This window comes from Camarhynchus parvulus, chromosome 6 (genome assembly GCF_901933205.1).
Source record: "Camarhynchus parvulus chromosome 6, STF_HiC, whole genome shotgun sequence".
NCBI classification, from domain to species: Eukaryota; Metazoa; Chordata; class Aves; order Passeriformes; family Thraupidae; genus Camarhynchus; species Camarhynchus parvulus.
Genome location: NC_044576.1, coordinates 14152268 through 14214955, shown reverse-complemented (window position 1 = coordinate 14214955; position 62688 = coordinate 14152268). Strand labels below are relative to the sequence as shown.

General features: G+C 41.3%; 3 protein-coding genes across 5 annotated transcripts; 2 read left to right on the top strand and 1 right to left on the bottom strand.

Annotated features, from left to right (window-relative positions):
* Positions 1-3426: 3426 nt before the first annotated feature.
* On the bottom strand, positions 3427-5207 carry LOC115905156 (dual specificity protein phosphatase 13-like). Its single transcript, XM_030951269.1, has 3 exons — positions 4927-5207; positions 4425-4642; positions 3427-3671 (listed from the first exon to the last, which is right to left on the bottom strand). The coding sequence occupies exons 1-3, from the start codon at positions 5085-5087 to the stop codon at positions 3427-3429; spliced, it is 624 nt and encodes a 207-aa protein (XP_030807129.1). The 5' UTR covers positions 5088-5207.
* A 6435-nt stretch (positions 5208-11642) lies between these two features.
* On the top strand, positions 11643-30107 carry SAMD8 (sterile alpha motif domain containing 8). Of its 3 annotated transcripts, none has more exons than XM_030951375.1 (7): positions 11643-11781; positions 12987-13139; positions 19339-19942; positions 21705-21800; positions 22497-22614; positions 23411-23561; positions 24460-30107. In XM_030951375.1, the coding sequence occupies exons 3-7, from the start codon at positions 19368-19370 to the stop codon at positions 24762-24764; spliced, it is 1245 nt and encodes a 414-aa protein (XP_030807235.1). In that variant the 5' UTR covers positions 11643-11781; positions 12987-13139; positions 19339-19367; the 3' UTR covers positions 24765-30107. The 3 variants fall into 3 exon arrangements, with proteins under 3 accessions (XP_030807235.1, XP_030807233.1, XP_030807234.1); XM_030951373.1 differs by having other exon boundaries at positions 19336-19942; XM_030951374.1 differs by having other exon boundaries at positions 11652-11781; positions 12935-13139; positions 19336-19942.
* Positions 30108-44269: 14162 nt separating this feature from the next.
* Positions 44270-56349, top strand: VDAC2 (voltage dependent anion channel 2). The gene is made up of 9 exons (XM_030950930.1): positions 44270-44455; positions 48020-48091; positions 49045-49094; positions 51318-51470; positions 51560-51612; positions 52053-52280; positions 53417-53567; positions 54467-54524; positions 55314-56349. Exons 2-9 carry the CDS (start codon positions 48025-48027, stop codon positions 55403-55405), a joined length of 852 nt encoding a protein of 283 aa, XP_030806790.1. The 5' UTR covers positions 44270-44455; positions 48020-48024; the 3' UTR covers positions 55406-56349.
* The last annotated feature ends 6339 nt before the right edge of the window (positions 56350-62688 follow it).

The window sequence follows — 62688 nt, the reverse complement described above, 5'->3', positions numbered from 1 at the left end:
TCGCAGCTGTCCAAAATATCAGGCAGTTCCTGGGCAGAGGGAGTGCCAGGCTCAGAGCACTCCTGGGCTGACAGGATCTGTCTTCAGGTGCTGACCCCTTTGGAGGCCTCATGCAGAGTCAGGCAGAGGAGGGAGGGCCTGCTGGCAGCCGCTGCTGTGGAATGCACAGGGAGGGTTTTGCTGAAGCAGGCTCTTTCTGCAGCTTGATGTTCCCAAGCAGGTGGCTGACTCTAAATACAGCTCGCGCCTTGACGCCTCCCTGGATTAGCTCAGCACTACATCCCTGATGCAATGGGGAACGGCCAGAAAAATGAACCTTCTGCTTTAAGTGAATCTTATGCAAAAAAATGCTACTCCCGTCCTCACATAAGCTACGGTGCTGTTCCTGCCAGCACAGAGCTTTCCCTGTGAAAGAAATGTCAGTGCAACCGAGACGCAGTCCCAAGTGCCTCATGTGACCCAGTTCTAATAATAAGCTACCAGGAAAGAGGGGACAGTGCAGCTTGAGGGCCAGTTCAAAATAAACACCATGAGAACACTGGTCCTGGGCTTTACCCAAGGTTCACTAAGCCCACTGTCTTGTGCTTGACTGTGGCTGAAAGTGAATGCCTACAGAACGTAAGAACACACAAGCGTGAATTATATTTGTGTATATAATAATAATAACACTCTCCCAGCTTCCAGCTGCAGTTTATGAGCTTGCTGATCTGGATGGAGTTTCTAAGTATTTGGTAACCCTGAATGGATTTCTGTCCCTCAAACATTTCCATTTGAATGTCTATAGGCTTTTACTCTCTGCAGCATCCTGTGGCAAGTGTTACACAGCTCATGTAAACCCCTCCCTTTCTTTCAGACCTGATTTCTACTGACTTCATTTGATGCCCTTGGTTCTTGTACTAGAAAATAAAATGAAGAGACGTTTTCACTGGAACTCTACATGGGTCCCTTCAGGTGACACTGGTTTTGTGATTGCTGTAAGTAGATTTAAGTCTGCCAGAGCTGTAGTGGGGACAGTTCCTTTCACTTGCACCTTCTCCCAGGTCGTGTAGACCCTCTTGACAAATGTGTATTTTCTGAATGAAGTGCCACTGGGAAGGCAGTGTTTTTCCTTCGTTTTGGTTCCTTACTATAACTTGCCAAACTAACATTCAAAATACAAGTTTTTATGCTGATAGTGGAAAGCAGTGAAGTAATAATGTCATGTCACATCATGATATGAGTTATGGATAGTGTAATTGACAGGTGAGGAGGTCCCTTTTCCTCTTAGCACATTGCAGCAGACAATGCTTTCTGTTTTAAGAATTACAGGGCTATTCTTCTGCTTTTGCCTATGTTGACTGGAAGCTTTTCCCCTGCACAAATATGCACTCAAAGTAAATCTGTATATAAAGAAGCAATACAGGCAGGCAGGAAATATAAGCAACACTGACTCCACAGATTAAAAGCACTTCTGTGATTTGACAATGCCCTTGAAAAAAGTTTCTACCTAATTAATTCCTTCCACTGAGGTAAGTAAGTCATGCTTACAAGACCACTACCACACCATTGGTGGCATGGATGCCCAACTGACTCAGCTTCACTCTGTGCTCTTCCCTTTCCTGCCCCTGGTGAAACAATACTCTCCCAGGATGAGCAGTATCTTCAAGAGCAGGTACTAATTTACAACAGGAGCAGCTTTCACAGCTGTGGCTTTGTAGGACAGATGCTCAGAGGCATGCAAAACATTATCCTGATGGGAGGATTCCATTAATCTTGCTCACATGTGTCTAATTTTGCCCAGCCTAAAGCCATTAAGATGCATTATTTCACCCACATGAATTTCAGATTTTCAATGCTGTGTCTTCAAAAGGTTTCCATACTAAAACCTACTGTAATGTGAATGAAGTATAAATTATAATGAAATATTAACTCATATAAATACCTATTAATTTTTATGGAGAACTTCAAAGCAAACAAAGCTCCTCCTCCACTGCTCAGCTGCTTTGTGAGGTATAAAGACTGTCCTAGCACTGTTGAGATTTAAATGTGATTTCCTATTTGATCTTTCTCTGATCAGTGGAGCTCTTTTGCAACATTTAAGAAAATCTCAACAGTCAAACTGATGTCTGAAAGGATCTTAAATGTGCTTATTTTGCAAAGCACTTGTGTACAGTGAAATAGGGAGAGATTTCTACATTCCCCTAAATGCTAGGCAGAATCAGCATCCATGTCAAAACCTCTGAAAGAATGAATAAGGAAATGTGGTCTGGAAAGGAAGAGGTTCAGCTCCCAAGTCACCATTATATTAGTCTTCTAATGACCTTGCAAGTCTCTTACAGCAGAGAATAAAATGATCAGAACTGATGCTTCAAATGCAAACAAGCAAGCAGAAATGTATTAACTTAATCTGTCAGGGAATCTTTTAAGGTCAACTAATCAATAAATCCAACGAGCAGCAAAGGGAAAAACCAAATTTGATTATCACTTCATGGTTCACCACAAGGTAACAAGCTAATTTTCAGGCAGAGTGGTAGCATGAATTTCAAATGCTGTTGCTGTATTAAAAATCACATTGGTTTAAGTACTGATTAACTGGTGACAGGAAAACTGACATCCTCAAAACATCTTAAAACTAATTTGTATCACTTAGGCCAAGCCACTGATGTAAGCTAAATGTCTACCTGATATTAAACCACGGGTGATCCAAAGTCACTGACACAGAACTGATTTGGGATAATTTGGAGTGCAAGAGAACTGAGGAGTCCAACTTACAAAATGCTTTGAAGACATGACATAGTCTTTTTAACATCCTCAATATACTACATGATATACATTATCTTTTTGGAAACATATTTAACAAGAAAAGACTCATGTGGTTTGCTGACCCAAGCTGCAGGAGTATCACAAACATTTATTCTGATGGTGTGGGTCTTGTGGCTGACACACCATAATATTTAGCAGACCAGAAATAGAGGAACTTTCTGTAGGAGTGCCTGGGCTCTTAATAAACTGGCCTTGTCACATCATCAGGCCTGAAACTGAAACACTAAATTTTTCTTAGAACATGCATGTGAGAACTGTAACCAAACTGAGAAAGATTATTATGTTACACTCCCAAGTAAAGGGGACTCAAACATCCTTTACAGCTAGATACAAATATTGAACTTGCCTCTGGCATGAGCAGAAACCAGGGACAAACTTGGTCTGTCTTAACTACTTCAGTGGATTCATCCAGTAGCACCACTCAAGGCACAGCAGTTCCACCCTGTGCAATGGTTATGGTGCTGCTGTTGGCTGTGTTGGTTTTGGAGGAACTGAGCTATCAGAATTAATCCATTTACCGTTCTCTTGGCCTTTTATGTCTATGTATAATTGTCTTCATTTTTGTAATGTGCACTGATCATGGGAAGTTGTATGTGCACAGCTGCTCTGAAGGGTGAGACTCAGTCAAGTGAATGTAGATGGGGTTGCCTGTTCAGTAGTCCTTCCTTTGTTCCAGTCCTTCCTTTGCCGTAGCTGAACATCCAGGTTTCGCAGGTGCTTCAGAAAACCATGGTTGGGTGAAATCCATCGATGCTCCTTCACTGTCTTGATGGCTTCAACTAGTGGGAGGTGGTGATTTATCATGAGATATGCTAGGACTAGAGAAGCTGATCTGCTTACTCCAACTGCACAATGTACCAGTATTTTGGCTAGTAAAAAAAAAAAAAAATACAACCATCAAGAGAAGCAGTACAGAGGATGAAGTTTAATTTGAAGTTTTTCTCTTCTGATAAATCACGTGAACTGCTAATTAGTTAAGTCTAGTTTGCCATTGTTACAGTCACTTTTATGAGAAATGCCATGAGACCCCAAACTGATCTCAGAAACACTGGTAAATCAAAGAAAACCCTCTCAAAGTAATGAAGCTGTTCTGTTTTGCCCATGAGGAAAAGAAGACCCATTAGTTTCAGCAGGCTGGCTTATGCAAGGAAGAATGCTAAAATCTGCTTCTTGGAGGCCCAGCCTTGCAGGCTCTGTTCACACAAGAAACTCATCTGTAACCTACGAACCTCTTTATACAGCTGCTGATTGCAGAAATCAGGACATTAGTATTTTTATTAATTTTTTCTTCCAATAAGATGGTCTCAAAAGAGGGTGTCCATTTCCAATGCATGTTTTTGCTTCTCCCCTTTTGAATGAGCTTTACCTTCCAAATAATTTTCTCCCTCGTCCCCAGGCTCTCTCCTGCACAGTTCATCTGTTTTGTCACATCAGCTCTTTGGGACCTAGTCAGAGCTATACCCACATACACAGCACTCCCTTCTCCTGCCACCCACCATGCAGGTGACCAGCACCTGGCAGGACACCATGTAGTGACTTGTCCACCACTGAGCTTTGTGGAGCTGACCTGTTACATGAGGCTGCTGACTCGCATCAAAATGCGACCAACAATAATTTCATACCTCCTGGCGTATTCAAGGCATTGTGGATAAATTGTGCAGCAGAGAAAAAGAACTGGCTGATATCAAAGCTTGGCAGGTCATGGGCTGGTACACCATAATAATCAATGGTTGCTCCATAAAAGTCCTGGCCTCCGTGGCTGTATGATGTGCCATGGGCAGCATTTAAAACATGGGTCACACCCATCTTCCACAAAACAAATCTATTGTTTGCTGTTACCCTAAGGAAAAGACAAAGACAAATCAAGATGGGTGCAGTGATATTCACAGAGCAGAAGCACTGAGATTGCATCTCCCAAACCACTGCTGGAGCATCAGCCCATGCATCGATTCTAAGGGCTAATGGAGAAGGGAATACCATCTTAGTCATAATTTTATCTCGGAAATCGTGCTGTCTGCAGCGTAAACGACAGCAATTAACAAAACTATGAGCTGTCTAAAGCCGCGCCCATGAGGCACGCTAACAGAAGGTATGGCAGAGGTGTGTCCATAAAGCTGTACTTACAGGTCCCCTAGGAAGAGATTAGGCCATACTTCATCAACGTGATTGCAAGAGGGCCGCCCAGTGTTCAGGAGCAGCTCGATTTCCTTGAGGGAGGGGACATCCTCCGGGCATGTCCCAGCGCCTTCAGGGTCCTGGGTGTCCGGCGCCCCTGCCCCAGCCATGCTGAGATCCAGGGCGAGGCGCCGCTCGCTCCCGCCGGCCGGAGGAACAGGGCGGGCGCAGGGCGCTGCCAGCCCCGCTCGGTGCCGGGGGTGGCTGCGAGACGGGCTCGGGCAGGTGCCGGGCAGCCAGCCGGGCAGCCAGACATGCCTGTCCCAGGGCTGGCCGCTCGCCTCGCCTCTGCCCATTCAAACAGATGAAGGTACCAAACTGGGCATTGCTGGGTCCAGTCTGCCTCTCTGGGCTCGTCTCCAGAGCCGCACTGTTCTGCCACACAGCAGCCGGGGACGTCAGCCACGTGTGGCACAGCCCCTGCCCGCAGGACACGCACTAACACTGTGTGACTGTCCCCAGCCGCGTCTCCACACAGCCGTGGCAGTCAGCGAGATCTGGGCATTCACCACTAGCAATCAAAACCTGATACAGGAAAAATAGCAACCGGTCCCACTGACAATTGTCTGTCATTTAGTCTGAGGTTAAAGGGTCAGAAATACACCACAGGGTATTTCACCAGCAGGTTAAATACCAAGTGGATGATGATGATGCCTTGCCTGTCACTGATAATCTAGGGAAATTTATTTCTTGAAGCTACTGTTTTTTCACAAAGTGAAATTATCTGACATAACTGTACTTTATATTTTTAATATTTTCTATTGCAGTCCTTCACTGGGTTAATACAGTACACCTGCCACACATTGCATGATAACCCCCTCTGTTGAAAAGAGAACAGAAGCTAGGAGTGTAATAGTTGTCAGGTGAAACTTGTAAGTCACTGAGTTAGTTTGTATAGGAACGTCTGGAGAGCCATAAATTGGAGATCCACAATATCAAATTGTAGTATTAGTGGGTCTTTTCAATAACAGCAGTGCCTGTGCTTCTTTCTGCAGTATGACTCTAGCAGGGACTGCAATTGTCAGTGGAGCTACAAGGTAGAACAAAAGAAATGGTGACGCTTTTCCTCTGTAAGCTTGGCAATCCAGGAGAGAAGGTGACCCAAGACGAGAAGCTTGAGTTGCTAAGAGTTTCCCCTGTAGAAAAAAATGGTCATGAATAGAAGGAATTCTTGGTCAGTCTGAGCCACCTTCATTCCATATGCATTGAGATACTATGATGGATTTGCTTTATTTTATCAAGAGACATATCATGGACATTCCAAGCTAGGTATCAAAATCTCCACTAATTAACTGGGTTTAGGAGTTCTCAATGAGAGATCATCATAATACAATGCAATAGTTTCCAGCATCAGAGGACAAAATCAAGGGAAAAGAGACTTTGTATAAAATAGTTCATGAAGCAGAAATTACTCATATTCTGTGGTATTTAGGGAAGAAACTGTTTAAAAGCTTCTGGTATACAGAGAGACTTGTTACTCCCCACTGTTCTGACCTAAAATAATGAATGAGGGAAACTACAAGTAACAGTGCTGCAGTGCTTATTTAGAGAGCATAGTGGGACAGGCAGCCAGGCTCTGCTGTGGGTGAGGCAACCAGCTGGCCAGACCCAGCAGAGGAGAGGACTGGAAAAATGGCTAAAGTTATATTTCAAGCACTACGTATATGCCCTTAATACATTACCTTGTTTTTCTGTTTTGTTCTTGGGTTTGTTGTTGTTGTTTCGGTGTAGTGCGCTTTAAGCTGATTGATGAGTGCCCATGAATCAGGAAAATTGACTGAGCAGGTTAAGCTGTTCAATTTAGTTTACTTTTCTCAGGTTTCTGGGTGGAGACTCAAGGTGAGGCTTTACTATCAGTTTTTTATAAATGTAACTCCAGCCCATTTGTTGCTAATCAAGTTATGTGAAAAAGATGAAACTCATGGTTAAGTCTAGTTCTTTTCAGCTGTAAAACTTTTACTGGCCTCTCCACCAATGGCAATGACTAAGAATTCACCAGTTGCAATGACTAAGAACTCAAAGTTCATCTGTGGTATGAAAAGTGACAAACAGAAAAACACAAACTCCAGAAAAGTGACCCCCAAGTCCTCTGTGCCTCAAACATTTGCATGCATAACATCCATCTATTTCAAAACTCTGCCATTCTATACCTAACATCTTCTAAACATTTAACAGTCTGCAAATGTGGCTTTGGTAAAGCCACTGACCTTTTTTAGCCAGGGGTTGTCTTTGAAACAGACAGGAGGCAGAGATCTGGCTTTCAGATGGATTTGCCTCTCTACAGCTGTGCTTCATTTCTGGCCCTTTAACTGCTAAGAAAGGATGTAGAAAGCAACAGACTAATATATGGTCACACTGAATGGAGGCAAGTTTAGCACTGTGCAGAAAACACTTTTTGAGATTTCAATCATTTGGAGGTTCTCCTGGCTGTTTGAATGCTGGGCAACTCTAAACCAAACATTTGTATGCAATTATATATGAACATTAAACAGCTGCTGTTTCAGCTGAAATTACTGCATGCCTAATCTTGGAACATGCAACAGACATCATTCTTACCAGACTGTGCCTTTGTGATTGCTTAGAAGGTAGCACTTGGTGCAATAATCTAAATCAAACAGTCCCTGGCTAATAATGTATTAGGTGGCAGCAGTGTAAATTGCCATGGGGTCCTCTAGTAGCACATGGCATGGCATTGCCAGGAAAATGTGCAGCAGGTGAAAACAGGAAATTCATGGTGGCTCTTCTATTTCTTCCCTTGGAAATACTCATATCAGTTCTAACTGAAGGCATGCCATCTCTCTACTGAAAAAAAAGAGGCAAAATCAGATTCCTTTCACATACCCTGAAAGAAGGCAGCTTTTACAGTGAAAATGTTACAGCATAACAGTTCAGTTAGATAGGATTTTACAGATTCAGTATCTCCAGCTGCAGAAGGGTTCTTCTCATTTCACTCATTAGCCTGTTTTCAGGATTTGATTTTGGGATGGTTAACTACTGAAGAAGAATAGAAGTATTTGAACTCTGGTACATTTTGAGCAACACTGAGTGAGACAACGTTTTCTGGTGAGCCACAACAAAGTACTTTTAACACATGGAACAATTTTGTCTGCTGAGGATATGGAGTTTATTCTTTTTATTTTTTCCTTTATTATTCTCTTCTAATAAGCTTGTTTTCTGTCTTAGAAAAATGATTATGGTTCACTAATTTGATTAGTCCTTAGGCATTCAATCTCTTATTCTTCCATTACAGAATTAAGACATTTGAAGATAAAATAGATGTGGGAAAGTTCACACATGACTGACCTAAGTATGCTTCAACTGAAGTACGGAGATTGTGAAGAAATTATAAGGCAGGACTTGATCTGTAGAAAAATGAGATTACCAAAAACCCCACCCCAAACCCAGAAAAAGGAAAAAACATTATTTAAATCAACTAGCACTTCTAGTGAAAGATACTCCCCCTTGCCATGTCATATTCTTTGCTGAATAAGAATTTTCATAAGCAATTAATTCTCTGTTCAGCTGATGCCCTTTTTTTCCTGTGTAGCTCCTTAACATTTGAGATAGATTATTTCAAATTATTAAATGCTAACAGTATTACTTAATGACAACGTTTTAAAAAAGAAAAAAAGCCCATTACGTTAGCACATCAAATTTTCCTTTGCTCTATAATATATTGTAACTTGAGCTAGCTGGGAATTTTCAATATAAATTTCCTTCCTTTTATTGCATTAAGTGTCAGCCTGAACATTAAATCAATATAACTATTTGAATTGAATAAATTGTTTTCAATCTAAAGATACACAAGTTTTATCACACATTTTAAATACTTTTTTTCCTTGGCAATCCACAGTTGTTTTTAAAATGTCTGTAGCATATAATTTGTCATAAATTCTCAAACTGACTTGTCAGCACTGGCACTGCCTGTCAAACTTACATCAATGCCTTCATGTCACATGGCATGAAGTGGCATAAGTCAAAGTGACAGAATGAGGTTTATTGGAAATTTCTGTTAAATAAAGCACCGACTATTTAGATAATTCACCCTTTTAAAGAGCATCAAATGTTAGCAAGGAGAAGTAGTTTTCAGTTTTGAAGTGCAACAACTAAGCAGCTATTACATATCTAAGTGTTACAAGTTTTAAATTATGGTATATTACTTTTCTGTGCAAGCTTATAATTTTCAAAATATTTGCTAGATGATGAAATTAGAGCAGAAAAATGCCATTAGCAGTGATAACTTGAGACAGAAACTGACCATCAAGCCTTTTTCCAGTGCTGAGGTTCACAGAATCAGAGATTAATTAGAGTTGGAAGGGGTCCCTGGAGATCATCTAGTCCAACCTCCCTGCCAAGGCAAGGTCACCTAGAGCAGGTGACACTGGAACCATTCAGGTGAGTTGGGAATGTGTCCAGAGGAGACTCCACGCTCTCCCTGGGCAGCCTGTTCCAGTGCTCTTCCAGCCTCCACATAAAGAAATTCTTCCTCACATTGAGGTGGAACTTCTTGTGTCTTTGCTTGTGGCCATTACTCCTCATCCTGTCAGTGGGCAAATCACTCCTACAAACCAGCCCAGCAGCCTCCACAGCCAGGCCCAGGCTGCTCTCCACTGTATATGTGTCTGTCTGTCTTCACTTTTGCTCTGGATGCAATTCTTGGCCAGGAGGTCCCTGCATGGAAATCTGTTGCTGGAATAACATACTTTAGGACCTGTAAACTTCAGATAGTCCTGGATTAGCATGCATGCCTAAATACAACTCATTTTCCACCCCAGACTTCTAAAGTCTGGAGGCTGAATTTGGAATGTAATATTTAGGTGGATTGCTGGTTTTGCTACAGCGTAGGGAAACAGGGTTAGAAAACTTCTGCTTCTGTTTTTGTTTCCTTCCTGGAATCTGGTGAGCTGGTAGACCTTAGTGCATGTTTATATGTAAAATAAAACAACAAAGCCATAGCACTGTGAACAAAGCAGCAGTTTCCTGGTACCTCTCATGAAAAGAATGAGATCCCAAATGGTGAGCTAGCTTCAGGGCACGTGCTTAAGGCTGTCACAGTGACCTATTCCATAATAAGATAGCTCTGTGGCCTGCTATGGTTGTTTTTGCAGCAATTTTTAATTTTAATTTGTGCTTATTTTTACATTTTTGGTTTAAACCGGTTGTTCAGATAGAAGCAATGCAGCCATGTATTGTACATTGTACCAACTTAGCACTTGGAAGTATGCAAAAAGTTGTGATTGACTGGCAGTTAATGGAGAAGAATTCATGTCAAAACCAGTAGAGAATGTACATAAATAGAGAAGCACAAAATCTCGTTTAACTTACTTGCCTTGCTCTCCTGTAATTTTGTTTTCCTTGTCAGAAAAATGCTAGGGGTTTTTGAATATAAGTATGTGGACCCGGAGTAAGCAAAATTACTTCAATTTTCAACCAGCTTTATTAACTGATCCATTATAGGTCCATTTGATTTTTTTTCAGATCTACATGTATGTGTTTGTCACTGATTAATTCGGATTTGCCAGTTTTTCATCTAGTGTTTTAACGGCAAAGAAGGAAAACATTGTGAGGACTGAAATGACACTTGATTCCTACATTGTTTGCAGATGCTGCTAAACTGGCAAAAACGGAGGAACACACCCTCCAACTTCAGCAACTCATTTTGGGAAACTACAGATCATTTAGTGTGAAAAACAAAAGCGGGACAGAACAGACTGCATAGAGATAAGCATCTTTGAACCAGTATCAAGGCTTGTGGAAAGGAGCAGATGTTCTCACGCCTTCTGAGATGTTCTTCACAGTTTCTCTTCTGAATATCTGGTAGATAGACAGTCCATTACAACTGAGATAGCACAAGAGTGCATATTTGCATAGGATTGCTTGATGACTCGACAACTTAGCTTTGAAGAATTTTGAAATGCAAATTTTCTTGTTTCACTATTAGCAGCATATAAACTTTGCAATACATTTTTTCCTTTTTTTTAGAACAAGGATCTCAAGGCTACTTTCTCTGAAAAGGCAAAAAGGCAGTGTCGTTAACTTCATGGAAACACTGGCACCTCCTGGTTATTTCAACTGAAGCTACAACTTAAGATTGTTTTGGACCTCATAGTAATTACATCATCAACAAAACAAATTCTGACTGTTGCTCTAACAGTTGCAAAGAGCTGTACCCCAGACAGCTGGTATCCAAAATAAATTTCTTTCTGGAGCAATTTGCTTCTAGTTTGTCTGTCTCCTTCTACCCCTTCCACCTGTGCTGTTTGTAGGCTATGGAGCTCCCGAAGTTACGGTGCCTTGCTGAACCTTTCCTAAGTCATGTGTGCTGTTCACATCTGCGCTTTGGATCCCAGCGCATAAATGACTGAGCGCTGTCGGCCAAGTGCTGACAGCCAGTTCTATTCTTTTTACAGAGACACCAGTAAAGAACAATGGTGCAGCTGAAATGTTTTGTAATGACTGCCTGCTATGAGGCCTGACAGCACGAGGGTCCTGTAAGTTTCCTCTGTTATTCTGTCCTGGTGTATGCTTTGAACTAAGGATGGGAATATTTGCCGATACGCCAATTTCAAGCCTCTGGCACAGCTCGAAGCCCCTCCTGGCAGGGGTCCCGTCCTTCCGCCGCGTCCCGCCCCTTCCGCCGCCGCCTGCCGGCGCTGCCGCCGCCGCTTCCGGACGGGGGATGGGGGGTGGCGGTGGCCGCCGCCGCCGCCGAGGAGAGGCTCGGGCAGAGGCAGAGGCAGGGCGCGGAGGAGCCGCTGCCGCAGCGCCCAGGGCCGGCGCGGCGGCACCGCCACTCGGCGGCAGGTGAGGCGGGGCGAGCCGCGGGGCCCTTCCCGGGAGGCCCGGACCGGGGACCCTTCCTTCCTTCCCGCGGGGCCGCCCCGCAGGCGGGAGCCCGCCGGGTCCCCGTTGCTGCCCCCGCTGCGGCGTCAACCCCCGGGTGCGGGCGGGCCCCGCGGGTCTCGTGGCTCAGAGGCTGTGCGGGAGGAGAACAGCTTCGCCTGCCGGGGGGAGGACGAGCCTCCCGTGCTGTGTGTCCGCGCTAAAATCCGCTCCGCCGTAATTAGCGCGCCCGCCCGGCCCGGCACATCTCTGGCGAACGTGAGCGCCCGGCCCGGAGCACCAGCTGCGCGCTGGGGCCGTGTCGCCGGCGGGCTTCGGGCTGAAGGGGCCAGCCCTGGTGCCCGGCTGTGCCCCTCTCGGGTGAACTTTGCCGGCCTCGTTGGGAGAGGCGTGTGAAGGTGTGGGATGGGCACCGAGCGGGGCCGGGGCTGGCACCGGGGGCCGGGGCCTGCGGGCCCTGTGCGATTTGTTGTTTGGTCTGGGGGCAGAGGGGACCCATGCGGTTTGTGACTCCCGCCTCAGCCTCCGCAGCAAACAGATCGTTCCTGGAAAAGGTGCTTTGTGTCGGTCTTACAGTCAGATAACGGAACGGTTGTACCGGTCAAAATAGATAGTCATGTTACTTTTTTAAATAAAATTGGTGTCTTTTCTGAGGACAAAATGTTCAGTTTTGAATAAAAATGCTGTTGAGTGTGTAGGATTTGATTATTAAGAAGGCAGCATGGAACAGTGCTGTTACTGGTTTGCATGTGTCCTCTTCGAGTTTCAGGGTTAAATGCCTGTGGGGAGAGTGTTTGTGCAAGTTCAGGGCCTGAGCTTAAAGAAGTTGAAACTACTGGAACTGTTACCCACTCAGTCTCTTAAATCTATATTACTGATGCATTATGTGGCCTTATTCACTTAATTATGCTGATTGCTAGTAAAAAAATCCCAGCGCTTCAAAAAGGTAGGTTTTTCCAGCTCCCTAAGTTAATGGAAGAGGCAAGGAGAGGTAGTGTTAATGTTAACATTTGGAATAAGTTGAAGTGGTCTCATGGTTTTATATTTGAGGCTTCAGTTTGCAAAATTAATTTTATAAAATTTTTTTATGTGCGACGCTCATTCTGTTTTGTAGGATGACTTGATGGCAGGATTCAACTTGGCTAATGTCTGCTCTGTCTCCACAGAGCTCCCTTGTGCAGCTGGACACGGTGTCTGTGCCACCTCCACAGAGCAGCTGATCATGCTGTGCTCTGGAGTGGCAAGAGCTTGGAAGACATTTCCTGGCATTTAAGTGCCCCTCCTGTTTGGTAGGGGGTGCTTCTTGCTGAATATCAGAGGTAAGGAAATGGCTGTGTCTTTTTCTTCTGTTTGCTTTCTGTGATCTAGAAGAAAGGTGGAGCTAACCTGTAGGATTAATGTGAAGTGATTTTTATACCAGGTGGAAGGAATTTTGTAAAGTTTTGTAAGGCTTTGTTGTGCAAGTACTGCTTAGATGTGAAGGAAATGATCTGTAGATTTGTAAAGCACAAGGATTTTAAATTATCTTGTTTGCTCTTCTATGTGATGTTGTTTTTGCTGGCTGGTTGGGGGTTTATTTTAATACGATGCTATTAAAATACAGGTTGGCCTAGGAACTGTAATCTTTTGAGTTCTGTAGTATCGTTTTTCTTTGTACAGAGCTTGCTTTTGCAGCCCACTTAACTGGTTGAGGTCCACTAACCATATTACACTGTGTATGTTTGTTTGATAATCACATGCCTTTTAGAAGTATTTTATTTCTTCCCTACTTTAGTGCATCTAAAATGAGGAAGGCTATTAGATTTTCACTAGACCAGAATGATCAGATTGTAAATAGTTGTGGAGAGTAAGATGAAACACAGTTTCACTTCAGTTATTGTTCTGGTATTCATTTGGATGGAGAGTTTGTTCATGTCTTCTCCTATCTCCATTGTAAGATGAGGGTGTGGGAAGAAAAAGGGAGAAAGAAACTTGAATTGTTACTCCTAAGTTCTCTAGGGATAAAGAGCAGCCAGCATTCTGTCACAGAAGGGATACACTACTTGAAACCAGAAGAAAAATACTTGACACTTGATATTTAGCATGTAAAATGTTCAAGAACTTAGTCAAATAGTAGTGAAATACTGTGAATGACATCCTAAGATAAGTTGTGGAGTACTTGATCAGTTGTTTAAAAATCACTTGTGTGTGCCTTGAATTATGGCAGTAGTATAAAAATTTGTTTTGTTAGCTGGTTAGTAGATTAGGAGTTGAGCTGCTCTTAGTGTTCACTTGAGTATAATACAAGCTGTTTGGCTTAATGAGGTGTAAGAGTCAGGGAGCAGTTTGTATTCTGTTCATTTTGATGCAGTATATAACTGTACTTTGTGGTTCTTAAGACAAACATGTTTAACTTTCAGGACTTTCTGTAATAGCTGCTGTCATTCTTGCATGGAGGTATCTCAACAGAAAGACTCTGCTAAGAATATAGAGCTAATATTTGATCCACAAGCTGCACTTCAATAAATAATTCTCAAAAAGCTCATCTTCCTTGATGGCTTAAAACCTTAGACTAAGCTAGTGTTACTTTGAGATTTCTTATCTTACCTTCATACATAGCACTAAGACCTTTGAGTACAGTTAAGCTACTGCTGATCATCTCACTTATGATACCAAAGTCACTATTTAAAACTCAATGCAAGTTTTACAGCAATATTTATGCATTTGAAATTATTGTATTCTTGCTTCAGGAAAATACCATATGTTGTCTCATGGTGGGCATTGTGCTGTGTTTGATCAATTTTATATGTAGTATGGTAGCCATTGTATTTAAAAACTCTTAAAAAATCATGTATTGTTTTTGCATGTGTTCTTTTTATCCTTCTGCTTACAAGACACCTCCTGTATTATATGTATCTGGTGGCATTTAGAAAGTAAGGACTAAGCCACTCTATGCTATATGGCAGTGAAATCTTTGGTGCTATTTGCTTTAAATAAGCGCTGAAGAATTTAGAGTTTCCAGGAAGAGCAGGTGACAAGCTTCTCATGTAAGTCAGAGTCAGCAGAGTAGCTGAGCCTTGTGCTGCATAACAAGGCAGTGCTGTGTGTTCTTTTTCCAGCACAGCATTGCTAAGTTGGTGTGTGACAGTAGCCTTATTATTGCAGGCTGGCTCAGCACATGTTTTTGTGTAGCTTTTTTGTGCTGGGGAACCAAGGCCACCAACATGAGTGAAGTAGCAGCTTTTGCAGGGAACAGCCTCTCCCCTGAGGTGTGGGATGTGCTCGTAAGCCAGCAGAGGGGGGCCGAGTTGGTATGGCCTGTTTTCAAAGTGCAGCTTGAAACCTTCACACAGAAATGTAGGTTAAATCGCTTGAGATCTGGTAGTTGTTCAGCATTCTTCCTCAAATTCCTCTCCAGGATGGTGGGAATTGAATCTAGGGGGAAAAAATCAAGGAGCAAATCTCTCCCAGGTACCTGAGGGCACAATCATGGTGCCAGTAGAGATTTTGCATATGTGTCTAGAATAAACAAAACCAGTCAGCGCTCTGCTAACTGCTGCAGACCTAACTAGGTCGTTTAACCCTTCAGCTATGACTCTGCTCTAATCAAGTTTGCAGCCTAATGTTACTGTGATATTAATGCTACTTTTCCTTGGCTAGAGTAGTAATAAGCAGATTCAACTTCCCACATTTTCACCTCAAATACAGTCTCAGAGTCTGTAAGCTAGGAAAGTTAGGGAATTAATGGTTGACTGGCAGTGATACAGTAGATGGGAACATGATAGAATCATGGAGAATCATGTTGAGGGAGGTTAATTTTCTCTAGATAAACATCTAGGAAATTTTGCTGTCAGCTAGGGTATAGTCAGCCTCTCAGAGGCATCTTATTTCTTAAGATGCCACAACCAAATTGTAAGAATCTTTATGGCTCACAAAATAATGTTTTTCTTTTAAAAAAGTAAATACTTATACATATGCAGTTCATATGCATTTGTGCTCAGGCTGTTAATTGAAGGGCTGGTGCAAGAAAATGGGACACACAATACATACTGCTGACAGGCTTGCTAAGTGTTAAGTCACAGTACCAGGAAAATAATCAACTAACTAGCTACAGACATTGCTGATGTCAGGTGAAAAGTATATTTTACCCTCTGACGCTTACGTCTGTGCTTGCTTTGTGTTACTCATGTGCGTTATTCATCATTAAGTAATGTTACCCATTATTTGGTTTAGTGATAAAACTAGTAATATGGAAGGCAAAGTAGTTCCCAGAGCTTTTTCCTTTCAGAAGACAGGTGCAGTTTTCTAGGGGACTTGGCCTGTGCTGCGTTATTCTTACATAGCAGGCTAGTGGTGTAAAAGTTATGCAGCATTCTTCAGCTTCAAAAAGGAGAAGGAGCAGTTGCACACAGGGCTCTGTCCTGTATTCCAGGTGTTAGAATTATTAGGGAGAGGGCCTTTTACCCTTTAAACCACACAAGTGTCACCAATTGAGTAGTCTGAAAGGGAAGGCAGTTTCAGGATTTAAGAAGTTGCTTTGTCATTGAAAAGTGAGTTTAACTGTTGCTGTTGAGATTAAATTAGCTACCTGCTCTTTGTAATATTTTAAATTTGTGTTTTGTGGTAATTTCTTTGTCTTTCCCAGTTGGTTAAGTGTCCTTTTGTTGACAGTGTTTGAAAACAGAGCAGGTCCTATCAGTTGCATCTTGAGGTTAATGTAGACTTTCTCCCAGGTCCAGCCCATAGTGACCTTTGATGGGTGTGCAGATTCAGTGTTGCAAGGTTACTTTTATTGCACCCTTGATAAGGGTTGATTTTTATTCCAGCAATGCCAGATGAAGGAAGACTACTAGGCTGCTGTTAGGCTATTTGACTTGTAACAAATGAATAGAATTCTCTTAGGTTAGGGACAGTTTCCTGCCTTTGTCGTCAGAAGCTGCTTTGGTTAGAAGACAGTATCAGTAAGTTGAGTGTATTTGTGTTGTGAGTTTACATTCATTGCTTTTAGAAAACCCATGATGATTACTATGTTATAAAACTCACTGTGATTAACAACTTCTTTTTTTTTTCTGTATGTAATCTGTTTTTCTGAGTAAAGAAAGCTGGAAGTTCAGTTTGGCAACTCAAGTTTGTTTATTTTTACTGGGTGTTTTGGATTGTTATCAACAATGTTGATAATACACTCATGTTTTAGATGTTGCTCAGTGGTGCTGACCCTAAGTCAAGGAGTTTTTGGTTTCCCCTGCTCTGCCAGTGAGGCAGGGCAGAAGAAGCTGGTAGTCACACAGCCAGGACAGCTGACCTAACCTGGCCCAAGGAACATTCCATACCATGGAATGCCCTGCTTGGTATATAGATGGAGGGGGGAGATTGGCCCAGAGGAGCCAACCACTGCTGGGAAACTGGCTGGACAAAGGTCAGCAGATGCTGAGCAGTTGTAATGTGCATCACTTGTCTTTCTTGGGTATTCTTCTCCTCTCTTTTTGTTATTTTCACTGTTATTATTGCTGTATTTTACTTTATTACCATTATTAAACTGTTCCTATCTCAACCCCTTGGGTTTACCTTTTTACAGTTCTCCCCCCCATCCCCCTGCAAAGGGAGTGGGCCAGGACATTTAATCGAATTAAATATCATAATTTAATTTATTAACCGTGTGACCAAAATAATTATTAGAGTTATTTTTGAGCTACACTTTCAGAAATAGTACTATAACATAAAAATGAGAAAATACCCTTTCATATGGAGAAGGAAGCATATAGCATATGCAGATATTCTAGTAGTTTGGTTTTGTTAAAATTTTGGGCAACTATTTAAATCAAGGTGTTAAAGCTTATATACTTATTGACTGTATATGAGATATTGAGAAGTTTTAGCAATTAATTAATACAAGTTTTTAATATACAGTCAACTCCTGAGAGAATATCTTCAGATGTATTATGCCCTTAATTATTTCAGAAGGGTAAGTGTGATTTGTGTGCTCATTTTTCTTCTAAAATATTGCTTTTGCACTGCTGGGAAATCTCATTTGGCAAATTGAATCTTCTTTGATATAGTATAAAATACTTCGTGGTTCTGTTAGATGAAAGCCAGAAGAAAAAGTTACGCCCAGTAATTATATTAAAAGCACAATAGGTACTGTACCTCTTTAAAAAAAGAAGTCAGAAGGAAAGACATTCTGTTTTTGGAAGAGCTATGCCCCTGAAAAAGTTGCAGAACTGTGCTGAATATTCATGATGGATTTGAGTACCAGTTTACTATAGACAGCAGCTAAATAATAGATTAAATACACTGTTTCTTTGCTTTCATTCTGAAAGCCTTGAATGATGTATGTGGCAGTAGTGTGTTGTAGTGCCTTGTATTTTCTGAGATTTGGTTGGCATGATTGAAGCATTTTAGTTAATTAGACTGTTTTTTCGAGTACAAAAGAGCTGTGAAATTGTAGCTGTTTCTTAGATGGTAGCTGTACATGAGCCACCAAATATAAATTATGCACAAATCCATTCTCTACTGCTGTGGGTCTTCAATATTGCATAAACACTTTAGTAGTTTTACTTCACTGGTAGCCTTTCAGAATTCTGTCGTGTTCCACATAATGTCCTGTGGTTAACTTTTTTCTTGGTTGTTATTCTGGTGACTTGTCACCACCATGTGACTAAAATGTTGCTGAGCTGTCTCTCCTTTCTTCATGCAATATTCTAGAGTTGGGAACACAATTATTGAGAAATCTGTATAAAGAGAATACATCTCTTCTGGTTTTGGTGTGTTACTATGCTATCTACTATCACATCCATTTTAAAAATGCTTTGAAGTTTAAACTAGTACTTCATTTCTAGTAATCTTATTTTTGAAAGCTGAGTATTTTAAAGGATTCACAATTCAGTAAGTATCTATCTTAATTACTGAGATCAAAGAAATAGGATGGTTGTACCATTATCATGCAACTAACATACTTCAGCTCTACTGTTGCAGATATCTAGACTTAGGTTTACTTGGAAGGAGTGGGGGAATGTCATATCATCAAAGCTTCAGTAGTATTTTAAAACAGTGGGATATATTGGACTGTATTGAAATGTATTATTTCAGCTTTAATTCAGTTTTGTGTGTTTGCTGGCTGTACTTCCTCATGTAGTTGATGAACTGCAAACAGTGGAAAATCTAATGATTAAGCTGGTATTTAAAGAGTAGTACTTGATTTTCATTGCCTAATGTAATTAACAAAGCAGGATTTATTTATTTATTTATTTATTTGCAACAAAATTAGAACAGTATACTGGATACATCTAGGAAATACTCTGCTTCTTGGAAACCTTAGGTTTCTATTTAGGAGCAAATGAGATAATCTTAATTTAGTTTTTCTTGAATAAAAAAAAGCATCTTTGTATTACTTGCCTTAGAAATTAGGTCTGTTTTTTAACTATCTCTTATGTAAAATGTCTTGGGCTAATTGAGCATCTAGAATTGCACGAGAGACGCTGGCATTTCAGTGATGTGTGTTGAACACTCTGGTGTTGTGTCTCTCTCTTGGCTGTGCAGCAGGTGAGTGTGAGTGGCGGATCAAGGGCAGGATGGCAGGCAGTAACCAGCTCTGCATTCGACGCTGGACTACCAAGAACGTGGCCAAGTGGCTGAAGGAGGAAGGCTTCTGTGAGTACGTGGATCTTTTGTGCAACAGACACAGGCTGGATGGAATTACCCTGCTGACACTTACTGAGTATGACTTGCGATCTCCTCCTCTGGAAATCAAAATCTTGGGGGATATCAAGAGGCTGATGTTGTCCATCCGCAAACTGCAGAAGCAGCATGTTGATGTCCTGGAAGAGCTGGGTTACACCAGTGATGGTCATGCTGGCATAGTGTGCCCAGCTGGTTCACTACAGGGGGGAGATTGGTTTTGTAATGGTGAAGTACCTCGGGACTATGATGGACCAATTACTGACTTGAATGGTGATCAGTATCAATATGCAAACGGAAAAAACAAACATGCCACACGAAGACTGGACCCAGAGTACTGGAAGACAGTTTTAAGTTGTGTGTATGTCTTTATAGTGTTTGGCTTTACATCATTTGTCATGGTGATAGTACACGAGCGAGTACCTGACATGCAAACATATCCACCTCTGCCGGACATATTTCTAGATAGGTAAGACATTTTCTTTCTAAACAAAATAGTAATGTGATGGTTAAAATACAGGCTGTCTTTTATCTGTTTTCAAAGTTTCATGTGCTCTAGAAGAAAGTTTCATGTGCTCTAGAGGATGCCTCCGCAAAATAGTAATAAAAGTCTAGTAAGTCCTTCTGCTAAAAGGAATGCAGATCAGGTAGATGCAGAGATTTGGGTTTAGGGGAAAATAAATTGAGCTGTTTTTCTAGCTAGTTTATATTTAGTTTTAAATCTTAAACTGATTACAACACAGAAATTACTTTGTCCATCCTTGCATTCTGCTAAAAAGCATGATGGTCAGCTGGCATAGATATGCAGCCATATGCATTTTCTGAAATCCAGTTTCTGCCATGAAGCTTAACGTGTCTTGATATAAAAAAAACTTCGGATGAGGGAATGTTTTGATCTGTGAGTGAGCAAGAAAACTGAAAGGCAGCAGCATTGGTAGTGTATTTTTACTGTCTTCCTACTGTCAGCTTGCTGAAGATGGTCTAGGGAAACTCAAGTTGAATGAAAAGACCAGCATCTCTTTTAACAGGTTATTAAACCACTGTTGTGACTTATGCAGTACCTGCTCATTTTTTAAAAGAAAACATTTCACTTCAGGTAAAGAAGAGACACAATGGCAAAGGTCAAATTCTAGTCATTGACAACAGGTTTTATAGAGGATAAATGTTCCCTTTGAGAAAGAGCACTTGCACCATGGAGAACTTAACTGCCTAGAGAGTTTTAAAAGATGAGCTAAACTGTTATAAAGTTCAGCCTTTGTGATCTTCCTGTTCTTGCCAGTAATTTCCATTTTCATTTATGGCTTTAAAGAAGTCAGTAAGACTCTAATCTTTTGAGTAAGAGTGCAGAATCCTCCATAAATGTATATATAACTCATCAAGGAAAGACCACATCCAGCAGAGTGGAAGAGGGCAGAGAGAACAGGAGCTGTGGCATTATTGGATTTTGTTCCCAGGGTGCTCCCTGGGTATTCAGTGTGAAGGAGGATGGGGGAGGCCAGAAAGCAGCAGCTCACAGAATAATGACTGAGGATTACTGCAAAGCTCATGTTTGAGTGGTGCTTTGCTCCCCCTTTTTATCAGGGGGAGCACAAAAGTACAAGGAGCAGCCTTTTGAAATCTGTTGATCTGTATTTTGGTGACTGAAGAGTAGAAATTGTTACTGGTGCTTTATGAGTGCAAGAAGGTCTTAGGTCTTTTGACAGGGAAGGCTGAAATGTTTTCGTGTAGTGATTATTACTGAAGTTTTGAAAACAATTCTTATTTCCCCTGATACTTTTCTGTGCAGTTCTGCTTCATTACAAGTGTTTAATGTCTTTGGCCTTGTAGCATTTAATTCATTGCATTGACATGGCATTCTTGCAAGCATAAGCAGCATAATTGACATGATGCAAGTTTTTGTCAGAATGAAAAAGGTTGTTGTGAAACAATAGTGGAGGAACACATCCTGCTAGTACGTCACATGTGAATTAAGAGAGCATACTAGAGAGTTTCCGTTAGTGAAATCTGTGGAAACTGAAAGCACATTATTAGGAAGGAGATAACATAACTGAATATATTTCAAATTCTATTTCATTCAGTCTAACAAAAGTATTTTTGACTAGAGTTTATACTATTGTCAGATGAATGCAAATAAGTTTTGAGATCAGAACCTCACATGCCCTTATTTTCAATACCAAGACTAGGAAAAAATTAAGCTTTGTATTAACTTTCTGCTTTGTCTTTTTTTTTAGCGTCCCTAGGATACCATGGGCTTTTGCTATGACTGAAGTATGTGGTGTAATTCTTTGCTACATTTGGCTCTTGGTTCTTCTGCTTCACAAACACAGGTAGATTTTATAAAATCCAAATTAACTGCTCCTTTGATGCAGAGAAAAGGCCATAACAAGAATTTATTATGATTTTTTAAGAAGTTCCATTCCGTAAGAATCTTGTCAACTCCCAGTATGTCTCTGTTAAAATGGATTAGGAAGGATTTCATCAAGATTGATGGCTTGTGAATCTTTCAAAGGATTAATCTGAATTTACTTTTCTACCATATTTATAAGTAATTTCCTTAAGAACATAGGTATTTCAGAGAGTTGTCAGTATATGTATATACACTCATGCTATAACAGCTTTGTATATAAGAAAGTGCCACAAGAATGAATTACCACAGGATGTCTGAGCCAGCCTGGCAATTTGCTTTCACAGAGGGATAGAAAATGCTTTTGTGTGCATGCATATTTTAAGTTAGATTTTCACTGGTTCATTGATTTTATCAGTTTGCCAACAGAAGGTATGAGTGCCAAAGCTAGCACAAGAGTAGCTGCAGAGGTGGAGCTGTACCTTTTGGTGACAGTAAGCTTGCTACAATGTCTCACCCTGTCGTGTGGAACCTTCTTTTTACAGTACTACTTAACTGGAAAAAAAAATGTTGTGAAACTTGCAGTAATGATGACAGGACTTAATGGGATTAAGTTGGGGTGAGGTGAAATGTTTTTATTATAACTTCCCTGATCTCAATTCCTGTGTACTTTTCCCAGATCTATTCTGCTGCGCAGGCTGTGCAGCCTCATGGGGACAGTGTTTCTATTACGCTGCATTACAATGTTTGTTACCTCTCTCTCGGTGCCAGGACAGCACTTGCAGTGTACTGGAAAGGTAAAAACTTCAAGTGCTTTAAATTATTTTTCCTGGTTCTTTTTGTAAAAAATACTTAAGACATGATTAAGCTTGTTGCAACCATAGCGTTAGACGTGTGTTTTTTAAGAACATCATGTTTCTCTCCTGTTTCCTTGTCCTTGCATTAATTGCCATAGGCAGGCAAACATCCCTAGGGGTCCTAGAAGCACTTGCCACTCTGGAGAGTATATGGTTATTTGGGGAAGGATGTTCAGAATGTTTCACACTGTAAAACAGAGAAAGTCAAAGAGGTGTGTACACTTAAGCTACTAAATTCATGAAGAAAGACTGAAAGGGAAGTAATTGTTTCTTTGTCTTGTTTGTTGCATGGTTTTGGAAAAAAACCCAACAAACTATTACTATTTCACCCCTTCTCATAAGGGATATTCTTAGAACGTGGGATTTTATGGTTTCATCTTAACTTTTAGTTAGGAGAGGTTTGTGCTGAACAAATGGAAATGGTAATGATACATTTGGGAGAGTGAACACATTCAAAAAAAGATGGCAGGCTCTGTGGGTAAATCACTTGGAACAAAATACTTGCTCTAAATTCCAGTATTCATAAGAGGTATGATGAATACAATTAGTAATTGCAGTTACTAATGTGACTCATTGCCACAGTGAAATGCAAAGATGTGTAACCTGCATTTTAATAAAAGACACAACATGATAAGTGGTATTAAACAAACATAGTGCAGTACAGCTCACTTTATGGATATACTGTTTGGGTAGTTGGACTTGGAACTTAGTGAAGGTTAATATCATTGTTTTTCAGTTGTATGGCAATGTTTGGGCCAAACTCCAGCGGGCATTTGCAATATGGAGTGGCTTTGGAATGACTCTGACTGGAGTGCATACATGTGGAGATTATATGTTCAGTGGTCACACTGTTGTCCTGACCATGCTCAACTTCTTTGTCACAGAATGTGAGTACAGAGTGTCAATACTCAAATGTCCTTAAAAGTATGTACAGAGGTGTGAAAGTGTAAACATTTGAATGTCCTTAAGAATATCTGCTCCTTGACCTTCTCAAAAAGTTCAAAGTGTAACATTTAAGCAAACAAGTACAAATTCAGATTGCTGTGCTCTTTCTCAAGTTTGTGACAGCCAAGTCACAGCAAGGAAAGGAACATCACCTCCTTGCGTGAGGGGATGAATAAGGCACTTTTCAATGGACATGTGAGCCAAGAAATCAGAAAGGCTTCGTGCCTTGTTGCCGGGAGGATACTTGGGAAGATACTTAGGGTTGTCTGTTACTCTTCCCTTTCCTAGGTACCTGCCACTGACTCCTGTTAGCCAAAACCTGGCGAGGTTTCTGTACATTTAGTATAATCCATAAAGCCAAGCACCAAACCCCATGGCAAGTGAGAATATATGAAACAGCAGTACCCTTCTGTAAACACCATCAGGGATTTGATACATATTACAGCAAGCAAAGATAATTAGTTTGAGTTCAGCTATGATGTAATGACTGCAATCACAGTAATGTAGCTTTCATTACATCTTCCTCCTTGTAACATAGGAAAGACATGATTTTCATTAAAAGAACTTGGTTGAACAAAGAATTCTGATTTGCAGGGTGCTAAACCATTTAAGGATGCTCTTGTTAATCCAGAAATGCAATTGTAAATGAAGACATGAACTGACAGACATATATAACTGGTGTGGTTGCTTTTGTTGGATTTATTGGACCTGTATACAACATTTTTGAATGAAGAGAGTAACGTCATCTTATTTTTGGATGAAAAATCTGTATAAAACCTTGGAATGTCTAGGGCTGCATTTTGAGACAGTCAAGGTAAATCACTTTCTGTTTCCTCCTAGATACGCCAAGGAGCTGGAACTTCTTGCACACCTTGTCCTGGGTCCTGAATCTCTTTGGAATCTTCTTCATTTTGGCTGCACATGAACATTATTCTATAGATGTCTTCATTGCCTTTTACATCACGACAAGGCTCTTTTTGTATTACCATACATTGGCTAATACTAGAGCATATCATCAGAGTAGGAGGGCAAGGATATGGTTTCCCATGTTTTCTTTTTTTGAATGCAATGTTAATGGTACTGTTCCCAATGAGTATTGCTGGCCCTTTTCAAAACCTACTATACTAAAAAGATTAATTGGTTGAAGACTGTGTGGGTCAGTTCAGATTTTTATGAAGCATTATGACTAAGGTCCTACAAGGCTAGCTACAAGGGGGAAGTCAAGTAACATTTTTCACTCCATGATCTCCTCCTTGCCTTCTTTCTTGGATTCCTAGCCATAAAATGAGGTTTCCATACTTTACAGGGATGTGTTTTGTTTTCTCCATGTGAAAACAGAAAACAGTGCAGGGATGGGTAAAGGCTATCAGTGAAGTATGAATATAAACCAGAATACTGTTACCCTTGGCAAGGTTCTGTGTGAATGTTTATGGAACATTAACCTGAAATATGTATTGAATATAACACACCCTTTACAGGTCCAGATAATCTTTGTTACCTGAGTGCCAGCCTTTACATATACAGACAAAAAATTTAAAACTTTATAAAGCCTTTCTTTGAAAGCAGTCATAAATGTAATTTTTAAAACAAACTGTGTATATTTAAAGATTGAGGAGGTCTGTGTCATAATGAAGAAAACAGTATAGTTCCATGCTGAGAGGGTCTCTTAATTGTTAAATTACAAGTCTTGACAGTATAAATGGTCTGCATACAGGTTGCCAAAAATGAAAGTCTGCCTTGTGGCTGTGCAGTGGTGATATTTTTTTTAAATGAAAACTTATTTAGTCTAGTCTATCAGTTGTCTGTATGGTTGTTCTAGCACTTGAAAGTTTTCCCTTTTGTGTTTAAATGAGTTACAGTAAGTGGAACATCCACTGAAAGTAAACTTAGCTTTAGTGAGTTAAAAGCCACAAAGTAACTTTTGTGTGGTTTTAATTGCTTTATACCCAAACTCATGCATGCTTTTCAGGAGCAGTTCTTTAATCTTGGGAAAACAGAACAGTTGTCTTTGTGTATCTTACTGTCCTGTAAATGGATGGGGAAATGCATGTAGTAACACTTTCAGGAATAGTAATAATAGTGAGTATTGGAAATAGTGCTAATGTTGATGTATGTTTTAGCACTCTGGTGTCAACAATATGGTGACTATCTCTGGATATATATATGCACAGTATATTTGGTTATGTATATAAACACACAGTTTATGTTTTTCTGACAACTACAAAAAGAAGCTAGTTCTTAAGTTGCTCATTTACTACCCTGAAAGATACCATAAACAGTTGAGTTTTGCTTGTTGAAAAAAACCAAACCACAACCCACAACAAAACATCCCCCAAAACCTCAAACCAACGCTCAGTCCATAATGCATGAGCAGGGTCACACAAGGGTTGCTGGTCTCTTAGGCAGCGGATTGTAAGGGGACAATACTAATGTTGTCTGTAGAGCCTTGAAATTACATTTGTGCTAAATGAAAACTGATAGGTACAAGGTACAAAATCATAAAAATGGCATAGACCTTTTAATTTGATTATTGCAAGTTCAGATGTGCAAATGTAGTGTAAGTCAGCTTTAGAAAGTTACACAAATAATTCCCAGTTTGGTACAAGCTGACTTAATGGGCACTTTGTACTTGTGTGTGCACAGAAATGAATCCATTTGGAATTTGCGAGGTTTTGTGTTTGGGGGCTTACAACCTACTGTGGGCTACTCCTTGCTGTATTGTGTTCCTTTTATATACCTTGATTGTACTAACTTGACTACCTTACACTCTTCATGGTATATTATTTTTGTAACTTAATTTAGCTCCTATTCCACAGAAAAATTATGCATCTTGGAGTATCTCTGCCAACTGTAATGAGCACATGTACACTGTACTATTACAGAGATTTTTATATTTATAACATTCCAATTTTTTAGCAAAATTGCAGATTTAATAATATATTGTTCATCTACCATAGCCTGATGGCTTTTGCCATCCAAATTTGGGGAGTATGCTTACACTTAAAGAAAAGGAGAAAATATTCTGAAAGATTTAAAGACTTGCCATTTGCTGCTCTTAACTTTCTGATTTCAGAAAGGCAATTTGAACATTCCTCTTGAGACTTTATAATGAAAGAGCTCTATTTGTTAACTTATATTTGCCTTTGCAATGCACATGAATGCTGTTTTTCTAAACTCTAGGAAACATCTGTTCTCAGGATGTGCAGGATTGTAATCTGAGTTATATGGAGAGGTATGCAATTAAACTTGCAAAGCTTTTGATTCTGAAAATAACCATTTGAGTAGTAACTGGCATAACTGCATCTAAACTGAAATACTATTCTGCAACTTACACATACAGGGGAATTTTCAAGTACAGCCCAGTGTAACAATGTTTACAGAAAGTAAAGCTATCATTTCAATTGTTTTTTGTAGTGAAGTTCATATACATTGAAACATAAGGATTCTTTGTTCTAATTTAATTCTCAAATTCCTTTCAGTAAATTCTGTTTTAAATCAGCCTTGTCTATCATTGTTTTTTAAAAGAAGCTTGTTCTTTTGTGCTGTTTCCCTTGATGCTAGATACCTAAGTCCAGGATAAGTAACATAAAATGGTTGGTTTTGTTAGCATGGAGTGGATTGAAGCATTGTCAGGGTAATTGTCCTCTGCTGTTTTGGAAGTTCATTGTGTCCGTCTGTAAACATGCAAGAGGAAAGCTTGAAGGTGATAGAAGACAGAAAAATGTGATCTTGCTTGCAAGAGAGCACAGGTCACCTGTAAAGTTGGGAATGTAAGCTTTATTGTTAATTAGATGAAAACAAGTTGCAGGTAACTGATAGGTTTAACATTTTGTACCTCCTTTTGAGTCAGTGTTTTAAAAGTGTTTTGCTGCTTCTGTTGCTGACAAGCACTTTTAAGTAAAGGCAGCAGAGCACCTTGGGCTGTGGATTTAATGCTTAGTATGTTCAGGGATGTCTTCCTTTATGTTCACATGGCACCACTGCTCTCCTTTAACATGTTGCACCTCCTTTGTGCTAAGTTGTCCTCTGTGGTCTGTGTAAGTGCCCACATAAATCTGAACCCAGAATAATGAATTAATTACTGTGTAATGCCAGCAAGTGCAAGTGTCTCAGCAACATTAGTACTACAAAGTGCACAAACGAATCAAGTAGCAAAGTCTGAAATTAGTAACCATATATACAAAAGAAGGGGAGGGTCACTTTTTTTTGCTAGCTTAGCAAATTTAGTAATATTTGAGACTTGGCAATAGGGTTGACCTCTTCTTAATAAGTTTGGGGATATTTATGCACATACCTGCAAGTGATAGACACACAGGCTCTGCCCCCATCCTTTTTCTTTGATTTTTTGTACCTTATGACACAGTTTCTTATAATAGCTTTCCTAAACCTTTTGCCTTTAGTTTTTCATTTCTGAAAGATCCCTAAAGTGGGTTATGACATTACACCTGCACAGAATTAGACCTTCATAGATGTGGTTTTTAACAAATTCTGATTACACTGACAAAAACTTGTGAAAGGATCTTTAAGCAAGGTTCTCCAGCTGATCTTGAACAATGCTATAGAAAGGTTGCATATGTGCAATTTATCTGCATGTCCCGTGGCAAACATGGTAACACACAAAGTGTCAGTACAGAAATGTAGATAGGCCTGAAGTATTTAAATGTTCAAGACTAGCAAGAATTGGATCCCATAAGTGCACTGCTTGACTTGTATGCTTCACTTCAAGCAAATTACTAAATACTCTTGACTTCAGTGAGTGCTACCGTTTTAATTTAAACATTTTTTTGGATAAGGCCCAGTGAATACTGTGTGGTATCCTTGTACAGTAATGGGAATAGGTAATGTCACTGTCTTTTTTATTTTCTCTGGTGTCTCCCCTCCTATCTACTGTAGAAGAAAGCATTCCAGTAGAATTTCAAAGAAATTTCTACTTAACTGGGTTCTGAAAGAAGAAATCTGTCAAAAACCAGGAGACTGAATAAAACCATGATAATCACCTGCTTTAAGAAGCAAGGGTCAGTTAAGTTATTTGGGGGAAAAAAGTTATTTTTGATTCAAGCATGTTAAATAACATTATTTAGAATTATTGAAACCCTCTAAGGAGCATAAAAGCACAGGTTCTTATAATTTTCTTTTCTGTACAGCTGTATCGTGTGTAGTGCCAAAAAGAGAGTAAAGAGGAAAGAGTTGGGCTCAGACACCAGTAAAAGTCTTTTGCATCAATTAATACCTCCTTGCTTTTTAACCATTGCCTGCATGCTTAGTGCTAGACTTGTCCATTACTGTTTAGCAAGTTTTCTGATATATGAAAGCCCTTTTGGTTTTTAAACATCAGTCATGGGAAAAAAAAAAAAAAAAAAAAAAAAAAAAAAAAAAAAAAACAAAACCAAAAAAACACCAAAAAAACCCACCCAAAACCACAAAAAACAAACAAAAAAAAAAAAACAAAAAAACCAAAAAACCCAAACAGTAGATTTGTAGATTTTATGGACCTAGAGTGTAACAAAAAGAATTAAACCACTGTGATAGTTTTTCATCATGTCCATGTCGTTCCTACTGAAGAGTTAGGGAGGATTTGCAGTAATCAGACAGTACTGATGTTTTTTTTTTATAACCTTTTTAGAAATCTGACCTGTATCTGCAGGTACCACCATAGTCTTTCCAAGATAGAAGTATATTTGACAGAAGTCCTAGCAGTGAGACAGCTTACCCTCTGAATTATTTTGTGCATTAGACTTCAACAATAAGGGTTAATTGATAGACCACTGGTCTATAAAATTACAAAATACAAAATATTTCTGATCTATCTTTGACCATGTCACTATTCTAATTGAAACAGTATTCCTGGGGGAAAAAAAAGTTCTTTGGAGTGAACCTACTGATGTCTTGTTGATTATATGAAGAAAACCACAAAAAACCCCTTACAACTCCTCAAACACTACAGTATTGTGAACACTGAACCTTCCATATAGCAGTATCCTGCAGACTTACCACTTGTGTCCTAACAAATTTGCAGTGAGTATTATGTACATAATTCAGTGACATGCACATTTTAAAAGCCAGTTTGTAATAAGTGTGTAAGAACTAAAGGTGATAAATGTGGAGCACAATAGCCTGATCTATTGGGCCTGACTGTGTAGTTAGAAAGACTAACTGTAACTTAGTTTTGCTCTTTCAATTCACTTTCGTCAAAAAAGGAGAAATTTTGTCAAATTTGAGAAACCACAAACTGCATTGTACATGGTACTTAACGTAATAAGGATGTAGAAACCTGGCTTTTCATATGGATCTGTTACTTCAGTTTTGTCCTGACTGAGAAAATAGTGTTATCTAATGGCTAGAAGGTATGCCAGTGAAGTGTAGAATACTGTAAATAAGTAAATATTGTTTTGATTCTAAACTCAGATTGAATTAATATATTGTTTTATATCTTTGTTGTGTTAAACATATTTAAAAATACTAAAATAAAATATTTGGAAGATGACAAATGCTTGATGTATTTTCTATGCAAAATGATGGCTTATTGTTAGCACTGTGACTGTTAAAGTATTCCTGAGCACAGGTGTGATGGTGTTATGAGGTTTTGCTTCAGTATGGAAGTAAGTAATGCTGATACAATATAATTGGCACATGTGGGAATTTGTTATAAGTATGTGCATATAGTTCAGATCATTTCTGGAGAAGTAACTGTTCTGGGTGATGCAGGTTTACAGCTGTGGTCTTAAGTTTTTAGCTACCTGTAAAGGGTTTGCTTTTTCTTTTGGCACTGATCTGTGACAGATTCTGGTAAAATTGCAGGCTTTCCCTGGAACGGGGAAACAGCTGCCAAATACTAAATTCCTGTTGCTGTCAAAATTGTACTGAAGTCTGATACTAGGACAGGATAGGTACTCACTGGATTGTTCATAGAAATCATTTGATGTGGGCAAAATATTGACAGCCAATTTGGTAACAGTTCTGTTTATTCTAATAGTGTCATTAATTTATCAAAAGGCTCTTTTCAAGTTCTAATGCCACAGAATGCAAGATCAATTTGAAAGAGGCAATGCTTTTCAAACAAAGATTCGTCATTCAATTTAAATATTTTTAAAAATTCACTTTTTTACCCCCTCACTCTGCTACATGAAGTCATCAAAACTGAGTCTTTGTCTCTTGATCAGTGATAGATTCTCAAGTACTCTGATTGGAGGTTAACAGGTCTAAAAAGAAAGGGGCAGAAGGAAGGAAGAAGAGAAAACAGCAGGCAGCAAGTTTGCTTTTCTTACAGTAACACTGAAGAAGGGTCTTTAGGCAATGTAGGGAATAGCAATTCATAAATATTGTGAAGGAGAGTGGAGAATGAAGCTCGTGTGGAGTACAAAAAATATTCAAGAGGTGACTGTCCACTAAGGGATCTCCGATGTGTGAATGGAAGCTCCAGAAAGGGGCTGATAACGTTACTCTGCAATTTTGCTGTATTTACAACTTCATTAAAGTCTCATCACAAAGGCCCCTTCCAGAGTTTTTGGATTCAAATTATTTCATGGTGTTAGGGGTTTATGGGGTATTTTTGGCAAAGTTAAGCAGATAAGACTTCTGTATCCTAATGGCACTTCAAAAAAGGTTCCTTAGTGGGTTTTTTTAGTACTGCAGGGAAGTTTGTAATACTGAATCTGTACAGAACAATAACCGGATGTGACTGTTGTTTACATAGGCATGAAACCTGTGACACATCATAAGAACTTCTGTGCATAATTCTGCCATCAATACAAGGAGTGATGGGCCCATCCTCCCCTGCTCCAAGCTAGGACCCAAGCTGCATTTCATGTTATGGCAGAAGGTAAAGGGAGCGCATCCTGCTGTGCTGGAGGAGCAGGATTGTGGAGCACTGGGCTCCAAAGGGCCTTTCAAAGGCACACCTGAATTTTGTTTGCTCCAAGTGGCAGTTTGACCTACAAATGAGCCTAAGTCATGGAGAGAGAAGGCAGCAATAAAAACATAAAGCACAAGCCTCATCTTCTGTAAAACCACCAGTGTTCTTTTGCTTCAGGCTCCAGCCAAGCTGTAGTAAGTGCTCAAATTAGGCCTGGGTTCTTGCAGTCCTTATTTTGCTTCCCAGTGAGTCCCAGTGTATCTTAGCAAGCTCTGCCTTTTGTGAGACACTGACGAGGCTGTGGAGGATGGTGCCTTAGCTCAGTTTCCTGCTGAGTGATCTGAAGGTGTGCTCTTCTGCTCCCACACCAGCAAACAGCACTGCAGGGCGCTGTGGGGCACTGCTCAGTACCAGCACTCCTCAAAAGACAGCAAAGTTTGTTAGCAAGTGCTTTAATGAGTGTGCCAAAAAGTGATTCAATCTGTAAGTAACAGGGTTGCAACACTTGGCCAAAGGCTCTACCTCTTGTTTCTGTCCTGCCAATTAAAAATAGCCCCCTGGCTAATGCCAGGGAATGTAACAGCCCTGCATGGCACAGGTGCAAGCTGTCAGTCAGGAGGCTGGAAATACCTAGAAAAGCACCTGCTCTCCTGCAAGCTCTATGAGATGATCATGAGGAGAGAGCAGAGAAAAAGGAGAGAGGTTTGCAGCAGGCTCTGCTGAAGGTGGCCCTTGCTGAGGGCCTCTGGCTGCTCTGGAGATGACTCCTACCCAAAGGTGCTCTTTTGTTTGGTTCTGGTTTTCTTTTAATCAGGCTGCTTCCCCAAGCTGTGGGCTGCCACAACTGAAAACCAGAGCTTTAGTTAAAGGCTGGTGTGTGCTTCTGGCAAGCTGGAACATGGAATATCACCACTCAGGTGCTATCTCATCCCAGCACTACACAAATGCTGTGTTAATGATTTGGACTGGGATTCAGGCTGCAGGGACAGGCTGGTGTGAAGGCATGACCGAGTCAGGGCTGTACTTATGTGTGCACATTGACCAGGAATGGGGTTTATATGCCAGAATTCTTTTCTTGTCTTCCAGGAACAGCCTCCTACAGGACAGTTACAGCCAAATCCACAGACAGGCTTCTTCTGGGGCATTATCTCTACCACATGCAAATGCACCTGCCCTGGTTGGTGTGGTTCACAGATGGTTCACAGCCTGTGTCATTTTCACTTTTGCTTTCCAGGGAGATGTGGACTTAATCATCTGATGGCTGTTGATTTTCCCTTGGTGTTCCACATACTATTTATAGTAAAGCTCTGCTTTTCTCATGGCATAGGAGAGCGGGCAATAAATGACAGAACAGCCCAGACCACTGCAGCACCACGGGAAGCCACAGGATCTTCCCTGCTAACACATGGTATGGTGAGCATGTCATCCAGAGGAACACCATAGCCTGAGATTACCTTTATTCACATTCTGCCTAGATGTTCAAAGTTCAGTTCCAGCTAATCCAATGCTGCCATGTCAGATGTAGGAAGAATTTACACCTAGAGCTGCACAAAGATTCAGGACCTGTCTCTGCTCTTTGAGTTAATCTGAAGAAATCCCCCACATAAGGCTAAATGCACATATCATTATCATTGTTATTCTTGTTTCAGCTCTTAAGAGGCAGACCAGCTGTGCAAGGTGTGGGAGTATAAACCCATTTGAATCCTGGGGCATAGGTGCTTGGGACATGGATCCCTGGTATCTCAAATGCCAGTCTGACCACTGAAGAACTGTGAGAATTCATTCTCAGACAGGTAACAAAGTTGCTGGCTTAGAAAGGAGGATTTCTTCCCTTTTGTAAGAAATTAGAGTGCTTAACTGAGGGTGGAGCGACAGATATATAAATCCATTCCATGTTTCTGAAGACATTTATCAGGAGTAAAATAAAGGTATTTTGGGTTCTTTAATCAAGAGTGCTGACTTTCTTAAAGATTTTATCTTAATGGTTAGTAATATGTGGTGTTCTTGAAAGGTTTTTTCTGTTTTAGATTACTAAGAAGAGTTCAGGTTTTTCTAAAGATTATTGTACATTAATGTTCCCAAGTGCAGAAAACAGAAGGCTGAAGTTGACTTGGAATCAGATCCATATTTTCTTGATTTCCTTTCCTCCTTTTCTTCCCTCAATCACAAGAGCCTTATGAAAAAGTATGGCATTATCCATCTTCTAATCATTTTCCCTGGGATATTGTCCTGCAGGATCCGTGCTAGGCATGAACTAACTTGTCAGCTTGCTACAAACACAGGCAGGGTAACTGAGGACTATCACCCTATTTAGATAAAGAAACCTAAGATGGGGTGTGGCTGACAAGATTGCTGAGTCTTCCAGGACAGACCTGTGGGGAATCTCATGGCAAAAACCTCAGAATCGTGCTCACAGGCTGAGGATCCGTCTGGCACAAACCTTGTGTGCTGCTGCATCCTGTTTGCTGCCTGAGTATAGGCCAAAGGTGAAAGATTTTTGGAAGGCCTTTTCTTCTGCCAGAAGTGATTAATGGAAAGCAGACGGCCAGCAGATCAGAATAACAGCTTGAGTGCCAGGATCCTGCCAAAAGAAGTATCCTTGTGCATTAGGATTTCTGAGCACTGGCTTTTGTCACTTGAACATCTGTATCCTGCTCTGAGCATTTCAAAGCACATCTGAGATTCATCCTCTTAGAAAAGGAAAGCACGGTAGTCCCAGGCATGCCAAAGATTGTAGTGGGCTTAATCAGACAAGCCTATTATACTGCCCTGGCTTCTCAGAGAGCTTATTTAAAAGAGTGAGAATATCTTCAAATAAGTCTCCTATATATAAATTCCCTGAACTGTAAGAAATCAGGACTACAATAAAAGAAAATAAACACATTACTAATAAAGCTGCCTGGAATGAGGAGCTGAGTAAAACTAAAAAAATCACAAACAAAAAAACCCAAAACAAAACACAGCCTCCTCCCCCTCTGCCCCCCCCAAAAAATCAAACCCCAAAAAACTAAGAGAGAAAGAAAAACAAAGTGTGTACAATTGTTCTTGGTCCCATGCATCGCGCAGTCTAAGCCAGCTCACAGAGCCTGATGGGATGGGAGCTGCTGGCAGTGCCAGCTGCAGAGGCATGGAGAAGACAAGGATGTGCATTGATTGGCAGGTTGGATGCTGCAGAGGAAGGCCAAGGAGGCAGATGTATCAGAAAGCACCCACAGCAACACTTCACACTACTGTAACTGCAACTTGTGTCAGAAGAAAGCTGCCAACTATATTGAAAATGGTGCTGGAGGCTGAAAGCCTGGAACAGAATGTCCTCCTCCTGGGAATGACCACAGCTCAGCTGAGACACACCAGGATGAAGTCCTACACAATATGACTCATGTTATATTTGGCACTTAGTGCAGCTAATCTTATGCTATAGTGCTGAAAAAATGTTTCCAGCCACATAATGGCACAAAGTGCAGAAGTTCACTGTATCTGAATCAGTCATCCCGGGCTGGGCTCGTGGATATACAGCCTGGAACTGCATTTGATTAATGCAAAAGCTGTGTTTATCTTAGGATTTTTGGTTTTGTTTTTGTTACTTCTTTTTCATAACCTGAGAAATTGTCAAAAATATTGGATATCACAGGGTTTGATTTTCAAAGGGTAGATTCTTTGGCCCTTCCTGGCTTGAAAGTGTTTGAAAAAACCACTTTATTCACACCTGTAGAGTGTAGATATTTCCATTTACTGCTGCTGGGTGAATTTTCAGTGATGGCAGGACTCTGGATGATGATGCCATCAAGCTGAGGCATATTTGGCTGCTGCTTGATGGAGCTGTTTCCTGTGTCTAAACAGAACCAAGATCTCCATGTAAAGCATTTTGCAAGCTTTATCTTTGTCATTCTCTAGCTTCTATTTTAGTATCCTGTATAATAAATCTTATTATCTTCTGCTCTCATTACACTCTTCTCCTATGAACGTCCAATCTTGGTGGATGGATCTAGCACATTGAAGGATGAATTTTGGGTAGCTGCTGATTTAATGATACTGGAAATGCAACATTGCTAACACCAACCATGAGACTCCCTGCATAGCTGAATCTCTATTTCTTCTATTACTTGCAACCTTGGTACGGCATAATCTTTTTGTTCCTTTTTTTCTTTTTTTTCCCTCTGAAATAATTAATATATCTAGGTTATTCTAATTAATGGCTTTCTATTACAGTCATAAAAAGTTATAAATGTTGTCCCTCTTACCAGGAGAAACAAGGAGAAACTGAATTATCAAGAAAGGACAACAGCTGAAGCCTGACTCAGAACTATAATTACTGTGGTTTGGTTGAATCTCCAAGCCTATCTGCAAGAAGAATAGAAGTATTGAAGTAAAATGAGATTTTTTTAATTTTTTTCACAAGGATACCTGGGGCAGGATAACTTAAATCAGTTTGGCACATGGGACTGAAGACCTGAGAAGTCAGATTTAGTGCAAATAAGACAACAGAGAGAAAAGTTTCTAAGTTTCTCAACTCCTGAAATGCACAAAGTCAAATATCCATTTACTGAAGCATACCAAAGCCATTTCTATTTCTCAGTTTCATGGGCACTGTCAAACAAAAATGCATGGATTCACACAAGGAGACCCTTGGATGTGCTGGATGACTGTAATAATCCAATGTCAGTGTCACTTAGGAAGCATAACCAAGCTGTTGATGTTCACATGGAAAATACATTTGTAGACAACCACTACAAAACAGCAGGGTTTATAATATGTTCAGTAATTTTCTAAAATGTTGGAAGCTATTTCAGAAAAAAATGTTCAACTTGTTTCAAGATATATATTTTTACTACATTCATGAACTTAATATGCAGTGTGTACCTAAGTTTTAACCAAAATGCAGCTGGAAATGTGAAGTTAAAATGTATATAATAATTTATTGAATTGAATTGTAGTTCTTTGTTATATTCTATTTCTTAAGGTTATATTTTCTGTTTGAATCATGTGAGTTGCCTGGAAACTTTCATCCTGGATCTGAAAACATCCTACCAGAAAACTTTATCTCTACATGACAAAAATGGAGCAAAGGCTCACTTCTCTCTCTGAAAGGACTCCTTCCTTGTGATCACTCCTTATGATCAATGAACCACGTGCTATTTCTCTATATATGTCCTGGCTAGCCTCTTAATGTTTATTACTTCCTTAATCTGTTGCTGGGTTAATTGAATCATTGACCCATGTCCTGCTGTGAATGCCCATGCAGAGACAGAGGTCTGTTTGGTTGACAGCCCTCAGTGACATTTTTTAGAAATATATATTTTGTGGATCATTACTTGTAGAGCTTTGTCCTAAAGATCTGTCTTGGGTTCTGGTTGTAAGTGACACAGATGAAGTGAGTGACACTGAAATTTTCCACAACCTGCACCTATGAGCCCATCTGGAACCATACATTATCCATTTTCCACAGCACAGGCTTTTAAAGTCTCTGCAGCATATTGTACCTGAAAGCCAGCAATTTTCAGCAGTAGCTACTTCTACTAGTAGGCAGCAGCTCAGACAAATGTCTCTCCAAACCACAGTGTAGGAGAAATTTTTGAAATGCCTGAATTGTAAAAATGTGGTGAATGTGTTCTGAGGGTGTGAAATAGGTATGCCTAGACATGTCTTCCTTCCAAACAGGAAAGGGACAGCTAGGAAGTGGTTTAGTGTTATTTTAGAATGGTGCATGATTTCTCCTGGTGTTTTGGCTGTATACAAATAATATGGCCTCTTTAGACTGTGATATGTCATATTGTTGTACCTCTCTTGTTACCTTTGAATGTGGAGGATCCTAGAGTGTGTAGATTTTTAAGCAATATCTTATCTGTCTTTCTATTACAGGCTGTGATAGTCTTACACCTGGGTATGCAAGTTTTTCAATGTGACATTAAAAAAAAAAGTTGTAGTTATGTAAGGGTTGGAAAGCAGGACAATTTTTTCAATGTTCACTTTGTGCTGGGCTGTACAAAAGAGGTCAATGTCATTACTCCCTTTTTGCAGAAGGACAAAGATTCTTAAAGAGAAGTGAAATTAATTGCTGGAGGTAAACCTGTAGTAAAGCCCTGATTTCTTCATTCTTGTCAGAGACACCTTTGCCCTTAGTCCTGTCACAGTTCATTATCCCCTTGTATTTGTACCCACTCATGCTTCTGCCTTTGGAGTTTGCACCCTTTTCTCTTTCATCCTGAACTGAGAAGGCATTTAGGGTTCTTATGCTCCTGAATGGTTATGCGTAGAGACTTTCCATTCTGCTCAGAACCACAGCCAAATTTACAATGTAGGGTTAAATTAGAAATCTCATGTCACTGTTTCAGCTGTGGGATGCAGTGTGCACAGGTGCTCTGGGGAGATGGCTCAGACCAATTACATTAAGAGCAGAGATTAAGCGTGCGCCTCCATCCGTACACCCTTAACAGAAATCAATTGCCAGACTGTACCAGGGGAGGTCCTCCTGAAGTTTATAGGTTGAGTGGGTGAATTTTGACAGCAAAAGGGAAAGTTTTTCATGTGATATCTGAAATACCCACCTCAACATGAAATACACAGAGCTGTCTCAAATAATTTTAAGAACTATTTCAATTGGGCAAACAGCATTTTTCCTTATAAGGCACTGAGCATTTTAATTAAAACTTCTGAAAATATGTTCTGACTTATACACATTTCTGGACTAGAACGTCCAACGTGATTAAATAAGAATGAATCAATGAAATAAGGTATTACTAAAATAAGACATTTACTGGTGGTGATTAGGTGGATGTAATTATAAGAAACGCTATCATGAGCTCTACTGTGCTGAGTCTAGCACTGAGTACCTGGACACTAACTAGAATATGACTACAGATACACTCAAATTTCTGTGAAAGAGGAAAAATCCGCCACAGGTCCTTTTTTTGGTATATGTGTGAGTGTGAGGTTGTGTGTTCTATTATCTCATATTCAAATGAAAATGCAACCATTAAAGGACTGGATGAATCACCATTGCTGGCAAAGTTTGCTTATGTTCCACACGCCGTGGAAGGGTGCGGACTACAAAATTTTTCAAGAAAATCATGCAGGCAGAAAAAGTAATAAATTCGCTACTTTTATATTTCTTAGCATGATTGTTGTCAGAATACAGCTGTAGATAAATGACTTCTTGTAGGTTTGTCCTATCAAGACAAGCCTCTCCTCGCAGGTAAGCAGCTGTGTCAGCTTGCTCCGGGTAAAGTCCCGGGGATCACAGACCAATCGGTTTTCCGTCAGCTCCATGGGTGTTGCCCGCTTCCCCACGGGAGGCGCTGCCGGGTGCGCAGGAACACTCGGTGTACTGCGAAGTCAGTGCGCTTTTAGAAGGACGGTGCCATGAGCCTGAGCTCTCTCTGTGTCGCCGCCTCCTTTTCCAAAGCCTGGGCTGTCTCTCAGCACTCCCAGCTCCGTCGCGGTGGCGCAGCCGGCCGGGAAAGCCTGCCCTCCGCTGCCGCGCTCCCGCAAGGCAGCGCCCAGGGAATGGCGGGGAATGGCAGGGAATGACGCGCTCAGAGAAGCGCCGGCCCTGCCGGGGCTGCAGCACAGAGCGGCTGCGTTCGGCCGGCACTTCACCCTTCATTCCCGCAGGATAAAACCGGGGCCACCCCGCGCTCCTTAAGGCTGTGGATCAGCTTACGACTGGTCCCGCTCGCTCGGGGTCCCCGGCATCGCACCCAAAGCCGAGCGCGACAGCCGCCGCAGGCTGCGGGACCCGCCCGCCAGCTCAGCCTTGTCCTGTCACCCAGCACCAGCATCCTTCCCACAGCACATCTGCTTCCAAGAATCTCCTGCTTTCCCCTCGTTAATGACCCATGGATCTTCCTTCCCACACAGAGGCGATTGGTGTCTTTCGGCCTCCGGAGCCAAGGCACGATCCGTGTCAGAGCTCAGCCAGCCTGGCCCGGCTGGAGCTTCCTCGAAGTCCGAGCCCATTTGGGGCAGGAGCTCAGGTTCCAGCAGCCTGAACCCCCCAGCCTGGCTGTTGCAAACGGCCTGCCATCACCTGCTGTGCTTGTAAAGCCTGCTACAAACAGGCACCTTAGAAAGAGAGGTGACCTTAAGAAAGACCTACTTTCAGGGAGAAATTGATTGAAATGCGGATTGGTATGACAGCAAATATTATTAGGATTTTAGCATTGTTAATTTTTTAAGAGGGAAACTTAGTCCTTCAAAAGCAAATGGCCAACAACATGTGCTGTTACTGTAGAGATGCTCTCAGATTTAGAGCTGTACATCAGACCAGTTTACAATAAAGTCCATCATCAGAATATTCTGAGCACAATAAGGCCACCCTGTAAATAGAGCGAAAGGTTGTGAAGCCAGGGTTGCACTTTTTTTTCTCAGAGAGCAATTTGATGTTTTCCACTCTGCTGCTGTGCGTGGAACACCACTCCCCCTCTCCAAACCCCCTTCTGAACACAGAACAAAACTCTTGGGCACAGTCCTGTGCATGTTCCTCCTCCATGGCTCAGCTCTGCTTTGTTTCCACCAAGGTGTTATTTACAACACTTAGGTTTAACCCTGGAGTGGCTTCAGTGAGAAACAAGGCCATAAAAACATTGCTCAACATCTTGTGCACCTGTGTCCCTCACTGGGTCAAGCTCTACAATGAGAAAAGCAGTGTCCTGGAGGCAACCAAATTCTTTTCAGCAAGGCAAGTACAGTCTTGGAGGCCTTTTGCTCTGCAGCATTGATTCCTTTGGCGTAAAGTGTCCTGGGTTTTCTGAGACCTGTAATCCTCAGTCAACTTCTTACAACAGAAAAATTTGTAACCTCTAAAACTAAGTGCCATGTATCCATTTGACACAGTAACTGCTACAGCCTTCACCACGAGCAGAAATGTCAACAATACAGTAGCTGAGTAACTGGTCTCATATTTATTTCAGGTGAGAACTGTTGCAACAATCTCTCAAACCTATTGTTTGGCACAAGTGATTTGGAACACTTATGCCATCATATCCAGGCATATCTCTTTGAGCTTCTCAGTGTGATTTGCATTAATTGTTTGTTTTGCTTACAGGTCAGTATCTGATTGTGTGATTGCCCCACCCTTTCTCCTGCAAGGAATGAAGCCTATTAATTAATGTATTTCCAGGTGTCAGGACTGGTGGTTTGTAAATCTATCAGGAAGATAAAAGTGTCTCATTCCTTGAAGATAAAAAAGCCCCAACAACAAAAAGGCAATGAAAACGGCAAGAAAAAGAAAAATTAAGGAAAATATTATTATCAATCAAATTAAAATTCAGAAGAATGAATAAGTACAGGCTCTTCTGCATGGGGTTGTTTTATATTTCAGTTTCTTCTTGCTCTTCAACAGAAATTTTTCCACATCCCTCTTATTATTTATTTGAGAATAAGATGCTTCAGTATTGAACATGTACTAGAAGAGCATGCAGAATCTCCAAAGACCACAGTGGCTCCACAGGTAGGATTGGATTTTTAGTTTGCTTTGATTGTAGAAATATGGGCAATCACCTTTCATTAGTTATGCAGTTGTAAGGTGCTCTGTGTCTCCATTAGTCTTAGTAGGTACTGCAAACAAGATGGTTCCCTTGTTGACTTTCTCAAATTTGGTTTCTGTTTACTTTCTGTAGTGGGTCTAATGCTGGCTAAATGCCCATGCACTAGAAATTATTTACTCATTTCCTGCTCTGAGATATGGATTAGGAGGAGGAGGGCAAAACAGGCTCAAAACTTTAAAGGGTATAAAGAAAACTTTATTAACAAAATTAAAAGAAAAATTATAAGAAAATCAGAATAAACCTTCATAACACTTCTCCCTCCACACCCTCTTTTCTTTCCCACTGACAACATGAAGAGAAAAAACCTGGGACTTTCAGTCAGTTTATCACCTCTACAATAGTCTTCAGTTCTCTTAGAGAGGGGAGTGAGCAATTATTTAGGCAGCACACCCCTATAAGAAACAGTCTAAGAACAGGATAAACTTAAATGATACTTCCATTTGCAACTCAGGGATCTTCTGACTCCAAACAGGCTATACAGCCATATGTAATTCTTGAATGGATTGGTAATTAGTAATCTTTGCTGGATTTCTCTTCCACAAGCTTGTCTAGTTTGCCCTGGAGCACATATAAACATTTAGCTTCTTGTGTCCGGTAATTCCACTGGATTGCACTCCATCGTAGAAAAAACCCTTGGCTTTGTTTGTTCTGAATTTGTTTCTTGGTAGCTTCAACTGTTTTCCTGTTTAACTGTTTGGTTACAGTTTCATAATATGAAACTGTATGCTATATGCCCTCAATCAGCTTGTTTCAGAATGAGGCAGCTGTTCATTACTAGACCTTTATTAAGGCTTCGCCACTGAATCATCAGCTGGAGATCTGCATCCAGAGGGGAGAGCAAACAGACCTCAGGCTCGTGTCAGAAGTGAATATAAGTTATCTGAACTGTGTGCTGGACGCTGGGACGTACTGTAGGCACTTGCTCTCTTTTTGTTGCTCACACACATTACTGCACTAATTGTGATTATAAACTGTGGAGAGAGAAGCAGAGTTTGTGTTGAAAGGGCAGTAAACTTGCAGTGACCTGTGGCTTGTTTTTCTCCAAGTGGTACCAGTAAAACAGGTGATCTGGTGTCAGTTATACACAAATATGGCTGTATTCACACAAAATGGTAACAGTTCAACTGCAACTGGCCCCTAAACCTGAGAGCTGCTGAATTTCAACAGAAAACTAGCCCATTCACAGGAAGTGCACCTACATAGGAGGTGTGTGCACTAAATGGTATGAGGAGATTCCTAAGAAGGAAGGTCCAGAGTAATTCAGAAGGCTTGCTATTGCAGGCCTGAAGCTGTGCCTTTTTGGCACTCTGAGCTTTAGCAGATATGCTGAGAGCAATAAGGCATGGTTGTACAAGGCAGGGGCAGGGCAAGAGTGAGTAACAAACACTGGCAGGCAGAGGCTGTTGCTACAGAACCCCATAATGCAGAGGAGTTTGTGTGCTGTTGTCTGTCTCAGATTATTGCTTCTGCCTTGTCTCACACAGCAAGTGATTAATTGTTTTTTTTTCTCAGGGTGGGGCAGTAATTGCTTTCCTAGATTGCTAAAAATAAAGCCAAACCATTACTAAAATATTAATCTTTAAGGGGGGAAAGCAGAATGCTGATGTGTCTTATAAGCAACTGAACTTTTATCCAGAATAGATTTATAGTGCTGGTATGAATAATAAATGCATGTCTTTAAATAATGAGCAACCTATTCCACAATCTATTTTTACTTAATCAGATCTCTGTTTATTCCCAATGTATGTTTCCATGTACAGTAAGACACACTGGGTTTCTTTTCCTACTGTTTTTTCTCAGTATGTGGCTTTCCTTCTTGATTCATCAACATGTATTTATTGGTGCAATGCCAAACTCTGTTGCTTAAAACTGTCAGAATGAAACATCTCTTGGGTCTTTTGATGTGAAAGCAATGGACTTGCAAACACACAAAGAAAATCTGTTGCTTATCTTTTGCTATAGCAAGAAGGTGCTGACTGGCATTATGTTGGGCCTTGCTGCTAATCTGCTCTTTTCTTAATATCCTGGATAATTACTGTTGTACCATGTGTTCTGGGAAATGAATTGTGCTATTATGTATTTTTCATATCACACAAATATATATTTTTTATTTGTAAATGAATTTTACTTTCTTGAGGAATTTGAGATCGTGTCATAATCCAAGCAAGGAGAGAAGAATATGAATTTTAGAAATGGCTGTTGTGCAGTTCCTTGGCCTTGCAATGGTCTGCATTGGTGACTTGGTGATTCCTCCTGCAGAGCTCTGCAGTGGCTGCTGCACAATAGTTGTGTGACTGTGGTTTTCAGCTATGATTTATGATCCTAGACATAGACAGCACTATCTAGGAAAACTTTGAGGGTCATTGCTTCTCTTGGCCTGAGACAGGCTGTGCTCTTATGGGGGGCGTCTGAGGGTGGTGACTAGAAGAGGTAAAAACGGAGCTTAGGCATTTGGAAAGTCTGTGGTAACTTGTCTGCAGGAGGCACGAAACCTGGCTAGATGGACTAGAACTGCCAGAGCAGCAATGGGACAGCCATCCTGCGGGTGTCCCTGTGCGGCTGCGGCCTTGGGGCAGCAGCGGAGCGCGTGAGGTGCGCTGTGCTCAGTGGGACAGCAAAGGCGAGCAGCCCTGCGGAGCGATGCCGGGCACTGCGTCATAGCCCCGAGCTCCGCGGGCGCTGTTCCCTGGAGCAGGAAAGGGCTCCTGGGGACTGTAAAGAGGAGCAGGAGCTGTGCCCGGCAAGCGCCACCGGCACAAAGGCCCCGGCTCTCCGCGGCTGAAGTGCGTCTGCAGTCCGTGTGCCAGGCCTGGAGGCGGGTGGGCTCCGAGAGAGTGACCGGTAGTTTCTCAGGAAGGGCAGCGGCGCGCGGCTGCTGCTGCATGTACGGCCGACGGCCGCCCGTCTCCAAGGAGAGAAGAACGTTGCCCAGCAGGCCCCGGGGCGGAAGGATCCCGGGCGCGGCCGCTGCGGCCGCTGCGCAGCTCCTCCTGCCCCGCGGGCGGCCCCAGCCCCTCCGCCCGCCCGAGTGCACCGGCCCCGCCCGGCCTCGCCTCCTTGCACGGCCCGCCTTCCCGCAGGCCCCTGCCGCCGCCGGGGCTGCCCGCCGGAGCGCCTGCCGGGCCGCGGAGCCGCCGTCCGGCTTTAGGTTCGGGGCTGCGGCGCCGCCCGCGGCTGCCGAGCTCTAGGCCGCGGGCGGCGGCGGCTGCCGCGGGGCCGGTGGTAGTGTGGCGCGGCGGGCGGGGCAGGCGGCAGCATGGGCGGCCCGGGCGCACCGGGGTCCTGCGGGACGGCAGCGGCGGGCGGGCGGACTGGTGTCTCCTTCACTTCGCCCTCCAGTACCGAGAGCTGCGGCAGCGCGGTCTGCCGCACGACTGCACCCCCCGTGACCGGCCCGAGCCCACCTGCCCCGACAGCCCGCCACAAGCAGCACAAGCAGGTGCGGGCCCCGGCCGCTACCGGCCCCGCGGGGCAACGGGGGGGGGCGGGGCTCGCCTGGCGTCGAGCGGGTCCGGGGCCTCGTGGGCCGGGGTTGCGGGGCCCCGGGCTCATCCCAGCGTTCCCGGGTTCGCGGGGCGGGCGGGGGCTCTCCGTGGCCGCTGTCCCCGCGGCCGGGCTCGGTTGCGCGAGGCGCGGCGGGGCGGGCGGGTCAGGCCGGGATGCCCAAGATGGCCGCGCCGAGCGGGTCGGTTCACCTTGCGGCGGGGCGGGCGGCGCGCCTGGCGCCCGGCCTGGGGCCGCCGCTCGGCCCTGCCCGGCCCTGCCCGCGCTGCGGCCGCATCCCCGCTCGCCCCTCGCTGCCTTTCCCCTCCGAGAGGCGCTGCTTTACTACCCCGCCTCGCTTCCTGAGCCCGTAGTCCATTTCCAGATCTTGTCCTTTAAGTTTCTACATTGGCCTGGCCGATATAAGGCTTGCGTGTCCATCTCCAATCTGTGAATAGAGAGACGGTTAATGCAAGGGTAAGGAGGTGGCTTTTTTTAAAGGTCTCTGCGCTATCAGTGTAAGCCTGAAGGTCACCGTGTGTCCGGTGTATTTTAACAAATTAATTTTTAAATAACCTTAATTTTTCAGTTGCTATTTATTGGGATACTGGGATAATTTCGGCATAGTTGTTGCTTTTCTAAATCGCGTGAGTACAGATTTTTTAAAAAATCTATTATAGGCTGATATGGTTTCTGGTTTGATCTTGAATATCTTGAGATATTAAAAGTGTTAGAAATCCTAATAGGGGCCTGTGGCATTTTTTAATTGTAGAGTGTGAGAGTTTTGAAATACTGCCTCCAAGGAGAACTGTGATGTAGTAATTCCAATAATGTTAATACATTTTTCTGTTCTTGGGGTGACTTCTTTTTTCTTTTTATCGCAGAAGAAAGCCTGATTGTGTCTCCCGAGTAAGAGATTAATTAAAATTTTTTCATCATGGTGGCATGAAACAAAGATTAGGGGGGAGCTCTCACTTGACTCAAGTATATTCTGTACTTCAAATCGATTATTTTCCAGTTTTTAAAGCAAACCTCTAGTTGCTAAATGATGCTAATTGTTTAGTGACTTCTAATTAGTAGTTTTTAAGTGAAAGATGCTTCAAAATAGGGTTGGAAAAAATTATTTGTCATTTTAAGAATTTGCGAACCTACCTAACGTTGAAGGACACAGGGCTGATTGTTTTATGGCCCTGTTATCATTTAATGAGCGTTCTGATGGTGACTCTGGTTTATCAGGCATTTAGTGTATCCAAAATTAACTCTTGGTTTCCTGTTTTGTCCTCATCCATCCCTGTCAGTAATACAGTATATTATTAGAACAGCAGTGTGACAGTTGTACTCTCTTTCAACATTTTATCACACAACTTGTATCTGTAGACTGGAATGTCTGACAAATACTGGTTGGTTTCCCTGAAGTGGTAAGGATGCTTAACTAGGCCAGATAAAACAGTAGCATCCTTTTTACTGTAGTAATCCTCTAAATTTTGATGCAGATACAAGTTTGTTACCTTCTCAGGACATTTCTGCTTAGCATAACTCTCTTGTCTGTAGTGGTTGTCTAGTCAGTTTGGAAACAATGAAAACAAAACGGAAAAGCTCGTTTATTTATACCGTAAAAGCATGTCTGTGGTAAAGGCTAATACAAAATTCCAAAACTAGAAATGATTATTTTTCTGGCAATGCTAGTTAGAGGTGAGATGTACTCATTAGAGGAAACGTGTAGCTAAGCTTTCTCTGTAAGATGTTAAACTGCTGAATTGTAGGGGTGCTGTGCAGCAGAACTCTGCAGGCGAGAGTTCTCACACTCCCTTGTAATTGGTCTACCAGCTGCTTCTTTCTATGGAATAAATAATAGGAACCATTCAATGTCTTGTCACTGGGATCAGGGTCTGTTCTTCTATAAACTTGAACTTGGGCTAAGCTTCTTTATGCGTCAGATGCTTTAAGCCATTTTCATGTCTCTTAAAAAAATATTTAGTTTAACTCTGTGAAAACCAGACTTGTTCTTGAGCAAGTGATAGATGTCCTGATATAGTGACTTGGTTGTAGAGTTTAGACATCTTTGCTAAAGAAGTTTTTCTGAATTTCTGTGTATGTGTGTGAAACTGAGTGTAAATATTTTTTCTTACAGGAAGTTGAAATTATTCCCTTAGGGCAATAGGGACCTGAAGTAGGGCACTCTGGAAATCTGCATTATGAATTGTAGAAAAATAAGGAACAGTCTTCTGCCTTCCCATTGATGCTAAAGTGTTTTTTTTTTTTTAATTAGTAGCAGTTCATACAATTTGGCCGCATATGGCAGGTGAAATTAGGGTTCGGAATTTAACATGTGAGAACACTGCCATTGTTATTTTTCAAGTTCTAAAGATAGTTTTTTCATTTACTTATAAAGAAAAAAAAAATCAAGAAGATAAAAAGTCAATTATGTTAATCTGAGTCTCTCAGCTAAACCAATGTGACCAATCAGTTTGAGAAGATAAGATTTTTTGTTTGCATGTGTTTAGCCTTTTCATGTCCTTGTCTAGTTAGTTTCATTTTCCCCTCTTCCACAGTGTGGGGGGAGTTATTAATGTACTCTGTTTACTATATTTCACAACTTTAAAATACAGGGCCTCTGTAACAGCAGCCTCTTGCTATTGAAATCATGGGAAAACAGTGCTTGAAGGAAGTGCAGATAAGAGTGCGTGTTCCCAGGGAGGAGAGTGATGGGGGCCTGCCTGAGACCTGAGCCTGCTGTCTGTCCATGGGGCCACAGCTCATCTACAGTGGCAGGTGCTTTAACACCGGGGCTACCAGAGGCTCCCTGTCTGAGAAAGGCACTTGTAAGGAGATCTCTTCTCCCAGACCCCACACTCCTCCTACTTGGATGTTTTAAACTAACAGGACAACTTCCCAAACTTAAACTCTTGCATGTTATTAGGTTGATTGCTGGTTAATGGCATTAGATCTTCCTTTTAAAATTGTATGTCTTCTGTGTAAAATATGGGGCAAAAATGATGTTGGAGAGCAGATATGCTCTCTCTTTACATTTTCAAAACTTAAAACCTTGTGGGTACTTTCAGGTAGTTTTCATAAACATGTGTCAACTTTGACCTTGTGGAACTTCAGGGAATAACTGTCTGCATTACAGGTTTTTCGATTTCTAGTGTCCAGGTTTTTGGCAGTAGCTATGCCAACTCTGGAAATGTGAGTTATTAGTTAATTCCTGGTAATCAAAGATGTATGGATAAATCTACCTGAAAAGTTAAGAACTGGATGGTCTTGTAATGCCTTTCCTCTGCCATGCCTCTTCTCTGCATAAGCCGAGAAAACATCTCATGTTCACAGTGACCGTCAGTGAAAACCTGCGTTTCACAGAATACTGTACTATCATATCTGTTAATTTTAAATATACAATTATATCTATTAATTGGTTTCATGTAGCAGAATCTGCCTTAAGAATCTTGAAAGAATTGTGCTAGCATCTTTTCACGTGTGCAGTGGCAGAAGGTTCATTATTAATTAGCCCTTTACCTTTCAGCTCCAATGGCGATTCCTCCAGCATATGTAGACCTTGGCAAACCTGCCAGAGATATCTTCAATAAAGGATATGGTAAGAGTAATACCTTTTATAATTGGTGTTTGAGGTGCAGCAATGAATTGCCTTTTTAAGTCTGCATGGAAAATTGAATGATCAAATGCCAGTATTTTTGGGGAGGAGGAAGTTGTGCTGTGTTTTTTATCTTTACCACCAACAAACTGATTGTTGAAGGCTTTTTCTGGCTTATTTTGGTGTGAAGGCTGTTAAGTCTTACTGCTTGAGCCACATAAATGTCAGAGGTGTACAAGTATGCAAGAATGCCAGCAGCAAGTGTAGTTTAACTTAGCAGCACTTTGTTTACTGGTCTGTCTGTGCCGCAACATTTGTTGATATAGAACGGGTTATATACAGTCTAATGTAGCCTTTTTTGGACTAGTAAGAGGAATGGCTATTGGGATAAAGAATCCTTCCACATCTTAAAGTGCTTTAATACCAGATAGCTGCATAGTTAAATCATTGTCACAGTGCTTTTCTTTCTGGTCTTTGGAAATGTGGGGGTTCTTTACTAAAACTGTTGCTCGCCTCTCCGGATAACAATGTGAATTGACGCTCTCACAAAACCTACTTATATTCCATTGGGTGTGTATTTCCCAGTGACTTTGCTTTTATAGTTTTTTACTTTGAGATATTTTGTCTTGGTGCAGAAAGAGGTGGTTTATGGGTTGGGATAGCTCTTTAAAAGGCATTGACTATTATATAAAAACTGTTCCATTCCAGGAACAGAAAATGTATTTCCTTTTCGAAGCATCATTTAGTAGTTAAATATACTCATGCAGAACTGAGAGGCACTTCCCTGCCTTATTTTGGAGAGGCTTCCTTTACCTGCTGTGGCATCTGTATGCTGAAGTCAGTCTATAGCTGTTTATACATATTTATGTAGGACACTGCTGAGCCTGAAAGACCAGCTTGTTGAAAAATGTGCAGGGCCTTAGTTAATCATGTAACTTTGACTTCTGTTTATTAAGGCTTTGGGTTGGTGAAACTGGATGTGAAAACAAAATCTGCAAGTGGAGTGGTGAGTTTAAGTAACTTTTATTCATTATATATTTTTTCTAGCTATGTTCTGATACTTAGTTAAAAGGGGCACATTTCAGATACTGTTAAGTATTTTATAGGCTATATGAATGATAAATATCTGGTGTTAAATAATATCAGAAGCCCTTAAAGTTCTGAATGTATCAGGAATATTGCCTTGTTTAGTAATCTTTTTATAATAAAAGGGCTTATTAATTGTCCCTGGTCTTACATGTGAAGGTAAACAAATAAAGGATTTTAATATACCAATTATAGTATACAGATTTTATTTCTGAAGTACCTTTGGTACTGTTTGGTGGAAAATTCTGGCATCTTGGTTTTTGTATGAAGAAGTTGGCATTGAATAAGCATGTTGAATCTTTGGCTCTTCTAGGTACTTAAGCGCTGCAGTAGTGTTCCATGCAAGATGTCTTATCATGCAAACAGTGCCCCCTGTGACTGTTATCTATTTCTATTGCAGACTTTGCAAAATACAATGGTAGATTTTTTTCCCCATAACTGGGGCCTGAGTACTGTAACTTACTGTTAGAAACAAGGTTCATGGGCTCTGTTTTTTCTAGAAGTCTGTATGCCAGCCGAAACACAGTTTGCAAGAGCCCTTACTATTACAGACGTAGTTGTTCTTACTGTAGCTTGTTTCTTTGGAGGACTACCATTTATGCTGGTAAAACTCTCTGAAAAACCCAAGCCCTAATGTGAACCCTGTATCAGTTACAAGCTGTCCTTCCCAGGAGGAGAAACTGCTGGCATATATGTACTACAGATGTTTTAAAGTAGAAATAAGAAGATAATCATTTGTTTCTCCTGAAGCTATTGCCCCAGTGGTTACAGTCACATAGGCCCTGTGCAGTAGGAATGGCACAAAGCAAGAAGTTAAAGCTGAAGGTATTTGTGTAGTTCTCATCCCTTGCCAAGAAATAGATCTGCTAGAATTATGCAACTGTGTATGGTGTCACTAACATCATACAGATAAATGTCTTGGACGTGGTCAAATTTGATCAGCCACCATTAAAGAACAGTCTCAGTCCTGTTTGCTTTGTGCTCCTGGGGCTTTTAGTAAGAGTGCCTAAGGACTTGCAATTTCAAATCTGTTTCCTTCTGGGGAAGGTGAGTGTGAAAGTTTGTTTGAAAATAATGTGTATGGAGGAAGACAGAGATAAAAATGTTTATTTATATGTTTTAAAAAGTTGAAATAATGGACTTCTTAAAACATAAGGGCAATAATACTTAATTGGAAAGAGCTCTTTAAAAATTTTTGCAAACCTGGCTTTCACTTCTAATTACCTTCAGTTTTTGAATAGTGATACACAGAAACTATTCCTTCTGTTCTTTGTGAGAATCCAAATAGTGAGAGACATCAGCATTTACTTGCTTTAATAAAGAAATGTGAGTGATACTGTTGATTTCTAAGTTACTTTGAAGAATTTCAGGTCAGATCATACCATACTGTAAACCCAGCCTGTTTGCTAAGCTCCCACTTCAAATGTTATTTCTGTGTGTCATTGAACCAAGGTGCCAGGGCAACAGGAGTTTTATAGGTGTAGTAGAAGCAGAGAAAAAGAGTAGAAGGTGTGCCTATGGCTAGTACGAAAGGCTAGTGCATTGGGCAGACTAAGAACTCTTTAAAAAACAGTTAAAACCCCAACCCAAACAAAAAACCAAACCACCCACCCCACCCCCAGTTTGAAAAATGATTATACTCTGTGACCTTTTACAGTTGCACACTAGAATGTAAAAAATACACTAAATCACAAAATACATATGTGTATGTCAAAATCACAAAATGCTTATGTGATCTTACAGAATTTTACTGGAGTTGTAATACATGCCTAATGTGTTCTTGGCTCTTGGTTTGATTTTTAAGTTGCTCACTGGGAGTATCAAACTGAACCTTACATTTCAAGAACTTGTTGCTGCTTTAGAGGAGGGTCCTTGTGGTGGCTACTGTCTTACTTTGGAGTTAATTTGCCACCTCTACGTTTTGTAATATGGCAGGAACACTGCAGTTGAGATGGGGATTGTGGGGAGTCCTCCATGTGGGCATGAGTCATTAATTCTTCTTGGCTGTGCTAGTCTCCCTTCTCCCCTGCAAGTTGTCCACTGATCTTAAATTTTTTTCCATGTAATAAGAAGATCTTGGTGCTTGCTGAAGGAAACACCGTGTAATGCTTTCAGGATCACATGTATCTTCTGTGCTTTTTAGGAATTCACAACATCTGGTTCATCGAACACAGACACTGGAAAAGTGAATGGAAGCTTGGAGACCAAATACAAGTGGGCTGAGTATGGTCTGACTTTTACAGAAAAATGGAACACAGATAACACTCTGGGAACAGAAATTGCAATTGAAGATCAGGTAATAGATTAGGAAAATATTTATTGGTTTTACCTCTGTGTAAGAACTGAATTTATAGCTTTATCTTATCTTCTTCCCCCTTCAATTAGCTTGCCAAAGGCCTGAAGGTGACATTTGATACAACTTTCTCACCAAATACAGGGTAAGAATTGTTCATGTTTTTACCTTACTTAGGGAGTGACAGCACCCATGGTCCATTGATCTGGTCTGTGGTATTGACAGAGCTTTTGGTATGGTTTGCTATTGATCCAGCTTAGCAGATCACAATGCTAAAGGCTTCTGCTCTTTACCATGACATTACTGTGGGGTTAGTATTGCACATTTCACAACTTTGCTTATTTTCTGGGATAGAAATACTGGAAGATTGCAGGAAACATGAAACTGTTGCTGCATTCATCAGAAAATGCCTGCTTGCCATAGCCCTGGGTGGTCTGAATTGGCTGGCTCTACTTTTGCCTGGTCCAGGGGATGCATGTGCAAGATTTTTAGATATGCTGTGTAGATTCATAGGGCTTGAATCTTGCTGATTGTTGAGGAAGATCACGTATGCTTGTCTTAACATAACTCTTTTCTCTGTTTCAGAAAGAAAAGTGGTAAAATTAAGTCAGCATATAAACGTGAATGCATAAACCTAGGCTGTGATGTTGACTTTGATTTTGCCGGGCCTGCAGTCCATGGTTCAGCTGTCTTTGGTTATGAAGGCTGGCTTGCTGGTTATCAGATGACTTTTGATACTGCCAAATCAAAATTGACAAGAAATAATTTCTCTGTGGGTTACAAGACTGGAGACTTCCAACTGCACACTAATGTGTAAGTACTGAAAACTTCTCCAGCTTTCCAGAAGCAGGCTTTCTTTAACTTCTAGTCAAAATAAAAATGCTTGAAATATCAAGAGGTGCTTACAAGGCCATTAATGGAGTGCATTTTTCAATAGGAAACTCAAAATAAATGTAAATGTTACTTTGTATCTCTCTTTCAAAATGAAACACGTGGGATTGGTCAGCACTTGCAGCATATGTGGTACAGATACTGAAGTATGTGCAGATTGGAAGTGCAGTGCTTCAGTTATGCAGAACTGATCATAATGCTTTTTCTGGCTATGCCATGATATTGAATTGTATCAGATTACAATTTAAGGGCAGTAGATTTGTTAGAGGTAGTAATTAATGTTGCATTAATGCTGTAGTAGTTTCTAGAGCAAGACTAGAGCATTGCTACTGGGCTTTTTGTGGAGGTTCATCTTCTTGCTTGTCAGGGATTAATAATGCATGAAACAATGTAAACAAGTGTAAGACATCTTTCTTCAGACTTGCTGCCTTTAGATCTTACTCCAGAGCAATCTGATCAAGACTTACTGAAAAACATGATGTTTTCAATCCAAGTAAATAAAATTGGTGGAGTTCTAGTGTGTTTAGATAGTTAGAAGTTTTGCTTTTGAAGGGAAAGCATGGGGATTGTATCTCTCTGAATTCATGGAATTGAGGAATATAGGAGAAAACTACAAAATACTTTAGAGTCCGGGCTGTAAGAATTCCATTTCAGTTTGCTAATGTAAAACATTGTGACAGATTTTTGAACGGTCATTCAGTTCTCTAGGAGTTTCATGTATTCAATAATAAGTGCAGGAGGCCCATTTTGTAACCATTAACACATATTGGTCAGTTTGTAAGGATTTGATCTAGAATTTTGTTCATGGACTTTGTTTGGCAATTAACATGAGAATTAGCTGTAGCACTCTAAAATACCTTTTTATTTCCATGAATTACTGTAGTTTAATTTTGCCCTGAAGCCTTTGTTCATCTCCCCTTCTCTTTTCAAAAAATGTGAAACAACTCAAATTTTGAAATTCTTATTTGAATAAAAATCTTTTTTTTAAATCCCTTTTTTTACTACTTCTGGAGTGGATTATGCAAATAGAAAGCTAACTTTTCTCTTAATTTATGCAGCAATGATGGTTCCGAATTTGGTGGGTCAATTTACCAAAAAGTGAGTGAGTCTCTTGAAACTGCTATAAACCTGGCTTGGACAGCAGGTAGCAACAGCACTCGCTTTGGCTTTGCAGCTAAATACAAGTTGGATCCCACTGCTTCTCTTTCAGTAAGTATGGCTGTAACCTGAAGGGTTGTGCAAAGTACAGTGTATTTTCAGTTGCTGTGAATCCCTGTGTTATTAGTACAAAATAGGCTGGGAGACCTTGTAGGAATTACTCCTTACAGTCCAGGCAATTATAATTAAACCAGCAGTATTTAAATTCTGTCATGTCGCTTACAGCAAAGTCTCATAGAATCTGACTGTCAGATGTGCTTATGTTGGAGATCCTAATGTACTTAAAAATGAAAAACACAGTTTAGAAAAACATAATTTAAAAAAATGTTTGTGTCTGGTTCTGTAAGTTTACACAATTTTTTTTAAACCAGTTTTTGGGGAACTCTCACATTCTGTAAGAACTCTGACAATACTGGTTAAAAGTTGATAAGCAGCAAAGTTTCCTGTATGTTACAAAGTTGGAATGATTTTGTTGAGGAAGTGATGCAAAGTGAGATAAATAATTTTGTATATATTTTTTATGATGATATTACCCAATGTTTGCTGCGTGACTGACAGGATACTAATTCCTGTGTAATATGAACATGGAGGAGTCCTCCGATGTGGCATTTTTTAGGAGACTGGTGGTAAATGTCTCTGGCCTTCTGAAAGAGGGGAAGTGGTGAAGTTCACCTATGAAACTATGTTTCAGTAACAGTTCTTCCTGCCCTTACATTCCTTCTGCTCTTAAATATGCTATTGCTTCAAAATATGTTACTGCTTCAGCTGTAAGTTGAAGGATGATGGCATAGCTGCAAGGAGAGAATTCAGGAAACACAGGTGAACTGAAAGAACAGATAACATCTGGTTGAACTGATAACAGCAGTGTTGCCATAGTTATTCTAGATTCTAAATGGTAACAAATAACTAATCAGTTGCAGCATTTCAGTTGCTTTTTGTTTATTTTTTAGGCAAAGGTGAACAATTCTAGTCTAATTGGAGTGGGTTATACCCAGACCCTGAGGCCAGGTAAGAGCTGTCATGTGAATTTTATCATATATATATATCTTCTATGCATCCTAAAAAAAAAATAGAGGTCTCTGCATTTATATGCACTTTTTTTCCTTCAGAATATTTTTTCGTTTGAACGCCAAGTAGATATTTTACAGTAGCTTCAATTATACATCAAACCATTATCTAAGCAAGACAAACTATTTTATCTAATGGTATTAATATATTCCTCACTGATCTGTGCAGGAGTGGACTGTATTATGTTTGACAGCTTAGCTTTAGGCTAGGCAAAGCATGTCTTCTTTTTTAGCACTGCTTTGTCCAAGCATACTGTGTTGAATGATAGCAGGTCTTCAAATTATGATTAATTGTCAAAACCTCATACTTCCTGCTCTTCATATTTAGTAAAGAAACCCTCCAGACCTTAACTTGTTCCACTTCAGTATGAAAGCACCTGTTAAGGCTGTATTACCATTGGTTAGTTCCTTATTTGAAAAATCTAGTTTCATTCCATCCCTTTATAGGTAGGAGTGTCTGTGCACAGATTTCCTCCTCCTTTGCATGTCTTAATGCAGGAAGGGAGAGCTCTTGCGTATTTAGCAATTAGAGACTTCGTATATTGATGTTATAACTTTACAAAAATCATGGGACTAACTTTCAGTAGATTTCATGGATGTATTCTCCCCTAAAAATCTTTAGAGGAAAGTAGTTGTATAAAAAGAGAGCTACAACTGGGACTTGTGATGACAGAGGTTAAGTTGCATGAAAGCTACTGTGTTGTAAACATGCTTCTTAAAAATCTTACAGGTGTGAAGCTTACACTGTCCGCCCTGATAGATGGAAAGAGCATCAATGCTGGTGGCCATAAACTTGGTCTTGGCCTGGAACTGGAGGCTTAAAAAGGTGAAGAAACTGCTGCAGAGAAGGGATATCAGAAGAATTTGGCCTTAAAATGTATTTCCAATGTGACCAGCAGGCTTTTTCCCAGGAAGGATGACCTAGAACAAGAGCTGTATTTGAAGTATTTAGACAGTTACTTGTTAGCTGGTTTCTAGTTAAATTGGTTACCCATCTAGTTAAAATTCTGCATTAGTGCAGTCACTTAAACATTATTTAAATGTATTTAACTGTTTAATGCGCTACCCACAAATAATGAAATAGACATTTATGAAAACTGTACAATTGTGTGCATGTTTGTTTTTATGTTCCTTTTAACATTCGATATTGCCATTGAATGAAAAATGGATCACTGGATGTTTTGAAATGAGGTCAATGATTTTGTTGAATGACCTGAACTAGAAATACATTTGGTATCCCAAGAAAAATTATGAATAAAACAAGTACACACACATACTTGTGCCTCAGATATTTTAAGAATGAAGATACGAGGGTAGTGCTCAGTTAAGTTTTAAGTAATCCAAGAAGTAGTGCTCTGTACCTTCGTGCAATTAAGGACCCCCACCCATGACAATACTGAATATAGGTGAACGGTTGGATTCCTCAAGCAAATTGAATGTGCTTTTCTGTCAGGTAAGGTTTGTCATGACACAATGATTTATTCCCCCTGTGATCCACGAGCGAGATGTGCTGTGTTCCTAGTTGGCCTTCTGATGCAAGAAGCGCAGATCAGTGTGCTTGGCACACTGAGACATGTAAGAAATGTTCCTTGAAAAAACCTCACCACAAACACACCTTTTGCTTATATTTGTATGAAGTGAGATGTATCTCTGCAATTGAATGTAACAGTGTAATGGTATAACAGCCTGCTTATCCCAACTGCTGTGAGAGGTTTCTGCTTAAAATGACTGAAATAAAGACAATTTTAAATGGACACAGAGGAAAATGCATCTGATCTTGCTTTCCCTTTAATAAATCTTGGCAGATACCCATTTTAAGTCCAGAAACTTGAAGAATAATGGGAAAACTTTAACGTTTTTCTAGAATAGTAATAAAGAGAATATAAGCATGAGGGATATTTAGTCTGCAGACCTAACGTCCCTGAAGGTCGAACTAGCTGTGAATGCTTTTAATGTGTAATATGTTAAATACATGTAGTTGCACTGCTTACATTTAAGAGTTGGAATTTACTGAGCTTGGGGGAATGCCTGGAGCCTACTTAAGATACTCTCATAGCTGAGAAGGGTCTCTTGATACTTAGTCTTGCAGTCAGTGGTTCACAGCAGCTCCCTTCGTAGTGCAGGTGGCTGGCTCATGATGAGGAAGCTCTGTCTGGTTTGAAAGTGTTACCAGTTGATACTGGATTAAAATTAATGTGCACAAAAGTATCAGTGATTTGCTCGAGGTCTTGTTCCATCCTGTGTTGTTGCCCTCAGACTGAAATTCTCCCATGAAGTGCTCTGTTATAAGCTGCCTGTGTTTAGGCTTTAGCTGTGGAGTAGCTGAGCCACCTTCTTTGCAGAAGACAGAGTAGAGCTTAAGCCTCCAGCTCAGGCTCTTGAGCAGGCTTGCTGGTGTGTTTGACTAGTTTTCTTATATGATAGTAAAGCATTTGTGCTGTGGGGTACCTTTACTGCTGTTGTCACTAAATGCCCTTGTCTGAGTTGCATTTCCACCATTTAGGGTGGAAGAAGCATGTAAGGTGCAATTTGTTGCTGTTATTGCATGTTGTGCATATTTTTATTTTGAGGTGGTTTTATGTGCTAGACCACTTGAAAGCTAGAAAACATTCAGACAGACATTGAATTTTTGTATGTGTTTTCTTTTCAGTATAACTATCTTTGGTGCCTCACAAAGACTGGGCTTCTGATACAAAAACCACCAAAAAGAAAAAGCTTAAAAAAACCAAACCAAACCACCAAAACATTCCCAAAACAAACCAAAACAACCTACCAAAACCAAAAAAACTTCCCGAAATGTTGTGTGCCTGTATACATTGTCCAGCTGCAGCACCCAGACAAATAATGGATTATGTCTTTTGGTATGAATGATGCCTTGTTTCTATCCTCTTTTGAGGGGGCTGTAATTGACTTGTTTTTGGTGGTAGCGGTTTTGGGATTTTTTTATTTTAGAAGAAAACACTATAACCTTTTTCTTCACTATCTGCTCATCTAGATATTTTTTTTCTGAGGTCACAAAATGGGTAAGTGATTTAAAAGCACATATTGCTGAGTTTCCCTTCAACTCTTTAAAATTAGTAATGGAAAACTTGAACCTATTCATTTTACTCTTTGTAAATGTGCATGACTTCACTAGCCCCCAGCCTTTAAACTTTAGGTAGTTGTAGTTGTTACAGTGCTGATAGGCAGCCAGAGAAGTTAAAGGGCTCTGCAGTAGTTAAGAGAACTGTGAAAATGTGAGTTTTTCTAAAATACTCTTGTCATAAATCACTACTTTAAACATTAAAATGAAGTTCGTTCAGTGTCTTTTTCTTAGTATCTCTCAAGTAAGGCTTATTGAAAATGGCTTTCAAACTAACTTTTCAACTGTTACAGAAGCTTGTGGTGTAATTGGAGTTCTGTGGTAAGGAATGTTGGTAGTTTATATAGCTCCATTTTATTAAAATATGTAAAAAGCCTTAACGATAACTCTCAGTGCCAGACAACCTTTCCTCAGGTGTTCTGAATAAAAACCCCACCACTTAAGATCACCAATGACCAGAGCATTGTTCTGCATCTTGTTTGTGTGAATTGTAGCATTGCATTCCTGCCTGGTACAGCTGGAGTAGGGGTGTGTGTGTACATTGCAAGGAGACCTAATCACGCTTTCATAAATAAAAATCCTTTCACATGACATTATGATGCACTGGATTTCACAAGTTACTGTCTGAACGTCCTGAATGTTTATGCTCTTCCTGTGCTGTAGAAATTCTCCAGGTTGGTTCATTTAACCTTGCACTCTTCACGTGGTTCAACTGGGTGTGGTATATTCCTAAATCTGCCTCTTGCACACTGCAGTTGTTCAAGAGCAGGAAATTTTGAACTATTTTGGAATGGGCAGGGTAACCTTTTGCCCCCAAGCGTTGTGATGGGTTTTTACCTTTCCTTTGGCGCTGGATAAAGCGAGGCAGCAGTAAGGGTGCTTGCTGCCCTCTAATGTCCTGTTCTGGTGTTGGGCTCATTGCTGCAACAGGCCGTCAGCCGGGCACAAATACACAATTTGGTGGCTGCTCTCCTAGGGGAAGTAGAACCGGGCAAACGAGACAGCTTATGTGCGGGTGATTCATTCCTACTTCTACCAAAGGTCCTTGTTTCCTTATCAAACCAGTGAGCAAAGACAGAAGCAATTCTATGCAAGGCGAGGCAGTAATAAACTTGGCTCATACCTGTAGCAGTAGTGTCTTAATGGCAGGTAGAAATGCTTCCTGGGAACCAGCTGACAGGAAGGGAAACCCAAAGAAAAAGCTGGTTGGGTTACATAGCATGAAAAGGCTAGGTTTATTGTAACTGGTTTTATTGTGTTTGTCAGTTTCCCTTTGCAGTGGAATGTTTCTGTTCCCAATCTAGAATAGTAATAAAAGCATAGATTATATCCATTAGTGTAGTGTGCATTCATTGAATTTAGTGGTATTTTGTTTCTCATTACTGTTTCTGGGCCTGCCTTTTAGTTGTGCTTTGGGTCCTTTCCACATGTTTCTGGATCAAATGGGAAGCAATAAACCAGTGGATTTTTCTGAGCATAACGTGCAGGATCTTTTACTTCAGCTGCAAGTTTGATACAAATGCTTATGTAAATAGAGGAAAACTTTTTCTTTTTTGCAAAGCAATTTCTGAGAATATTAATTTAAACTTATGAAATGCTATTAGAATGTGAGGTGATACATACTGAGATTTGGTTCATATCTACCCTCATGTATCTGCTGATGCTGGGAAAAGTGCTGACAGACCTTTAAAGATGGCAAGCCTGGACTATTTCAGCTCCAAATATTTGACCTTTACTTCAGATCTTTTTAAATGAGGATTTTCTGCTGAGCCAAATAGCACAGCAGAACTTGCAGTACACTTGCTGGTTAACAGTAGCGCACATACCAGAAATGTTTTGTGGTTTTTTTGTGGGATGTTCCTTGTCCTGGATCCATGGGAGAAGATCCTAATGCTGAAGCAATGATGCTGTTTAAGGGTTTGGCATTCTTAACACTCACTGTTTTTTGTTTACTTTGCCTGTGTTCCTATAAGCATTAAACCACTAAATGGCTATTGCAGAAATTTCCCTTGTCTCTGGCTGTGCTTCACCGCTTCAGCCTGAGTTACCGAGCTCTGCCTGAGAGCCGGCACGGAGGGGAGAGCTGGGGTGGGTGCCCACAAGGAGCCAGTCAGCTGCGCCCTCGGATTCTTAGCGGTCTGTGGTGGCATTGTTAAAAATACGCTTTTAAATGACTCTTCAGTACGCACACCCGGCTCCTTCGTTTAAGAAATGCTAAATTTCGCTGTGCTGTGGTTGGGGTTTGGCTGCGGTGTGGGGAGGGAGGTGTGTGAGTTCTCCTGCACTGTCCGGGATATTTTCCCGGCAACTTCCGAGCGAGCTTTGTTGCCAGCTGGCTGTTCCCCATGATCCGCTGCAGGCCGCGCCGCGGCTCTGGCCGTGACGGATGGGGACGATCGCCCCGAGCCGGCCGGGCCGCTGCCGGCCCCCGAGTCCGCCGCGGCCTGCGGGCGCCACCTGGCGGCCGCCGGTGCCCCCGGCGCCGCCGTTGCGCCCTCAGGAGGAGCCGCTCCTGCGGGCACCGTCCCCGGCCCACCGACCGAGGGAGGCAGTGGGAAATGATGATGGCAGCGAGCCCGAGTCATCCTGAGACGAAGAAATAGAATTAGAGGAGGAACGGCCCCGCGTATACCGGCACTCGGGGTGCTCTATCCCTGCGGCCGAGACCCGGGCAGCGCCCGTGGGCTCTGAGGGAGCAGCCAGCGCTGTTCTCACGGCCTGCTGGCTCCTGGGAGCATCCACTCCCGTCTCAACGCAATTAATTAACACAAGTTGTCTTCCCGACTGCTGCTCAGCCCCTGACGTGACTGTACTTTTCTAGAGGAAATTCTCAAATGGCTTAAGATACCTTGATTTGCAAAGAGATGTTCCGGCTGCCCTTGGCTATAAGAAACACTTGCTGGCAGGAGGACAGGGCACACCAGCTGCCAAAACCCAGCAGGCAAAGGGGAAAGATTCAAAACATTGCTGACTGGTGATATCCCCATGTCTGGTGGCATCAGGCAGTGTGGTGGGGCTGGACCAACGCTGTGGTGGCCACAGGACATGTTAGAAGTGAGGGCTCATGGCCACAGCCCAGGGACCTCACACTGCTACAGTGTGGGTCGCTCACTAACTCTTCCCCCATCACAATTAATGGTAATTTATTAATTGCAATTTATTGTAATTGCAATTGATTGTGTCAATCAACCCACTAGAGCATGGGGACAGGGAAGAGAGCCCAGCAAGTCTGCTAAGGGCCTGTCCCATGTGGATGTGGCCAGCAGTGTGCCCAGGTGGCCAAGAATGCCAATGGCATCCTGGCTTGTATGAGAATCTATTTGATCAGAAGAATTAGGGAAGTGATTGTCCCTTTGGGTGCTGGTGAGGCCGCACCTTGAGCACTGTGTCTGGTTCTGGGCCCCTCAGCTCAGGAAGAACATTGAAGTGCTGGAGCACGTCCAGAGAAGGGCAGCAGAGCTGGTGAAAGGTCTACAGGGTAAGTCCTATGAGGAGCAGCTGAGGGAGCTGGGGTTGTTTAGCCTGGAGAAAAGGAGGCCCAGAGGTGACCGTATCACTATCCACAACTACTTGAAAGGAGGGTGTAGCCAGGCTGAGCTGCCTCTTCTCCCAGGCAACTGGTGACAGGATGAGAGAACATAGCCTCAAACTACACTATGGGAGGTTTAGCTTAGACATTAGGGGGAATTTCTTCACAGAAAGGGTGATTAAATATTGGAATGGACTGCACAGGGAGGGTCTGTCCTAGGAGGTGTTTAAGAAAAGACTGGACACGGCACTTGGTGCCATGGTCTTGTTGACACAGGGGTGTTTGGTCACATGTTGTACTCAAAGATCTCAGATGTCTTTTCCAACCTAATTGATTTGGTGATTCTGTGATGCTGGGGTGAAACAGCAGTCTTTGCTGTTTGAGCTGCTGGTGCCATGGGGCAGAAGTGGTTAGCGCTGCTGTGAGGAGTGACAGTGCCACCATCCTCTTCACACAAGAGGGGCTGTTAGAAAGCTGCTGTGCAAAATATTTCAGATGAGGATGGGGAGCAGACACAATTTTTGTTTGGGCTGTTTTGTTCATGAACATACAAAATTTGTCTTTCCTGGATAAAACCAGAAGACCAGTGCATCCATGACGCTGCCCCTGGCTGTTGCCTCACCTTGTTCTCTTTGGGGATCCTTGTTGGTCTTTGGGGCTTTGTTTCCCTTCCAAGCAGATCATGCAAACACCTCTTTGCCAGTTGAACCACTCAGCTACTGGGGAGTCAGAGAAGTGGGTGTATTGCCAGCTGCCCTGGGGCTGAGCCTGGCCCCAAGCCAAATTGACAGGTGTTTTCATTTCTCTAATTGTCAGCACATGCTCTGGGGAGCAGAGTAGGGAGTTTTTTTGCTTTCTCTTGGTGGTGGGGTGCACTGTGTGTCTCTTAGCCCTGACAGAATCCTGCCCATTGTGATGGAGTGTGTAGCAGCTCTTGCTGTCATACCTGAGATGTTCATTTGTTGGGCTGAACAGAACCAGCTTTGACAGACATTCCCTGGATGTGGCAAGCCTTCTATGCTGTCAGCTGCAGAATTTGCCCTGAGAGAGACGGCACTAGGTAAGTGTGTGTGTGTCTGTGTTTCAGGAATCAATATTTTATGAAATGTTTTTTAGAGAACTGCAATTCACAAATAGTCTTCATGTGCTAATTTACTGTGGATGTGGGCTAATATTGCAGTCTTAGAAGGCTGATCTTCCACTGTGTTTGAGAAAATATTTTACTTTTGTATTACTCTTTTGAAGTACCTTAGGAAATCTGCTGCATCATTCAGTCCTGGTGCAAGACTGGTAGGCTTTTGGATGAGTTTTAATGCTTTGTATCACAGATCCTCTCTTCATTTAGAGTATGTGAGCTTCTGCTGAAATTGTTTGCAGTTAACTTAAATAGCTTGGAGCTCCCCTGGTTTAGTTTTATCCTGCCCATGATAAGGTGAGTTCATGGGTGAGCACTGATGTAGCAGGTTTGATAGCCTCTCTGCCAAGACAGCACAA

What these genes read in the sequence shown, in the direction of transcription:
- SAMD8 (XM_030951375.1), top strand. Translation starts at nt 19,368, where the DNA reads ATGGCAGGCAGTAACCAGCTCTGCATTCGACGCTGGACTACCAAGAAC. An exon ending in CCGGACATATTTCTAGATAG is followed by an intron (nt 19,943 to 21,704) that starts GTAAGACATTTT and finishes CTTTTTTTTTAG; the next exon opens with CGTCCCTAGGATACCATGGG. An exon ending in ACTTGCAGTGTACTGGAAAG is followed by an intron (nt 22,615 to 23,410) that starts GTAAAAACTTCA and finishes ATTGTTTTTCAG; the next exon opens with TTGTATGGCAATGTTTGGGC.
- LOC115905156 (XM_030951269.1), bottom strand. Translation starts at nt 5,087, where the DNA reads ATGGCTGGGGCAGGGGCGCCGGACACCCAGGACCCTGAAGGCGCTGGG. An exon ending in AATCTCTTCCTAGGGGACCT is followed by an intron (nt 4,643 to 4,926) that starts GTAAGTACAGCT and finishes TCTTTTCCTTAG; the next exon opens with GGTAACAGCAAACAATAGAT. An exon ending in TGCCTTGAATACGCCAGGAG is followed by an intron (nt 3,672 to 4,424) that starts GTATGAAATTAT and finishes TTTTTTTACTAG; the next exon opens with CCAAAATACTGGTACATTGT.
- VDAC2 (XM_030950930.1), top strand. Translation starts at nt 48,025, where the DNA reads ATGGCGATTCCTCCAGCATATGTAGACCTTGGCAAACCTGCCAGAGAT. An exon ending in ACTTTCTCACCAAATACAGG is followed by an intron (nt 51,613 to 52,052) that starts GTAAGAATTGTT and finishes TCTCTGTTTCAG; the next exon opens with AAAGAAAAGTGGTAAAATTA. An exon ending in TTCCAACTGCACACTAATGT is followed by an intron (nt 52,281 to 53,416) that starts GTAAGTACTGAA and finishes TAATTTATGCAG; the next exon opens with CAATGATGGTTCCGAATTTG.